The 72,089-nt window shown below is 39.8% G+C and overlaps 1 protein-coding gene across 1 annotated transcript; it reads right to left on the bottom strand.

Moving 5' to 3' along the window:
- Positions 1 to 30,690: 30,690 nt before the first annotated feature.
- Positions 30,691 to 49,677, bottom strand: ISOC1 (isochorismatase domain containing 1). Its single transcript, XM_069492175.1, has 5 exons — positions 49,311 to 49,677; positions 39,794 to 39,913; positions 39,488 to 39,691; positions 37,817 to 37,933; positions 30,691 to 31,758 (listed from the first exon to the last, which is right to left on the bottom strand). Exons 1-5 carry the CDS (start codon positions 49,638 to 49,640, stop codon positions 31,612 to 31,614), a joined length of 918 nt encoding a protein of 305 aa, XP_069348276.1. The 5' UTR covers positions 49,641 to 49,677; the 3' UTR covers positions 30,691 to 31,611.
- Positions 49,678 to 72,089: the final 22,412 nt, after the last annotated feature.

Below are 72,089 nucleotides of genomic sequence, written 5' to 3'. Positions count from 1 at the left end.
AAAAACAAACAGGCACATCTTTGGGAGAAGCAGCACAAAGAAGAGCCTTCTCAGGATCACTGTCAAAAACAGTATTGTTTAATATTTCAGTATTTTAATATTTCTGGACCTTGAAATATCAAACTGAAGCAAATAAGAAAGGCTGATCTAAAGGCAATAGGGACAGGTAGAAACAGGCCAAGTAAGGTCACGTTAGTGTGCATGGCAATATATTTAGAAGAAAGGGAATTCAACTACGGAACACATGAGCAGTGAAAACCCAGGACAGGTGGCTAACTGCCATTTCCCTAACATCCGGACTCAGCACAGGACAGGGTCACAAAACCTAATAAAATGCTAGACATCTCTCAGAAATGGTGCTAGCAAAACAGAAAATATCACCCTATTCTGTTTTTAAAAATATGGTCTACATCTTTAGGTTGGAGCCTATATGCAACTGTGGCTACTCTGCCAGAGGGAACCATGAAAAGGGGTGGCTTGGAGGTCAACTAGAGAAATGAGGAAGAATAGAAGCAACATTTTTTTGCTATATAAAATCAGATCAAAAATTCAGGACTCTAATGGATTGGAGTATGGGTCCGCATACAAAATAATCAGGAAGCAGATGCATGTGGAAGGAAAAGGGACAAGAACTGCCACTTACAGAATACCTGGTCTGCGCCTTGTACAATGCTTTAAAAAAAGAACTATTCTAAAGTAGTCATAGGCTTATGGAACTTATATTTTTCCCAAGTTAATGTTAAATAAAAACATAAATACAAAAGTTTTAGGATACATATACATGTTGGCATCCAATATTAAGGGAATCAGTATATTTTGGCTTTCAACTAATTTTCTGAGATGAATAGCAAGGACAATCACCAAGCCCTCCCACGATAATCCTTTGGTGTCTCTGCCAGAGACAGAACCCAGACCAAGATGGAAATGATTCATTTAGTTAATCCAAAATTTGGAAACACATAAAAGAACATTTAAAGGCTGTACCTCTTTGGTCAATTATCTGCAAAAGTTTAAAAAGTTACAAATAAAAATTGAGATATTTCTGATGTCAATCCTTTATTTCTCCCTTTATATTTCCTGCATGTAAAAATGTGGAAATGAAAATCTTCCCCTTAGAGTCCTCTTTCCACTATCAAACAAATGAGGTAAAAACATGTCCTCCTTGCTTGAGAAAGCCCAGAGTATGCACCCTGCTGTTTCGTGGTTATTTAATTAACCAATGATTCATCAAGTTCTCATTTAGTCAATAGAGAATTACAAAAAAGAAATCATAATGAAATCAACACTGTGGATAAGTTATAACAAGGGGCAGGATTTAGAAAGTTATATTGCTATTTCTCTTCCATGCTGGCCCCCACAACTAGCATTCTGGATATTGGTCAGGAATTACTCACCAGTGAGAATGATGAAAGACTTTCAAGATGTGTTGATGGAACATTGGAAGATCCTCAGTTTACCTCTGCCTTCTGGCATTCTTCTTTGTCTGCTTATGGTTTTCATGGCAGAGAAGGTTATTTTAAAATCAGAAGACAGTTTTAGAAATGCAAGGGCAGTGAAAATGCATGAAGTCATTCTCAGACTACTCTATGAAGTGGACGACAGTAATAATCTTGATTGCGTCCTGGCTGAGGACCAAATTTTATGCAACCTCCCCTAAAGTGATGCATCAGATAATTCCAGAGCAAAGTTTAAAACTCAAGAGTTTGGCCCTGCAATTACTACCATTACAAAACACATGCATGTAAGAACACTGGCTACAGATGGATGTAACAGAAAAAGAACTACAGAGTCATGAAGCTAACAAGCTAGCCTGTGATTGGCAAGGGGAAGTTGTGATTTCAAAGCTCCTCAGTGCTAGTTGAAACATGTGCACATATGCTTGCCTCTCTTCCTCCTTCCCTGAAACAATAAAGGAACACAAAAACGAATGAACTTAGAAGAGAACTATAGGTGTGCATGGGGGTATTAGAATCTTTAACAATTTTCTAGAAGTCTGAAAGTACATGGAATTATGTTGATGAAAAAATGATGAGGGGAGCCTAAATGAAAGTGAAAGCCAACCCCCCAGTAGGAGCCTAAGATGGCCTAAGGTCCATAGTACGAAGGCATAGACCTGAGAGTGGCCCTGGAGGCCACGTTCCGGTCTCACCAATGTGGCTCTCTCAGAATATGGGGGCTCACATTTTCAAAATTAGCAGGAGAATCTCCCCCTAGTTTTATATGTATGACACGGTGACAGAAGTGACTATCCTGTCTTATTCACAAGTCCAGTCCACACTGAAGATGATGGGATTATATGCAGTATATATACATACTAGGGGATGAGAAACTTGGGGGATATCTTAGAATTCTGCCTACCACATTATTTAAAAATGACTATGGGCAAGAGTGGAGCAAGATGGTCAAATAGGACCCTCCGGCAATCATCCCCTGGAGGAATACCAAATTGGACAAATATCCACACAAGAAAGTACCTTCGTAAGAACCAAAAATCAAGTGAGCAATCACAGTACCTGATTTTAACATTGTATCAAGAAAATAGGCACCGAAGAAGGTAGAACAGTCTTGCATTTTGATTGACACCCCTCCCCCATCCCTCAGCAGTCTGCACCAACATGGGGTGGAGACAGAGTCTGTATGATTGAAGAGGGAAAGCTAATAACTCTGATGAACATAGATGAAAAATTCTCAACAAAAATACTAACAAACTGAATTCAACAACACATTAAAAAGATCATTCATCATGATCAAGGGGGATTCATCTCAGGGATGCAAGGGTGGTTCAACATATTCAAAATCAATGTGATACATCATATCAACAGAAGAAAGGACAAAAACCATATGGTATTTTAATTGATGATAAAAAAGTACTGGATAAAATTCAACACCCCTTCATGATAAAAACTCTCAACAAATTATGTATAGAAGGAACATATCTCAACATTAAAAAAGCCATATAGGTCAGACCCACAGCTAGCATCATACTGAATGGGGACAAACTGAAAGCCTTTTCTCTAAGATCTGGAAGAAGAAAAGGAAGCCTGCTTTAACCATTGTTATTCAATATAGTACTGGAAGTCCTAGCTAGAGCAGTTAAACAAGAGGAAGAAATAAAGGGCATCCAAATTGGAAAGAAAGAAGTGAAATTATCCTTGTTTGTAGATGATACCATCTTATGCTTAGAGAAACTTAAAGACTAACCTATTATAACTGATAAACAAATTCAGTAAAGTTGTAGGATACAAAGTCAACATACAAATATCAGTAGCAAAAGTCAGGAAAGATGGCGGAGTGGTGGTGACGGCCTGAATCTGCGCTCCCGGGAAGGAAGGCATCGATCCAGACCTGCCACAACGCTAGAAGACCGCTCCCACACAGGAACAGCGGTGTGAATCCACGGAGAATCAGCGTGGGACAAACAGAGCGAGTGAGGTCTGAGGTGAACGAATATTAGGAACGCGGGACAGACACTAGCCAGCGGAGCGCGGGTCGGATACACCCGCCCCCAGCCGGGGCGGGTGCAGCCTCTCGGGAAAGCGGCTTGCCCTCCGCTCCCAATTGAACAGAGCCCTGACCCAGGCCAGCGCAGAATCACTGAGTGATACGTGGAGCATTGCAGACAGGAGGCTTTTTTGCGAAATTACCTTAGAACCTGGGGGATCTCAGCTGAGACAGCGCTTGGCGAGGAGGGACGGATCTGCCCCAGGGCAGAAAAAAAGACTCCCGGACAGCAAATAGCGTCGTACCCCGTGCTGCCTTTTTCGGCAGTTCTCCAGCCGGTCACCCCTGGTGCGTGTCCTTGCTGGCCAGCCCCTGGGCAGTGGCGGTCTCTGCCTGCCGGGGAGCCGGTCCCCTCCAGCCCCGGAGCTCGGCAGGCGCCATCTTGAAAGCGAGGGCAAAACCGCTCGGGAGCCAAAAAGTGCCCAGCGGCTCTTTCTGCCCGTGCTGCCTTTTTCGGCGGTTCTCCAGCCAGTCACCCCTGGTGCGTGTCCTTGCTCGCCAGCCCCCGGGCAGTGGCGGTCTCTGCCTGCCGAGGAGCCGGTCCCCTCCAGCCCCGGAGCTCGGCAGGCGCCATCTTGAAAGCGAGGGCGAAACCGCTCGGGAGCCATAAAGTGCCGAGCGGCTCTCTCTGCCGGGCGCCCTCCGCTGGTCTCTGAACCAACGCCAGGAGTGCGGGATATGCCGGAGCCGCGCTCGGGGTGAAGGGGCAGAGCTGCGCTAAGGCAAAAAAAAAAAAAAAAAAAACAAAACCACGAACAAGAAGAATAGGCTCGCCGAACTGTATATTTTATTCTTGGTAAATTTCTTCTGGGTTTTGTTTGTTTGTGTTTGTGTTTGTTTTTCTTTTTTTTGTTTGTTTTTTTTTTTTTTTTTTCCTTTTCTTTTCTTTTTCTTTTTTTTTCCGGCGGCTCACGAGCCGGACAGCCTCGACGGGCACCTTTGCCCTCTGGGCCTCTGGCTGCCACGCCTTTTTGAGCACGGAGGTTGGATCCCCACCACCCTCGGAGCTGTGCGGGCGCGCAGACGTCATCTTGAAATCCACTGCGAAACCGCCCGGGACCCAGCCGGGCGGGCGTGAAGGGGCAGAGCTGCGCTAAGGCGTAAAAACAAAAACATCTAATGGCCGCTCCGGGCCCAGCCAAGCAGAAGTGAAGGGGCGGAGCTGTGCTAAGGTGTAAAACAAACAAACAAACAAAAAAAATTGAGTCGCTGAATTATATACTTCAGATTTGTGTATCTTTCTGCCTTGCGGTGTGGTGAGGTGCTATGTAGTTTGTTTTTGTTCATTTTTGTTGGCGTTTTTGGTGTTTCTTGGTTTGGCTTTTTGCGTTTTTCTTTTTTTTTCTTTTTTTTCTTTTTTTTTTCTTTTCCTTTCTTTCTTTTTCTTCTTTTTTTTCTTTTCTCTTTCGTTTTCTCCTCTTTCTTTTCTTTCTTTCCTTTTCTTTTTTCTTTTTTTTTTTTTTTCTTCTCTTTCCTCTCTTTTCGCCTTCTAACTGGGGACCCACGGTGAGCTTCAGAACGGGCCAGGTCCCTGGCTCTGGTACATACTGGATCCTGAGCAGTCACCCCCAGGGCCGGAGATCTGCGGGCACGCAATCGCCATTCTAGGGCCCACAGCCAAGTCACTGCGGAGCAATAGGGTACCAAGAGGCTCCCTAGACGGCCCTCTCCCCTGGTCCACGGACCTTATATAGGATCCCCGCCCAAGTGTAAACACTGAATACTTCTCCAGAAGCGAGAGTGTGGAACCTGATCCCTGGGGACATTGGGCCAAGACAGACTTTTGCCCGTGGGAGCTACAGCAACTGGGGCGCTGAGCAAGCGAGGTCACCGTCCTCTCCCCATAGCTAGTATCTTGCCTGCAGATAGAGTCAGAAACCTCCCCTATAGAGGAAGAACCAAAGGGAAACAAACAAACAAAGAGAATTTTGGTCTACTATTAGTGTGGACCCTGCCTGCCTTCTGAAAGACCACAACACAGTGTTCTAACTCACCAAAGCGGTCTTGGATCACTCCAATCCTCTAGGATTGGACCCATCGGAAGCAGTCCCCCAACGGAAACAGAAAAATCTCTAAACAATACACAACAGTCTCCCCCTCTTGCCAAAAGAAGCAACATACCTAGACTGTTTCACAGCCTAAGAATAGAGCACAAAGAGTCCTGTTAACCAGACTAAATCTATAAGTAAAGATCCAACGATAAATCTAGATGGGAAGGGCCCAGTGAAAAAACACGGAGAGCACAAAGAATCAAATGGAAAGCTCATCCCCAAAGAGAAATACCAGCTCCCAACCATTTGACACAAACCAGACTCAAAACACCAACATGTCACAGGAAGAATTCCAATTATGGATTATAAACAAGCTGAATAATATACAAGAATCAATGGATAAACAACACAAGGAAAACACAAAAAAAATACAGGATTTGGAGGAAAAATTCACTAAAGAAATTGAAATATTGAAGAAAAACCAAACTGAACTCCTAGAAGTGAAGAATTCACTCAGAGAGCTACAAAACACTGTGGAAAGTCTCAAGAGCAGGGTAGATCAAACAGAGGAAAGAATCTCAGAAATTGAAGATAACTCCTTCCAACTAAATAAGTCAGTCACAGAGATAGATCGAAAAAGTAAGAGAAATGATCTGAGTCTTCAAGAAATGTGGGATTATGTGAAGAAACCTAACTTGAGAGTTATTGGCATTCCTGAGGGTGAAGAAGATAATAAGCAAGGGTTGGACAAGCTATTTGAAGACATAATCGAGGAAAATTTTCCAGGCCTTGCCAATACTCTAGACATACAGATTCAAGAAGCTCAAAGGACCCCTGGGAGATTCATAGCAAATAGGAAAACACCACGCCATGTAGTCATCAGGCTGACCAAAATATCCACTAAAGAGTCACTTCGCCGAGCTGTAAGGAGAAAGAAACAAGTAACTTACAAAGAAAAACCCATCAGAATTACGCCAGATTTCTCAGCTGAAACCTTACAAGCAAGAAGAGGTTGGGGCCCCATTTTCACGCTTCTGAAACAGAATAATGCCCAGCCTAGACTCTTGTACCCAGCTAAGCTAAGTTTTCTATACGAAGGAGAAATCAAGACATTCTCAGATAAACAAAGGTTGAGGGAATTCACCAAGACAAGACCAGCCCTCCAAGAAGTACTCAAAAGAGAATTACACACGGATCAGCACAAGAAAGATCCACGAATGTAAAACTACTCAAGAGCTAAAGATCAAATTCCAGATACCATAATGGCCCAGGAGAGAAAACATCACAATGAGGTTCTACCCAACAAGCTGAACAAAAAACTGTCTCACTTATCAGTTTTCTCAATAAATGTGAATGGCTTGAACTCCCCGCTCAAGAGACATAGACTGGCCCAATGGATAAAAAAATACAATCCAAGTATCTGCTGTCTTCAAGAAACTCACCTAACCTGCAAAGATGCATTTAGACTGAAAATAAAAGGATGGAAATCGATATTTCAAGCAAATGGTAACCAAAAGAAAGCTGGTGTGGCAATCTTAATTTCCAATAACTTAGCTTTCAAACCAACAAAAATAATAAAAGACAAAGATGGCTACTACATACTGATTAAAGGCACAATTCATCAAGAAGCCATGACTATACTCAATATATATGCACCCAACCTAGGTGCACCTAGATTCATAAAGCAAACCCTACTACATCTCAACCAAATGATAGATAACAATACTGTAATAGCTGGAGACTTTAACACCCCACTGACAGTACAGGACAGATCCTCTAAACAGAAAATAAACAAAGACATAATGGATCTAAGTAGAATGCTAGAACAAATGGGCATGGCTGACATCTATAGGACATTCTACCCAAAGTCCACAGAATATACATTCTTCTCATCAGCTCACGGGACATTCTCTAAGATTGACCATGTCCTAGGACATAAAACATGTCTTCAAAAATTCAAAAAAATAGAAATTATACCATGCATCTTCTCAGATCACAGCGGAATAAAAGTAACAATGATCACAAACAGAAACCCTCACTCTTACTCAAAGTCATGGAAGCTAAATAACCTTCTCCTGAATAATTATTCTATAAAAGAAGAAATCAAGATGGAAATCAAAAATTTCTTTGAATTAAATGACAATGGAGATACAACTTATCAAAATCTATGGGATGCAGCTAAAGCAGTCCTGAGAGGAAAATTCATATCCATAAATGCCTATATCAAAAAGACAGAAAACATGCAAATAGACAACCTAACAAATAGACTCAAAGAGCTGGAGAAAGAAGAACAGAATGATCCCAAACCCAGCAGAAGGCGAGAAATTACCAAGATCAAATCAGAACTAAATGAAAAGGACAACAAAGAAACTATAAGGGAAATTAATAAAACAAAAAGTTGGTTCTTTGAAAAGATAAACAAAATAGACACACCTCTGGCTAGACTAACCAAGAGCACAAAACTAAAATCTCTAATAACCTCCATTAGGAACATGAAAGGAGAAATCACAACCGATGCTACAGAGATACAAGATATCATCTATGAATTCTACAAAAATCTTTATGCACACAAACTGGAGAACGTGGAGGAAATGGACAAATTTTTAGAAACACATAGTCTTCCCAGGCTCAACCAGGAAGAAATAGAGTACCTGAACAGACCAATATCAAGAACTGAAATCGAAACAGCAATAAAAAACCTTCCCAAAAAGAAAAGCCCTGGTCCAGATGGGTTCACACCTGAATTTTACCATACATACAAAGAAGAACTGGTGCCCATCCTACATAAACTATTCTCCAATATTGAGAAGGATGGAGTTCTCCCCAACACGTTCTACCAAGCCAATATAACATTAATACCAAAACCTGGAAAAGACACAACAAAAATAGAGAACTACAGACCAATTTCCCTCATGAATATAGATGCAAAAATTCTCAATAAAATACTAGCAAATTGAATCCAAGTACTTATCAAAAAAGTAATCCACCATGACCAAGTGGGCTTCATCCCCGAGATGCAGGGGTGGTTCAACATACGTAAATCTATAAATGTAATTCACCACATAAATAGAAGCAAAAACAAAAACCATATGATACTCTCATTAGATGCAGAAAAAGCATTTGACAAAATTCAACACCCTTTTATGATAAAAACGCTTAACAAAATAGGCATTGATGGAACCTACCTAAAAATGATACAAGCCATATATGACAAACCCACAGCCAACATCATACTGAATGGGGAAAAACTGAAAGCACTCCCACTTAGAACTGGAACCAGACAGGGCTGCCCATTGTCTCCCTTACTTTTCAACATAGTATTGGAAGTCCTTGCGAGAGCTATCAGGCAAGAGAGCAAAATCAAGGGAGTCCAAATAGGGAAGGAAGAGATCAAACTCTCACTTTTTGCTGACGATATGATGTTATATCTGGAAAACCCCCAGGATTCAACCAAGAGACTCCTGGAATTGATTAACGAATACAGCAAAGTCTCAGGCTACAAAATTAATATACACAAATCAGAGGCATTTATATATGCCAATAACAGTCAATCGGAAAACCAAATTAAAGACTCAATACCCTTCAAAATAGCAACAAAGAAAATAAAATATCTAGGTATATATCTAACTAAAGAGGTAAAGGACCTCTATAAGGAAAACTATGAAACACTGAGAAAAGAAATAGCAGAACTTGCAAATAGATGGAAAAATATACCATGCTCGTGGATCGGAAGAATCAACATTGTTAAAATGTCTATACTACCCAAAGTGATCTACAGATTCAATGCAATCCCTATTAAATTACCAACATCATTCTTTACAGACGTAGAGAAAATAATTATACACTTTGTATGGAATCAAAGAAGACCCCGTATAGCAAAAGCAATTTTAAGCAACAAAAACAAAATGGGAGGTATTAATTTGCCAGACCTCAAACTATACTACAAGGCCGTGGTTCTTAAAACAGCCTGGTATTGGCACAAGTGCAGGGACACAGACCAGTGGAACACAACAGAAAATCCAAATATAGAACCATCCTCATATAGTCACCTAATTTTTGACAAAGCGGGAAAGAATATAATCTGGGGACAAGAATCCCTATTCAACAAATGGTGCTGGGAGAATTGGTTAGCCACTTGTAGAAGACTGAAACAGGACCCACAGCTTTCACCTCTCACAAAAATCAAATCACGGTGGATAACAGACTTAAACCTTAGGCGTGATACAATCAGAATTCTAGAAGAAAATGTAGGAAAGACTCTTACAGACATTGGCCTAGGCAAAGAATTTATGAAGAAGACCCTCAAGGCAATCACAGCAGCAACAAAAATTAATGAATGGGACATGATTAAATTAAAAAGCTTCTGCACAGCCAAAGAGATAGTCCAGGGAATAAACAGACCACCTACAGAATGGGAAAAAAATTTTGCATACTACACATCAGATAAAGGACTGATAACAAGAATCTGTTTAGAACTCAGGAAAATCAGCAAGAAAAAATCAAGCAACCCTATCAAAAAGTGGGCAAAGGACATGAATAGAAATTTTTCAAAAGAAGATATAAAAATGGCTAACAAACATATGAAAAAGTGTTCAACATCTCTAATCATCAGGGAAATGCAAATCAAAACCACAATGAGATATCACTTAACCGCAGTGAGAATGGCCTTTGTCAAAAAAACCCAAAACAACACATGTTGGCGTGGGTGTGGAGAGACAGGAACACTAATACACTGCTGGTGGGACTGCAAACTAGTGCAACCCCTGTGGAAAGCATTATGGAGCTATCTTAAACAGATTCAAGTAGACCTGCCATTTGACCCAGCAATCCCATTACTGGGCATATACCCAAAGGAAAAAAGGTCATTCTGTAACAAAGGCACATGTACCCAAATGGTTATAGCAGCACAATTCACAATAGCAAAGATGTGGAAACAACCCAAATGCCCATCAATACATGATTGGATTAGTAAGCTGTGGTATATGTATACCATGGAATATTACTCAGCTATAAGGAATGATGAAGATACGACATCTCTATGGTTCTCCTGGAGAGAGTTGGAACCCATTATATTAAGTGAAGTATCCCAAGAATGGAAAAACAAGCAACACATGTACTCACCAGAAAATTGGTTTCCCTGATCATCACCTAAATACAAATCTGGGAACGACACCAATTGGACATCAGACTGAGGTGGGGGGTGGGGGAGGGGATGGGGGTATGCCTACACAATGAGTGCATTGCGCACCGTTTGGGGAGTGGTAACACTTGAAGGTGCTGACTCGGGAAAGGGGGGGTGGGGAAAAAATATGAAACTATTGTTTTTAATGTGCAAAAAAAAAAAAATCATTTAAAAAAAAAATTGCTCATTGCTGGTATACAGGAATATAATTGACTTTTTCATATTGTTTTTGTATTGTGAAACTTTGCTAAACTCATTTTTTAGTTCTAGGAGAACTTTTATAAATTCTTTTAGACTTTCTACATAGATAATCATGTCTGCAAATAGAGACAGATTTATTTCTTCTTTCCCAATAAATATGATTTTTCTTTAAAAAAAAACAAAAAACAAATATCAGTAGCATTTCTATATGCCAATGGCAAACAATCTGACAAAGAAACCAAGGAAGTAATCCCATTTACAATAGCTACATATAAAATATGTAAGAATAAATTTAACCAACAATGTAAAAGATCTCTATAATGAAAACTATAAAACACAGAGGTAAGAAATTGAAGAGGACACCAAAAAATAGAAAGATAGGCAATGTTCACATATTAGAAGAATCAATATTGTTAAAATGTCTTTAATACCCAATGCAATCTACAGATTCATTGCCAATATCCATCAAAATACCAATGTCATTTTTCACATAAATAGAACAATAATCCTAAAATTATATGAAACCACAAAAGACCCAGGATAGCCAAAGCTATACTAAGAAAAAAGAACAAAATTGGAGAAATCATATTAGCTAATTTCAAATTATACTACAAAGCTGTAGTAACCAAAACAGCATAGTACCGGCATAAAAATGGACACATATGGATCAGAATATAGATCCCAAAAATAAATCCACACATCTATAGTGAACTCATTTTCAATAATGCTGCCAAGAACCTATATCGAGGAAAAGACAGTCTTTTCAACAAATGACACTGGGAAAACTGGATATCCACATCCATAAGAATGAAACTAGACCCTTGCCTTTCAAATTCAAATCTAAATGGATTAAAACTTAAATTTAACCTTGAAACTATGAAACTACTAAGAGAAAACACTGAGGTAACACTTGAGGATGTTGGTCTAGGCAATAATTTCTTTAGTAATACCTCAAAAGTACAGGCAACCAAATTGGACAAATGGGATCACATCAAGCTAAAGAGCTTCTATGCAGCAAAGGAAACAATCAACAAAGTGAAGAGAAAACCCACAGCATGGTAGAAAATATGTGCAAGCCACTCATCTGACAAAGAATTAATAACTAGAATATATAAGGAGCTCAAACAACTCAATAGGAAAAATAAATCAATCCAATTTTTAAAAACAGCAAAAGATCTGAATAGACATTTCTCAAAAGAAGACATACAAATGGCTAACAGTTATACGAAAAAAATGTTCAACATCATTAGTCAGAGAAATGCAAATCAAAACTACAAGATATCATCTCACCCCAGTTAAAATGGCTTTTATCCAAAAGACAGGCAATAATGAATGCTGGTAAGCATTTGGAGAAAGGGGAACCTTCATATAATGTTGATGGGAACGTAGTACAACCACCATGGAGAACGGTATAGAGTTTCCTCAAATAACTAACCATATGGCCCAGAAATCCCACTGCTAGGTATGTATTCAAAAGAAAGGAAATCAGTATATCGAAAGTTATTTACACTCACTCATTTATTGCAGCACTATTCACAATAGCCAAAATTTGTAATCAATCTAACTGTCCATCAATGGATGAACTGATAAAGAAAATATGGTATATATACACAATGAAATATTATTCAGTTATGAAAAGAATGAAATCCTGTCATTCAAGACAACATGGATGGAACTGGAGAACATTACATTAAGTGAAATCAGCCAAACACAGAAGGACAAATTTCATGTATTTGCACTCAGATGCGGGAGCTAAAAATTACAACAATTGATCTCATGGCAATAAAGAGTAGAATTATGGTTACCAGAGGCTGGATAGCAGTGAGGGGGCAATAAAGTGGTGATGGTTTATGGGTGAAAAAAATTTAGTAGATAATTAGAATGAACAATATTTGATAGTACAACAGAGTCAACATTCAGTTATGGTCTACTTTAAAATAACTAAAATAGCAGAATTGGGATGTTCCTAACACAAAGAAGTGATAAATGCTTGAGGTGATGGATACTCTAATTACCCTGATTTGATTATTACACATTGTATGGCTGAAGGAAATGTCACACGTATGCTATAAATATATGCAACAGTTATGTATTCATAATGATTAAATATAAAATTTTTTTTAAATTTAAAAGTGACTACTGGGCAGACTTAGTGACTTTCTTCCAAAGAAAAGAGTATGGAAAGGAGAAAAGTAGTTCCTTTACAACAGAGAACCTGGCAAACACTACCTTAACCAAGTGATAAAGCTCTGTATCACTAAGGAGGTGCTACGGATATCATGCAATCCTTGATAGGATGTGAAGGATATTTCATCCCTGTCATAGTCTTCCCCAAATCTCATAATGCCAGCATAATCATGAGATTATACATGAGACATTCTTCAAAATACTTAGTACTGAAAACCATCAAGGTCATTGAAAACAAGGAAAGACAGAAACTGTCATAGACCCCAGAGGAGAATAAGAAAATACAGTTACTACATGAATTGTAGTATGCTGAGTTGAAACCTGGAAGAGAACAGAAAACGGACACAGCAGAAAAATAGGTGAAATACAAATAAAGTCTAGGGTTTAGTTAACTAAAATGTACCCATGTTGGGTTTTTAGTTTTGACAAAAGCCGATGTTAACATAAGATGTTAACAATAGAGAATACTGTACTATCTTTGCAGTGTTTCCATAAATCTAAAATATTCTAAAGTAAAAGAGGTTATTTAAAAATTGCTATTAGAGGCAATATAAATGAAGAACAAGGAGAGGTAGAGAGTTACTCATAATTATTAAACATATCTAGAACAGTAGAGAGGCAAGAAAAACTGCATAAAGCTCACAGAGCAAGAAGACGTAAAAGAATAGTATGTTAATTTACAAACATAATCAATAAAAGAGATAATTTAACCATAATTTTTTGAGGAAGATGAAGAGAGACAAGTTGGGGCACAGGGTAAGTGCATATAACAAGATGTCAGTAGTTATTTTAAAGTTTTTTTACATAGTGAAATAATTTAGAGAAGTGAACTACCAGAAGTAAAAACAGAAACTATTCAAAGTGAGTGGTTCTTCTTACAGGTTACTTTGGAGATCTGTCTGGTAGGCCCTCCTAGAGCTCTATATATGTACGACCTACACTCCTGCCTATACACCTGAAAGAAATGTGTGCCTATGTTCAAAAAGACAACTATAAAATTATTCATAGCAGCATTATTCACCACAGCCCAAAGCTGAAACCACCATAAAAATGTCTATGAATAGGAGAGTGGATAAAACATTTTAGCAACCTCCAAAGCAGGCAGAAGTAATCTATGGTATGAGAGGTCAAAACAAGATTTGCCTCTGAGCAGAGACTGAACAGGGAAAGAACACAAGGCGGGGGCAGGGGCGGGGGTGGGGGGGCTCCTGAGAAACTGGTCACAGTGCACTTCGTGAGATGTTGTCCAAATTTGGTCACTGTATAAATTCACTGAGATGTTCAGGTACAGTCTGTGTACTTTTCTGGACATATGTTATAATAAAAAGCGTTTTGGGTCTTTTTTAAGAGGCTGGCATTTAGGAATGAAGATGGGAAGGAATGGGGCAGGCATGCTGTTGCTTTTTATTATAGACATGTTATGCTATTTCATTTTTAAAACACATACATGTATTCATTTGAATCTTAAACTGAAACCAGAAATTATCTGGCAGCACAAAATATTGTGCCTGCCAGAAAGTCGGCACACAATAAATCTATATGGAATGAATGAGTGAATGCAGGAATAAGCAGCAATCTCAGTTGCTAGAGAACCTGCAAATAAAGACCTGTGAGAAGAATATGAAAAGTTTTCAACAGGGTAAAAAATTATATGTACGTATAAATTAACTTGGGAAATAAACACTCATGTATTTGACTTAAAGACCTCAGGGGAATCTTAGACATGGCATTAAAGCATAAGCTTAACAGAATGAATAAGTCTGATGTACCCTGATTTAATGGATCAAATAGGCTTAAACCTCATGTGACATTTTGGGTTTAAAAATTCCTACAATTTATATGTTTTCAAACATTGGAGGAAGTTATCAAGGATAACTCCTTTCCAGGGATCTTTAAAAGAATAGAAATAAGTGGTCTAAAATTGGCTCTACTTCCTTGGGTAAGTAGACCATAGACAATGCATTCTGTATTTGTGTAAGCCTGTTAAAATTTCTACCATTTGGTTTTAAAAATCCAGAAAAATATTTTGCAGGCATTTTGCTAAATTTTCCCTAAAACACCATGTGACACTTGCTGTTCCTAAAGCTGACTTGGTAGCCATCTAGACTGAAGAGTCTGTCTTTATTTCCCAGGTTTCTATCGGAGCACACCTCGTTCTCACAACTGTAAATGACATTCACGTCCCGGTTGATTGTACATTTATGATCTTTGACAGAATACAGCTTGGGCCATCCTATGCATGTCCCATGTGAAAGTCTTCCAGACATTCATGCACTGTCTGATTATCTTATTGATGAGCAGTTTATTTTAGAAACATGGAGTCCCAGAAAGGGAGCCAAGGAACTAGGGCTGGCACTGGCTTGGCACTCATGTGTAAAAGCTTGGACAAGGCGCTTCAGTTCCCTAAGGTTTTCTTTCACCAGCAGTAAAATGAAAGCATCAACTTAATATGCTTCCTTTCTTAAATGCCATGGAATATGTTTTCATCATGAGTGGTGAAACATGATCTTATTTGGATACATGTGTCTAGGTATCATAATTAGCATAAATGCTGCTACTCATGTAAAACAAGTTCTCAAGCACTGTTATGAAAGAATTTTTGTTTTGTCTCATAGTGGCTAGGAGTCTTCATATTTTGGAAGGGAATTCGCAATGACTTTCTCCCTTCAAGTTATCTGGCTACCTCTGGACTTTTTCCCTTCTAAGCCCTGTGGTCTCACAGTATATCTTTTGGAAGGAAAGAAAAAAATATTCCCTGAAGCTGAGAATTAGTCTCACTTTGAAAATTGACTATCAAACTTGGCCTATATTTTGGAAACTTTCTTTCCTTTTCATTCTTTCAAGCAATTTACTTTAAGTTTTAAAATTCATGTCAACTGATCAGCATTTTGTTCACAAAAAGACACTGATGGTTTACACGATTATACTCACAAGTTTTAAAATGTCAGATTTTAAGAATTCCTGAATGGTAAAGCCTATTAATTTTAACTACTAGGAATATGGATGTATATACTTGCTTTTATTTATTTTTTTGTTTAGTTGATTGGTTATAATTAAATAACTCTTTCCAAGTTTCAGAACCAGATGAAACGTCATCTTATTTTCCAAAAGATTAAAAGGGAAATGTCTCGTGCATTTTCTGTTGCCATAACAGAATCTTTAAGGCTGGGTAATTTATGAAGAAAAGATGTATATTTTGCTCATGATTCTGGTGGCTAGAAAGGCCAAGGTTGTGGTTCTGGCTCGCTCTGCTGGGCTTCTGTAGAAGGCCAGGTGCTGTGTCAAGACAGAGAAGCAGAAAGGCAAGCAGGTGTGTGCAAAGAGGGACTAAACACAGGAGGAGTCTCATTTTATATGAACACACTCTTGCATGAACTAATCAATTCTTGCAAGAGTGAGAACTTACTCCCACCAGACAGCACCAATCCATTCCTGAGGGGACACCTCCATGACCCAAACACCTTCCACTAAGCCCCACCTCCCACAACGGCCCCACAGGCAATTAAACTTCAACATGAGTTCTGGTAAGGATGAACTGCATCCAAACCATTTCCAGGAAATCTAAGCATTTTCAAATATGGCAACCTTAACAATAGCTCAGGCTACAGGCCCAGAAGCATTGCTCATTCAACAAGAGGTTATATTACTATAAAGAGCAAAGAGGAAAGTGCTTCCATTCTTACAAAGCATAGATCCTTGAATGAGTCACTTAACTTCCTCAGCTTTCACATTTTTCAAATGAGATTATTATTAATAAATTCCATCCACACAGAAAGTATTAGAATTGTGTTTCACATTATAGAAATACAAGGACTATAGTGAAAGCATACAATTAAGAGCTGGGGTGAGGATTGGTGGCAAAGTTTTGCTCCGAATTACTTATCACAAGTTACGTGACCATTCTGGGCCTCAGATTCCTTACCTATAAAAGATGGGGATATATTAGACAATGTGATTTCTCTATCAACTATAAAATTTTATGATTGAATAATTGCAAGCTGGGCAAATTTATGATTTGACAAGTGTGTAAATCTGGGTGAAATGATATCCTGGTCCCACATAATCCATCAAGAACAAGACTTAATCCAGTGTACTTTCCACTTGGCCATCTTAGACAGACAACTTGTAGATACCTAACACTTCCTAAATCAATCAACAAATGCCTATTGAGGACTTGCTACATGACAGGCAATAGGTTAAGCTCAGAATTAAAAACATTGATATTTAAAATTTATTAAAAGTAGCTTATCTCTTACAAGGCTCTCATTGCTACAAACTTTCAAAATAACACAAAAGTAAACAATTTGAGGGGAAAAAAATCACAAGGTATATTTAAGTGTACCAATATTGACTTTAGAAACCAAATCTCTTGTGTTTATTGGCTAGTGCAGTTGTTTTCTTGCTTTTATATCCTACCATATTTTTTCAACATGATACATATGTCTCTACTCTCCTATGTCCCCATGTTATAACACAACACAGTTCTTACACATTTAAACAGTCCTTGCAAAAATGATTACTTGAAAGTAATCTCCAAGTTTTAGAGCAATTTATAGGAAATATGCGAATACATGCACATATTATCTATTCTTATAAACTCATATTCATGTGCTTAATTTTATGAAATTGTGTAGGGAAAATAAAAGCAACATTTTTAGAGACAGACTTCAATGTCTGTCTATGATTAGGATGGTTTTTTCATGACTTCCATATTATCAAAATACTAAGGAATATTAAAGATCAGGGCTGATTTCACAGGGAAAATGGGCTCCAGGAGCTTCATTTCACAGGAAACTCTTTAGCCCCCAATAAACGTTTTCTAAACTCTTGCTAATATCTGACATTCCCTCTGAACAGAACAAAACTTTCCATCCACAAACATAAAACTCCCAGGAAGAAGCAAGCATCTAATTTTATTTGTAATTTGCTGGTAGCCGCTAAGAAAGGCAGTTTTGAGAGCAGATAGCAAGCAGAAAGAGCTCCTCTGGGCCCCGGTGCCAAAGGGAGGAAGAGAGGGATACTTTCTCAGAGCAGAATCAGGAAGCAGAAGCCAGAATAAAATATTGCATGATGTTATCCAAGGTTAGGTCATGAACACGCTTGAAATATCACCATTGAAGTAGATATAAGATTTACTTTAAACTGATCTCGTGATCCACAGGAGTATGTATAAATCTACTTAGGGGTCCCTAAACTCTGAGAATTTTTAATTTTGATGCTGAATCCAAGGAAAATTTGTTTTGTGAATCAAAAAGTCAAAAATTGTCTTTTGCAGTGATACTTCCAATTGGAAGACATGTTCAGAGAATAAAGTATTGGGTTCCTCAGATTATTAATAGCATTTGTCAAACAGGAGTGTTTGGGAAGATTTTTCCCCTTCAGTATAGATTGCTTAAGTTTGAGAAACAAAGAAAAAATAGGAAGGCCCTGAAACAAAACAACTGCTAGAGGTGACCTAGTCATTTCCATTCAGTCTGAATCTATCAAACTCAGAAAAGGAGAGCCCAGAAGGGTTTCTAAAGCTCCCCAAGTGGACTTTCAAAACATGCTCGGCATGTAATTGTGCGCAGGACTTAGGGACTCACTGCAGAAAGGTGACATGTGTCTGAAAGCAAGGCTAAAGGGAACGGTTCTTTAGAGATTAGTTTGGAAACAATAATTTAATATCCTCAGGCTTACTGGGATATATCCATTAAGACCCAAAGGTGCTTATTCTGTGTATTCAGTGTTTTCTGATGTGGCCACTGCCATCAGAATCCCTTGAGACAGCTTTAAAAGTGCAGAGCTTGCCCAGCCCAATAGAAAACAGCTTTTTAAAATAAAGCTCCCAGGTGATTCTGAAGCACACAAGAGATTAAGAACTTCCATTCAGTCCTGACAGGTACTTATGTAATGATACATCACCTACCCTTAAAAAAACAAAACAAACAAACAAACAAACACCCCACAAAACATTTCTTCCTCCCCACTACTCCTACTTTCAGCAGTAGCATATATTGAAAATGGCAAAAAGGTCAGGTAAAACTCAGGATATTTTTAATGCTCCAAGTGCATCAGTGATGAGGGAAATGTCTTCAGGACCTTTTCACGTGTTTTCTCATTCCCAAAATGCTTCATCGTCAAAAGAAATCTGGAAAAGTGCTTTCTTATTTTCACAAAATCTAATATTTGCTGGACAAGATGATGGTGGTAAACAGAAAAATAAACAATCATATTTTTGTATATAGGTAGAGCACTTGTGGCCCAATTCAATATATAAAATGTCAAAACATTTAAGAATCACAGAAGAGAATGATATAGTAAAAATATTTCAGCCTGGCATAGATATTTAGACAGAACAAATGTTTACCTTTTTACTAGAATTAAATAACCTGCATTTCTGATAATGTGAGAAAATATATTCACTGGATAAATTTGGAAAATACTGAAAAGCATATGTAATAAAATAGAAAGCACTCAGTTTTAGCCCCAACTAGAATGTAAGCTCTACAAGGCTGGGACCATGGCCCGAGGCGTTGCTGTATCCACAGTACTTTGATTCGTGCCTGGCACCTAGTCGGCCCATTCAATAAATATGTGTAATGTGACTGAAAAGTCAATGATAATATTGACAGTTCAACAAATTTCCTTTCAAGCATTTATATTCAACCACCTCTCTTCCTCAAACAGTAAACATTCATTTATATAAATATTCCTTAATGTTTCATTCCTTAAAAGAAATTTTTATACTAGAATTTAAAGAACATGGGAGGTTTCTTTTTTTTAATTTACCATCTGCCTTTGAAAAGCTTGTACCAATTTATAGGTCACGATATTGTTTCAGATTGCCTTTTTGTTTGCTTTTGCAAGTATTGCGAACTGTCATAGTTTTCTATTTTTATTTACATTTTTGATTAATACTTTGAGCACTATTTTGACTCTATAGTTATTTGTATTCTTTTTATTTATTTATTATTTTTTTTGAGACAGAGTCTCGCTCTGTCACCATGCGTAGAGTGCAGTGGCATCATTGTAGCTCACTACAACCTCAGACTCCTGGGCTCAAGTGACCCTCCTGCCTCAGCCTCCCAAGGAGCTGAGACTACAGGCATGTGCTAGGACACGTGGCTAATTTTTCTATTTTTAGTGGAGATGGGGTCTCGCTCTTGTTCAGGCTGGTCTTGAACTGCTGAACTCAAGCGATCCTCCCACTTCAGCCTTCCATAGTGCTAGGATTATAGGCAGGAGCCACTGCGCCCAGCCTGCATTCTTTTTATGGTAAATATCTGGTAATTTCCTATTTATCATATTTCTAATGGGGGAAAAAACTGCCGGTTTTTTTTTTTTTTTTCTATTTCATAATATTACAGGGGTACAAACATTTTGGTTACATGATTTGGTTTTGTGCTGTTTAAGTTATACGTGTGCCCATCACCAAGATATTGTGCATTGTACCCATTAGGTGTGAATTTACCCATCCCCTCCTCACCCCTCCCACCTGCTTGGTTTCCGTTGAGTTTTACTACTCAACTAATTGGATCAATTAGTTCCAATTTAATAGTGAGTACATGTGGTATTTGTTTTTCCATTCTTGTGATACTTCACTTAAAAGAATGACCTCCAGTTCTATCCAGGTTGTTACAAAAGGAATTAGTTCACCTTTTTTTATTACTGAGTAGTACTCCATACACACCACATTTTATTAATCCACTCATGCACTGATGGGCACTTGGGCTGATTCCACATCTTTTCAATTGTGAACTATGCTGCAATAACCGTTTAAGTGCACATCTCTTTTTGATAAAATGATTTTCCCCCCTTGGGTAAATACCCAATAGTGGGATTGCTAGATCAAATAGTAGGTCTACTTAAAACTTAATTGGTAACAAGTATTTACATAAAGAGAATATTTTTTAATGAAATGTTACAGAATTTTCCCCAGTTGATGTCTGCCTTTTAATACTACCAGTTATTGTCCAATATAAGATTTTAAGTATTAATATTTCATGGCCACATTTCTTTGTATTTTTTTATGTGATTTTTTTCACCTCTAAGTTTACCTATCTACACATTATGTAAGGGAGATCATTAGTTTAAATTAGAGCTTACTTTGGTGAAGATATCTTTATTTTGGGCAAGGTGATATGACTTACAATGTTAAATAAATTATGAATGAAGTTTTGCTGTAACTTTAAAATTATGAGAAATTTGTCATTAAATATAATGATGATCTAGTGGGTTAACACATTTGATGAAAGAAGTGAGTTATAAGCATGAATATTTTGAATTTTTTAGTGTAGCCCTTAAATATCTAATATTTCATTATGATTCTTACATAAGATTGAATTAAATATGCTTAGAAAATAACCATTCATTTTCTACTCTTGGTGGTCATCTTTCCAAATCTGCCTTGTTGATTGATATTCTCAATCTCTTACTTCTGTTCTCTGTCACCTCTCATTGTGAATGACCTTTAAATTTAAGCCCAGTTGACTGTCAATTAAATTCAGAATGTAGCACCCTTGGGATAATATAAACACTGTATTTAGAAGCTATAGTTACAAGCTTGTATTTCTCTGAACTTAACAGCTCACCCTGTCTGTCCTCATTTTAGAATTGACAGTAAAATCAGCTATCATGAGAATTCAATTGAATCTGGTTATATTTTTACGGGAAAAAGGAAGCAGCTCCTTCTTACTTTTAGATAACCTAGAAGGTAGGTCCAGTTCAGGATAGTGAGGAAAGGATAATCCTTCAATAGATGGTACTGGGAAAACCAGATACCCACATGTGAAAGAATAAAATTAGACCCTTATCTCACCCTTATCTCACAAAAATCAACTCAAAATAGATTAGAGATATAAACATGAAACCTGAAACTGTAAAACTACTAGAAGAAAATATAGGAGAAAATCTCCATGATATTGCTCTGGGCAATGATTTTCTGGATTTGACCCCAAAATAAAAGCAGCAAAAGCAAAAATAGACGAATGGGATTGCATAAAACTCAAAAGCTACTGCACAGCAAAGGAAACAGAGTAAAAAGACAATCTATAGAACAGGAGAATCTTTATAAACCATACATCAGATAGAAGCCAATATCCAAAATATATAAGGAACTCAAGCAACTCAATAACAACCCAATTAAAAAATGGGCAAAGGACCCAAATAGGTCTTCTCAAAAGAAGACATACAAATGACCAACAGATATGAGTAAATGCTCTATATTATTAATCAGGGAAAAGCAAATTAAAGCCACAATGAGATATCACCTCATACTTGTTTAAATGGCTTTTATCAAAAAGAAAAAAGAAATCAAGTTTTGATGAGGATGTGGGCAAAAGGGACCCCTTACATTCATTATTGGTTAGAATGTAAATTAGTACAGCCATTATGGAAAATAGTATGGGGGTTCCACAAAAAAAATTAAAAATACAACTATCATATAATCCAGCAAATCCACTACTGGGTATATATTTAAAGGAAATAAAATCAGTATGTCAAAGAGATATGTGTACTCCCATGATCATTTCAACATTATTCACAATAGCCAACATAAGAAATCAATGCCTAGACAAAGAATTTCTGACTAAGACCCCAGTGGCAATCATAGTAACAACAAAAATAAATAGATGGTACTTGATTAAATTAAAAAGCTTCTGCACAGCTACAGAAATAATCAACAAAGCCAACAGACAACCTACAGAATAAGAGAAAATATTTGTAAGCTATATATCCAATAAAGGGTTATTATCCATAATCTACAAAGAACTCAAGCAAATCAGCAAGAAAAAAAACAATCCTGTTAAAAATTGGGGAAAAACATGAACAGAAGTTTTTCAAAAGAAGATAGACAAATGGCCAACATCCATATGAAAAAAATGCTCAATATCACTAATTATCAGGGAAATGCAAATTAAAACTACAATGAGCTATCACCTTACCCCTATTAGAATGGTTTTTATTAAAAAGTCCGAAAACAATAGATCTTCATCGTAGATGCAGAGAGAAAGGAACATTTTATACACTGTTGGTGGGATTGCAAATTAGTACAATCTCCATGGAAAACAATATGGAGATTTCTCAAAGAACTAAAAGTAGACCTACAATTTGATTCAGTAATCACACTACTGGGTATTTACCCAAGGGAAAAGGAGTCATTTTATCAAAAAGACACCTGCACTCGAATGTTTATTGTAACATAATTCATAATTTTAAAGATCTGCAATCAACCCAAGTGCCCATTGATTCATAAGTGGGTTAACAAAATGTGGTATGTATATATACCATGGAGTACGGCTCAGCCATAAAAAAAGATGGAATTAATGCCTTTTGCAGCAATTTGGAAGGAATTGGAGACCATTGTCCTAAGTGAAGTATCTCAAGAATGTACAAATACCACATGCACTAATATTAATAAATTGGAACTAACCGATGGGCACACGTGCACAGAAGGAAGTAAAAGTCATTGGAAATCAAGCAGAGAGGAGGGGGAGGAGAAGAGGGGACAAAACTTACCTAACAGGTACAATGAACACTGTTTGGGTGATGGGCACACTTATAGCCATAACTCAAGCATTACAAAATGCTCCATGTTACAAAAGCATTTATACCCCCTTAATATTCTGTAATTTTTCAAAAAGCATAAAAAAACCAAGATACAGAAATCAGTAGCATTTCTATATGCCAACAGTGAATGATCAAAATAACCAAGAAGTTAATCCCATTTTGAATAGTTACAAATAAAATACCTAGGAATAAACTAGGTATAAATAAGTCCTTATTTTTCTATCTCGGTTCAGCTTTTCTGTAGTTGAAGCTTCAGTCCCCGACGCAGAGCAGGCCCCGAAGCCGCGGGGACGCCTGTGCCCGCCCGGCCGCGTCTGCCCTCGTGTCTCGTCTGCCCTCGTGTCTCGTCTCTGGGGGAAACCGGAGGAGACCACTTCTAAGTCTGCATTTGCTGGAAAAGTCTTAGATTTCTAATTAAGCATGCACAATCTCTCAATGTATTTCACCTTCTAAAGCTTATTGTGAAAACAAAAGATACACGCCCTTGCACAAACAGTAAGAGAACCAGCGGGAAAATTCGTAAGAATATCCACTGTTGGAAATACCGCAGTGAGAGGAGATCCAGGGTGTTACTTTCTTACAAATGGTTTCTAGGTCATAGGATCCATTTTTATAAAATGAGAGGTAAGGAATCAGCAGAATGCAAGCTCCCCGGAGCAGAGGCTTTACTTTTCTGCGCACGAAGACTCAGGTGGAAGATAAACGAGGCAAACGCCGCGCTGCTGCGCTGAGCGGGCGGAGCGCCCCGCCCCGCGGTGTGGCCGAGGCGGAGCCGGAGCTCCCAGCGCAGCGCCCCCCGGGCTGGGACCCCCGGGCTGGGACCCCCGGGCCTCCGCGTGCACCGTGCTGCAGTGGACGCGGTCTCCCGGGCAGCCAGGGCACTCCCGCCGGCCGCCTCGCCTGAACATTGTCTGTTTATTTCAAAGCACCCTGGGGGCTTTGCTTTTCATTTTTACTTCTGCCATGACAAAAAAAAAAAAAAAAAAGGAACCCAGTATAGCACTGACACAGCTAAACAAGCCTGGTAAACAGGAGTAACTGGTATGACTTGTTGGCTGCCGGAGAAGCTCATCATGAATCTCAAGGTGCGGATGATTACAGGTTCACCCACATGACTTAGCTTTCCAGCACACTCCACAAAACGGAAAAAATTGAGTTTTTTGTTGTCTAGGAGAAAAAAAACCACCTTAGTTTTCATGATAATTAGGATCATTGGCTTATTAAGGATGTAGTACTTCTGGTTCTTAATCGTAAGCCATGCCATCTTCACAGGGAAAGGTAGTTATTTTTTTCTTACGATTGAAAGGCGTGCAACAGTAACAAAACAAATGGCTATAATATGAGTTGAAGTTGGAGAAAGGAGAGCCAAGGTCCAATGAACCAAAAACAAACAAAAAGAACTAAAGTGAAAAGGCTCTGAACTTAAAAAGCCCTAATCCATCTGGGGAGAATTTGTCATCTGGCATTCCCTAATTATGCCCGGTACCTCATCTTTGCACTGACCACTCTTGGGTGGCATTTGTTTTGTCACTCTCACTAGACTGAGTTCCTTCAGAAACAGTAGCTCTGTCTTGACAGTCCCCAGCAGAGGGGCTTTCACGTATGTTGGTAATAAAGCACTACTGGAAGAATAAACAAATGAAACCACATAGACCTGCCAGAGACTCTTGGTAGCCAAGGTTGCTTGCACTGTATTTCTCATGTGCTAAAAATCCTTCAACATCTATGCTGTCATAGTGACACAGCATCTTGTGTCGTTAGATGTTAATATAAATTAATCCCTGTACACCTGGAATTATATCTTTCCACATTCCAGTTAGCCAAAATAGAGTTTGTGTAGAACCCAAATTTTAACAATCAATAATAGTAACAGGCCTGTTGATTTTTCTAGAACTACATTTTGCAATTAGGTTTGGATTGAAATCATTTAACACTTTCCCTTTCCAAACATCTTTCATTTATATCTTTATTAGGCCTTTCAAAAGTAGACATTTTCAAAAGGTAAAGAGGTCATGCTGAATCTATTTGGAGAAGTGTCCAACCACCAAGCTGATCTAAACGTAGTGATAAAGAAAACCTCCATCTGTTACTTAGCACAGGAGCCACCTGAGACCCCCACCCCTCACGAAGGCCCACATTAACATATTACTAACCTAACACCTGGCACATTAACATACCACTAACCTGACACATTAACATATCACTAACCTAACATCTAGCACATCAGCATAACACTAAACCTATTACCTGGTGGGCTTTGGTCACCTGAGACCCCTCCCCTTGGATCACCCCAACTTAATAAAAATGGGAAAAACTGGGTAGATGGGGCTCAGAATTTGGTGGCGAGACCCCTCTGAGCCCGACAGCGAATAAACCTTGATTCTCCGACTCTCCGTGTGCCGCTCGGTTTGTCCTCGGGACCACTCACTGTAACACTGTAACAGTAGTACTATTTAGCAAATATACATTTCACAGAAATTATTCCAATTTCAAAAAAGTGTATAAAATGTGCATACATTTGTTCATAAAAAAGAAATAATTTCAAATTATGCAGCCAATCTAAACTATCTCTAAGCTAGTCTAGACATTCCAAAAAGATAATTTTTAAAATGCTCACAACACTTGTCCACTCAGTGGCTTTTGTTATGGTTATCAAAAAAAAAAATAATGAGGTAACATTTCTCAGTCATGCATTTACAATTGTGTTTGCATTGGCTAAAATATAGTTCTCTTAAAATTATAAAGGTATCCTTCATTGAACAATTGAAAAAATAACTCATTTTCTAAGAATTCATTTAACATGAGGGCAATCAGCACTATTGTGGTTATTTTGCTTGGTTTACGTGAAAATTCTCTGCACCCCAATTTTTAGCCCTAGGCAAGCTGCAAGTCTTAAGATTTTCAGAGAGTATGACAGTGTCTTTAGACGAAAAGGTGGATATTTTTTGTCATTTCATCCAACTCCACTTACTGAACCAGAGAGCGAGAGATAGCTCAGAAAGGCCTGTTAAAGGCTGCTACAGAGAGAACAAGAACCAGAGTGCTACCACAGACGCTGCCCTTCCCACTGCAGTGCAAGTACCCGCTGGGAGACAGTCGGCCGTCTTTGGAATCCTGCGTCTTGCTGGGTGTGCCCAAACTTCAACGTCCTGAACACTCTTTTACCCAGGACTTTTCTGTTTATGTTGTTATGTGGCTGGTAACCTTGAGGGGTGAAGTACATGCTCCTTTTGGACAAAGAGCAGGCATGCTTACTGCTTGCTACAAAAGCTCGGTGTAAACTCGCTGCCCGCGTGGCATCCATCTGGTCCATGCAGCCTCACCCCCGTGGGACTCGGGGGCGAGGGGAACCGTGCAAATGCGCTGAGGCTCATGCTGCCTGCAGAGCCCTGAGCAATAAAGTCTTCTTTCTGACGCAGGAATCTTGTGTTTATGCCAACATCCACGAAACAGTAACGGGGTAAGTTACTAATTTGTAATAATAGTAAAATCAATCCCAGGCCTCACACTGTCAGATTTTAGCTTGAAAATTCATGTTCAGTATTATCACAGTAATTGATTCAATTATAATTACTCAGAACACATCAGATTGGTCAATATGAAAAGACAATGAAGGCTATAGTATATGTTCCTATTACACTGAATTTTAATAAGTTTTATGCTCATTTTGGTCATAATCATTTGTTACTGAATTTATATTTTACTGAACTTAAAGCTAATATATTCAGATACTAAGAAGAGTTAAAGATTTTTAGCTTGGATAAGCAGTTATTTCTTAAGTAAAAATAAAATATGCAAGAAGTTGTAATTTGTCAGTGAGTATTCACCACAGATAAAAATAAGCTATTTATTTTTGAAAGGTTTGAATACGTAAGTTGGGTGAGTTGACAAAAAAGTTTCTGACTGAGAAAATCACATTTTTGAATGGCAATCTAAAGCAATCTGATGAGGGTTTAAAGGAAATTTAAAAACAAAGCAAGATAGCTGGCATTCATTCAGAGGAACTCGTAGGTTTCTCAACGAGCTCAGAATTATTGGATATAAAATGTAAGTATTGGAAAAGAATCAAATTATATTTATAGCATATTTGAAATTATAGAGAGTTGTCTACATACATCAAGAAAAAACTTGGGAATAAAGAGCCCCCAATCTGCCACCCATGCTTCCTTCATCATCATCATCATGACGCGCTCACAGAGGTTTCCCGTGTCACGCGTGGTGTCCGGCTCACAAGATGGCAAGGAGCAGTGTAGTGCAACTGTTACAGCACAGGGGCCAAGTCCCAGGTCAAAAACCGAGTTAAAATTTCAGCCTCTCCACTTCCAACCAGGTGGACAACCTTGGGCAACTTACTTCTTCATTTTGTTCATCATGGAATTATGAGGATTACTGAGTTAATAAAGGACTTAGGTGTCTGACACATAATAAATATCTAGTGAAAAACTCCTGGTATGATTGGTACTCAAATGTTAAAATTTTTTTCAGCTTACAAATTTGAAGCATAGAATTTAGAATTGCAATGAATCTTAGACTTGATGAGCCTAATCTATTTATCTTGTAGATCAGAAATTTGCCCCAAGTGTCAGGGCTATTAAGAATGAAGGCAGATCTGCCATTTCATTGCCTTAAGTCACGCAGTGCGTCCCATACCATCCGCTTTCTCTTGCATGAAAAGGGAAGTCCCCAATTTTTCTTGGCTTTTCTGCCAACTCCCTTCATCAACCCCAGTCTTTTCTCAATTTAAAAAGGTATATGTATGTATGCATGTACATGCGGTTATGTAATGACATTTTACTCAATGAGCCACATAAAACTGTTGTCCAATAAGATTACAATGGAGCTCCCCTATACAGGTATGCCATGTTTTAGCCTTTACGCCATACTTTTACTGTGGCTTTTCCACGTTTACACCTGTTTAGATCCACATCCTTACCTTTGTGTTACTACTACAGCATTCAGCACAGTAACATGCTGCACAGGAATAAATTGCTGAGTCTAATGCTGACATCATAGGACACAGGTTATTTGTTTTGTGACTTCTCCAAATGGACAAAGTACTTACTGGTATTCAAAAAATACAATCAAAGAGATGCTAAAATTTGGATAGTGATTAACAATTTATACTTGTGTTCTTCATATGTTTCATGTATTATTTTTAGGGTCATAATTTCTTGGAAAAATACCCACATTTCTAACATTTTAATTTATAAAGTGTGCCACATTTTTAGTTGGGGCTGCCAAACAGGCTGTTTTAAAAGTACAATGTGCATTTTCCAGAAGTCCAATTCAAAGCTGCATGTATTCAACATACATTAACAATGATTACTTGTGTATAACTATAGGTTCTGAGACACATCACCTCTCATTTCTTGCATTTACTGTCTAAAGTGGGAGGAATGATTTAACAAGGAAGCAGCTGCAAGAACAATGAACAAATCTGAAGTCAAGTGACATTTAGAGTTCAGCAGTCAAATGTATTGTGCAACTAACAATTATATCAAGAAATGAAGCTTCTGATATGAGAGGTGTGTTCTATGCTATTTTCTGCAATGAAAGATACAAAAAGCTAACCTTAAAGTGAAAAAATGCTATATTATTAACACAATGGACTCCAGGACATACATTTTTCTTTCTTTTTTTTTTTTCCCCCCTGTTGTCTGGGCTAGAGTGCCGTGGCATCAGCCTAGCTCATGGCAGCCTCAAACTCCTGGGCTCAAGTGATCCTCCTGCCTCAGCCTCCCGTGTAGCTGGGACTACAGGCATGCACCACCATGCCTAGCCAAAGGACATACATTTTTTCTCCCTGCCCAACTTCTCTGGAAAAAAAATTAGGAGCTAGCTGGAGTGGGGAATCTGTGGCCTCAAGAAAACATGTGGCCCTCCAAATCCCCAAGTGCAGCCCCTTGACCAAATCCAAACTTCACAGAACAAATCCCTTTATTAAAAGATTTGTTCCGTAAAATTCGGATTCAATTAAAAGGCCACACTCAAGGATCCAGAAGGCCACATGTGGCCCCAAGGCCATAGGTTCCCCATCCCTGCAAGTTGCTTGTTTCCTTCCTTCTTTTCTACATTTTTAGAGAATGACTAAAAAAGCGTCAAAATAACAATGTTATTATATTCAGGAGTCAATCTGTTTGGGTTTTCTTCTTTGTGTCAGTGATTCCCTAAGTAACAGGGTAGATGGACTTACAATAATTGCATATGCTTGGCTATCAGGGAACTAAGAATGTATAGATTTATTTAATAAATCTGATTGGCACAAAAACCTAATAACACTAGGGAAAAATACAATTCATTGCTGGTAAAGAGTCCGAAATACCATCTTTCTATTCCTAGATATAAGTCATTTGGCACAAAAAGTCTTTCCTTTCCTCCTTCCTTACTCAAAAAACAAATTGGCTACTTTTTTATTTGTGAAATAAAATATATAAGCCAAGAAGTAAGTAAGCTGTAAGAAGCTACTTGAATATTCCCATTCACTCAATATTTGAGTGCAACCTTTGTGATAAATCCAAGTTATAGGAGCTGAGGACATAGATAAAGCAGAGAACATAACATACGAAAGTCCTCACCCACATAAGACTTACTTGGAAAAAAGAAACTTTTTAAAATAAAATATATAATATGTTAAGTATTGCCAAATGGATGGAAAAAATAAAAAAAAAGAAGGGGATATGGATTACGTACGTAGTGGTGGGAAAGAGGACTGTAATTTTAAATAGGTTAGTCTGGAAAGGTCTCCCTGAAATGGTACCGGAGTGAAAACGTGAAGGCTGTGAGCACGTCGATGCCTGCCCCCACCTGCAAAGGATTTTCCTTCGTTGAAAATTCCCATGAGTTGAAAGATTATAAATGTCAGCATTTATTACCCTTAAAGAAATATTAGAATCCCTGGAATAATACTCATAGAGCCATATGGCAGGAGACTAAACAATTTCATTCACAGAATACATTTTCTTTAATTAATATAAAAGACAGCAATGTTCCACATTTCACATAATATTAAAAAAAGTTGTAAAACCTTCTAATAAGTTTTTAATGAAAATAAATTTATTGAAGGGTAACAATGACCACAAAATTAAAACTTCCAAATCATTACTGATGCCTTTTGCATTAACAATATTTGGAGGGTAAGTGGAGAAAATATGAAACAGAATATGGACATTTTAAAACTACATTTTACCCAGCCTTTATCTTTTTGCTAAATCTTGTGCATATTAGAAGATATATTCCAGATGGTTGTAAAGATTCTGCTAAAGTTATACTTCAAAGATGCTAAACAGCCATCCACTAATTATATGACATTGCAAATCCGTCCATCTGTCTACAGAAATAAAATACGCAATGACCCAATCAATGAGTCTTTCTAGGTAAAAGATTCAGCTATAAGAGAGAACATTAACAGAGAATTAGTGATGGTGACCAGAGTATCAGTATGATCAAGAAAGATATAAAATTATTCAACATAATTTGGTATGGTTAGATCAGTGCAACTCAATATGTCAACAGCTGGGTACATGATCCAGAGCCCTGTTTTTAAATTCACACGGAACAATCCTATTTCAATCAACCTGTAAAGTAAAAGCGCTAAATCCACATTAACATTATAACATACATCTTACAATAATACAAAGGCCAAACCATTATTGGTACTTTTTTTTTTTTAAAGTGCACAATTTAAGAAAACTTCACAAGAGTGTGCACTTTTGAAAGTTATGATTAGTGTATACAGTATAGACAAAACAGGCACCTTCATTGTAATTTTTGTTCAATAAATAAAAGCACATTAACAAACAAAGAAGGTAAGCAGCACCTGAAGCCTTTGACATCTGAACTAAATGCTGGTACCCAAAGGGTCTAGCCAGTTAAGTTTCACTAAGAGGCGCAAAGAAGGAGCCGTTTTTGACTTAACATTTTAATTCTAGTAGAGATAAGAGCTTGTGTGGGCTTACAGTCCTGTCACCTGACGGTGAGTGGCATACCAGTCCTTCAAATGTCCTATACTTTGGAAAGCAGACCTGACTCTGGAGCACTCGCCTTAATTAGATTCTGAATTTCCTTGAATTTTGGATGGTCTTTATCAGCCACCAGCTGCAGCAGAACAGCCTCACTCGTGGTCACTATGATCCCAGTTCGAGCAAGACGCTTTAAAAAAAAAGGACAAGGACAGATCAAGAAGTGAGCGTGGGCGTGAACACTATTTTGAAACAGCAACAGTGCGCTGGGACACAGTAATTAGTATCGTCTCCTGAAACCACGGTCCCCCGGCCATACCGCCAAACTCAAGGACGCGGATGGATTTCAAAACCAGCCATACCACAAGGGTAATATGATTATTCTCAATACTACTAAAATAGATTAGAAACAAGTAAAAGGAAACGGGTAGCCAATGTTTGACCTTTATGTGCCAGGAACAGGAGAATTATCAAGGCTGATAACCGTAAACATGAGAGAACAGAAAGACGGAGAAAAGCACTGAATATTTAGATAATTTTAATTGCTATTTCCTGAACACCATTTGCAGATCTGCGCTTCCTCTCTCAGCCATTCATTCACTCAGATGAGGACTGCTATTGACTTACTCCTAGATTTATTAAACTATTTTATTTCTATTTCTACTGAGATTTAAAAAAAAAAAAAAAGGTGTCTCTGATCACATTTCCGCTCTGTAGCTTAACTGAGACACGAGATCATGATGTATGTTAATATTGAAGCCTGGCATTCCTGGCGTTTAGCAGCTGTTTACCTAAGAATGGCGGTGGAGAGTAACACTTCTAAAGCTCCATCACGCTGTGCTATGAACATAATTGTAGCTGTCTACAATATTTCCTTAGTAATTTATTATCCAATTTTATATAACTTAAGTTTTTAATTGCAATAAAATTATAAGAATTAAAACGATTCTTAATTTCTCCTTTCTGCCCCCAAACATCCGACCTATAGCATGTGAGTTCTTCCTATAAGAATCCCCCTGTGGAGAAATGATGGGTGGCAGAAGAGCCCTGTGTGAAGTTTAACAACGTGCCACCAGATGATAACGGAGCCACCACCACTGCCGCCACCATAAACTCTTTAGAATCACTAAACAAGACTATATGATTTTTGGTTTTTTATTTTTTGAGATCCTCCAGTGTTCCATGTACGAGCTGGCCTATGAACTGCCTTCTCTGCAGGATTGCTACATCATCTCTTTCTTGGTTCTCCAGGGTGGTGAGGGGCAGCGTGTGGGACAGGGGAGGCCCTTGTCGGAGGAGAAAGAAGAGCAAAGGGCAGGGGGACAGCTGAGGCAGGAACGGAGGTAGCTGGCAGCAGCAGGTGTCTGGAGGCCCTGGCTGGTCATCCCTCTTCCATTATTCCTGAAGCAGTGAGTCCCATGTTGGGATTACAGGTAGAGTTTTAATTTTGTTAAACTATTTTCAAGTTTATTTAGACTATTGAGTTCTCTGGTCATTAGGTACTAAGTCTCAGCAAAGATCTTTGGGTGATTCCCTGACAGGTCCAAGAATGTCCTTGCCACACTGCTCCACTGGAACTACAGTCACTAAAGAGAGAAATCGCAAGCAGGGCAGAGGGAGAGAAAGGCAAGGGGAAGGAAGGGAGGGGGGAGAGGAGGGAGGAGAAGGGAAAGGGGTGAGGGCGGGAAGGAGGAGAAGAGAATTCTACAGCAGAGATTAATTCTCTGGATGTATTTGTTATCTGTATGTGTTTCCCCTGAGGGGAAAAAACGGACAAACTGTTATCACAAAAAGCATCATTGCAACCTTGGTCCCCAAGCCCCAGTCCCCAGCTCCTGGCTGGAGGCCTGTGAGGGGCCCGGCCTCAGCGCTCCAGCCCTGCCCTGCCCCTGTGGAAACACTGTCTGGGGGAAACTCGCAGGGGTGGGCAGGCGGGCCTCACAGCTCCCGGCGCCCACGTCACCTCCTCCCTGCTCCAGCCTTGCCCCTGCAAAACCTGTGTTCCATGAAACCTGCCCCTGGTGCCAAAAAGGTTGGGGACCGCTGCGCTACAAGAACCATGAGAAAAGAAGTGGTCTGAACCCGTTCCTAGGCAAGTCAGAGGGAAAAAACCCAGGAAGCACTTGCACAGCCAGGACGCCCCCGCCAAGGGGAAGCAAACCTCCCCTCAGGAGCCCGGACACCCGCAGGCCCACCTGCCCACCGACTGCCTTTCTATCGCTAAGGACAGAGCTGGGGCTGTAGGCTTAACCTCCTCATTAGCAAGGAAACTTGTACCTCACCTCAACAACCAGTATAGAAAAGCGTGCAGAACAGCTAGCCAGAACTCTCTGGAAATGGGAAAACGATAGGGGGTTATGTAGGAAGGGAGAGGGCAAGTTTGGAAAATTACAAGGCTGCGTTATCCCTGAGTTTGTTTTAAGACTTGTGGAAATTCTAATTTCCTCCTCCTTGCTTTTTAGTCAACTGACTATCATACAAAACCCTTCAAAAATGTCAAAAGCGCTCGCTTCCCACTGGAAGGCAGGGAGCCAATGCACGCGCAGGTGCGGTGCAGACGCGCGCGAGCGGCACTGAACGTCCAAGCCCAAGCCCCGCGGTCCCGGAGCAGCCATCGCCCGGCCCTGCAGCCGCGGACCCTCAGTGGTTCGGCGTGGATCACAGATGGTCGGTGTCTGTGAGCGTGCTCTGTGCTGTCCACTCCAATCTGCCAGCAAAGGTCAGCTCTCACTAATCTGTCTCTAGTTCCTAGGTGAGGCAGGAGGGAAAGCAATCTGCTCTGAGATCCAAGGAAGAAATCTGCCGAGCCTGGAAGAGGCCGGTCCACCACGTCCAGCCCTCCCTAGGGCTCTGCTGAGCCAAGCCCGGTCCATTCCACCCCAGCAAGCCTCACTGATGCTGAGAGTCGGGTCACCATGGCAGGGACAGGGTAGGATGCGTGTGACACAGAAATACATTTTAGTAAAGTGACACCTACACAATATTACTTAGAGTCGAGATTGAGATGTAGCCAGTACTGATCGGGTTTTACACTAATCTAGCCAGGACCCTCTATTAGGGGAAGGCATGGCTGAGCAATATGGGAACGTTTTAGATCCGGTTTGGACCCTCCCACAGGGCCTGCCCTGCCCCAACCGGAAAGGCGGCTGGGCAGAGAAAGCACAGCAGCAGCTTTGCAGAGATAGCTGGCAGGTTCCTGCCACCACCCTGGCAATACCTGTCACAAGCCCACTGTCTCTCCTGGCTAAAAAAGGGGCAATGAAAACGCCAGCCGTTTAGTGCACACAGGTGCATGTACATTAGGCTTTTGAAGTTCTTCCCCTGCAAAACCAGTCCAGCTTAGGCCAAAGGAAAGGTTGCTCCGACCCACAAACCTGAAAATGCAAGTGCACAGAGTCATGAAAGCTTCAGAGTTGGGGGGAAAAAAGGCTAAACCCATTAAATTTCCAAGCAACACTAAAACTCTCCAGAAGCACAAGGACATCAAGTTCAAGAGAGGGTTTGATTCTATATTATTCTGCATTTACTGTACAATGGTTAGTTGAAAGAAACAATGCCTTTCAGAGGACACGTGCTCAGAAAACATTTACTGAAGAAAGCCCACGCCTCAGATCCTGGCACAGTGAGGCTTCAGTAATGCTAACGATAAATCTTACTAGTGTGATGATCTTAATAGGCCATATGGGCAGACTTGGGAATTAAACAGTTATGTTCTAAAGGTATAGAGCAGAGGGGGAGCTGACCACAATGCTATTTTAACTTACATAGTTATAGGAAAAAAAAAGAAAACTTAACATCTTTCCCCCAAATTTAGGGGCAAACTAAATCACCTTCATATCAAATTATTTAATAAGACTAAGAGGAAAAGTCCGTAATCTGGCAGGCCCTCCCTGTCACCCCCTGATCTGACCCGTGACAGCTCCTCCTCTCACTCGCACTCTGGAGCCGGAGAGAACACGGCTGCTCTGGGCCCTTCTGCTCCGCCCCAGGTGACAGGTCCTTCCCTTCCCTTCTCGGAACTCAGGACTAGTCTCTTCTGGGGCTTGGAAGTTACATTCTTATACATTTCTGGTAAGACTAACCTCACGAAGACAACCGACCATAACAACTAGGGAAAAAAAGCAGCAGCTGGCACGTCAGTACTGACTGTGTCTGCACTGCACTAACTGCCATCGATTCCTATCTCACTTCCTTCTCACAAAAATCCTGTGATACAACTGCTTTCACCACTTCCACTTCACTAATGAGAAATCTGAGGCACAGGGGTGACATAACATGCTCCAGGACACAATTTCACAAAACACCAGACCCTGCATTCAAACCCCCCTTATTCAACCCCCCACCCCCTGACTATTAGGACTCCTAATCCTTAAGATTACAGGCTGCCTGTCAAAGAAGGAGGTCCGATGTATGTTTCCGAGTCCTGTGGGAAGACAGAATTGCCAGCAATCAAAATTCTCTGTGATAAACGCCATAATAAAGACATGTCTAAGAAACTTACATGAATGTAGGGAGAAAAGCCCTTAAAATGTCTTTACAAGCAAGACAGGTTTTGTTTTGTCTGTATGATTTTAGCTTTTTACGTCCGAAGTTCTGGACCTCAGCATTATAATAAAGGTCCACCCACAGATGAAAAGAGCAGCTCGCTGAGGTGGTGAGGGCCTGACGGTGCAAGTGTTTAAATTTGGGTTACTAAGGAAACTTGAAAAGTGGAAGTTGATTAATTCATGACTGTAAGCATGGCTTAAAGATCTTTGCTGAGACTTAGTACCTAATGACCGGAACCCAATAGACTAAATAAACTTGAAAATAGTTTAACAAAATTAAAACTGTCTCTACTTGTAATCCCAACATGGGACTCACTGCTTCAGGAATAATGGAAGAGGGATGGCCAGCCAGGGCCTCCAGACACCTGCTGCTGCCAGCTACCTCCGTTCCCGCCTCAGCTGTCCCCCTGCCCTTTGCTCTTCTTTCTCCTCCGACAAGGCCCTCCCCTGTCCCACGCGCTGCCCCTCACCACCCTGGAGAACCTCTTGGCTAAAAAGACGATTTAGCAATCCTGCAGAGAGAGAGAGATGATGTAGCAATCCTGCAGAGAAGGCAGTTCATAGGCCAGCTCATACATGGAACACTGGAGGATCTCAAAAAAAAAAAAAGCCCATATTTCCCATTCTCAATAAAAAATAAACAGTTAAAGAACCTTGCAATTAAATCCACATGTACATTATTACTCTAAAATCATTACAGAATTAGAATTAAGTATGAAAGAAGGAGAGAGAGAGGGAGAGATCCAACATGGAGTGAATATTTCCCAAGATTATGTGGTAGTTTGTTTTTTAACAGTCTTGGAATAGAAAATGCTTAAGACAGACTACTGTTAGGCAATAGTGACAGAGAAACATTGACTCCCTGACCTCCCTGACTCTATGGGACATTGTGACACCCTAGGGTCACAGAGCTATGAAATACTGTATGTGAATGGTGTCCAGTCAGTAACATACTCCCTAGTCCCAAAAATTCAAATCTGAGGAAACCTAATATAGTTGTCCCCCAGTATCCACGAAGAACTGGTTCTAGGAACCCCCACCCCCACCCTACTGCCAAGATCCCAAAATCTGCTCAAGTCCCTGGTATAAAATGGCATAGTGTTTGCCTATAACCTATGCACATCCTTCTGTATACTTTAAATCACCTCTAGATTACTTATAATACCTAATACAATGTAAATGCTATGTAAATATTTGATATATCTTTTTTATATTATTTTTTATTGTTGTAATGTTATTTTTATTAATGTTTTTTCCCCTGAATATTTTTGATCCACTATTGTTTGAATCCATGGATGTGGAACCCATGGATACCAGGCTTAGGCCCACTCTGCCCAGGTTTTTGGCTAGATCTTGGCTGAGTTAAACCCAGGTGAGCTGTTTTCAATTTGCAAACTTCTAAACAGCTCAGGTTACGCTTCTTGGAATCTCTCTTAGTCTATGTATAAAACTAGAGCAAAGTAAGGACAAAAGATGTAAAGGAGCTTTTGGCAACACTGGAAGTCCAGATCTAGGGAGGAGACAGTATATAAAATAGGATATGGCAGGGAGACCCCAAAGGTGGTCAGCATAAAATCAGTGAGTCTGGTATCGTCAGACCAAGCTCAAATTTAGGAGGTAAACCTTTCATTACGAATCCAGTACTCTTCTAATTTATTTGGAAAGCTTGACAAATGACCTATTTTCAAGCAGCACAATTACCTCCAGAGCAAACATCCTGTCCATCATGCTTCTGGAGGATGTGGCGTCAGCAACAATATGGACCTCGACTCCCCGGCCAACCAGCTCCAGGGCAGTTTGTTGGATGCACACATGAGTCTAGCAGGAAAGTAAAAAAGCACATGTAATGACACAGTAAACTAGAAGTGTTTTTACAAAGGTGCAACAACACCATAAAGCAGAAAGAGCACCGCAAATACAAGAACCTTGCTCTACATCGAGCTTTGCCCCTGCTTAGCTGGGTAATCCTGACCATGAAACAGCATCTCTGGCTTTGGATTACTCCTTTGTAAAATCAAGCATTGAGTGACACCACGGTCTGATACTAGGGACCTTAAACATATTCTTGGAGCTCTGTGAGAATTTCTTAAACACTCTTCTCCATGTCAACGGGATGACCTTCCTGGAGCTGCCTACTACCACTCAATTCCGGGGCCACTGCATTTGGGTTCACTTCTGCCTTCACACCAAGTGCGCAACATGCACAACGAGCCTGCGGTACTGCAGACAGAGAGTGGCGGGAAACTGAGTCATTACAAGCTCCCGGTGGTGAAGGGAGGCCAAGTTAAAGACAACTTACGACACAAGCAAAAAATACCCGGTTCACATCACCAGCAAATGTTTATACACATCCCATCTTTGTAGGTATTAACTTGTAACAATTCATTAACAAAGAATATAAGTAAAAACACGCTCCAACAATAACTGAGTTATACATACAACCAATGAGAGCACATTTCAATAATGCCACGTCAACCATATCTTCACAAGACTAGAGCGTTCTGGAGACTTACCAGCGGACACCTCATTAAAATTAGCATTGGAGGAGTGCCCAAAGATAATTTTGATTAAGCATAAGGTCTAATTATGATGAGCAAGCAAAACAAGCGGCAAAGCCAGCAACTGCATTTGCTTTCACATATTTATACAAACAGGCTTCCTCTATACTGTCATTGCTGAACTCAAAACACAGAAGTATTTAATGTACATCTAAATCTGAGCCAGTACTGTTCTATTAGTAAAACCTACCACTATAAAACCTACTTTTAAAATATCATAACTATATTAAATTATTTTTGTTTTTATAATTTTGTTCATAATTTTTAAAATTTTAGTTTTATGGTTGTTTAAAAACTAGGAATAAATCAGTTGAAATCAGCATTAGGAAATTCATGAGTATTTTTTTCTTGTAAAAGGATATGTATATGATTCAAATTTGAAGGACAATGAACTGCATGACCTCTAAGGTTTTACTAGCACAAAAATATGACCTAAGTCAAATCCTATAATACAGAAATAAAAATAATGCCTTGATAAAAATATGTTCCAAAGGTAGTGGTTAGAAGTATAAGCCCAAGAATCAGGCAGCCTAGATTCAAATCCAGCTCTATCCCTTACTTGCTGTCTGACCCTAGGCAAATTATATGACATCTCTGTTTTTTAGTTTCCTCATTTGTAATAGGAAGGGGCTTAATGAGTTAACAGCTATAAAGTGCATAGGTCAGTGCCATGAAATACTGAACATTTAATACATGGTGGCTGTTTTTCGTCATTATCATCACCTACATGGCAGTCTACACCCAAATTGCATTCTGGAAATATCCAGTTTTCTATAAATGATATTGTGCTCAAAACATAATACCAGGTACTTACTTCTACTCCAAATAATACAACACTCCTGACTCCAGGAATTTCTGCCAATGCTGCTTCTACTTCTGGCAACACCATTGAAAACTTGGTCTTTGGCAGTACCAGTTTTACACCTGTTAAATCAATTTCTTGAACAGTGCTTCCTAGACCTTTAGGGTACTGTTCTGTTACAATAACTGGAATTCCTAAAATCCGGGCCCCTTGCAACTGAAAAAATAACCAAACACAAAAATAATTAGCAATGTACATATGTGTGTATACATGAATATATATTATGCTAGAGCAAACTGAAAAAATAAAGAAGCATACCAATCTTTGTCCAACACTAATAATATCCCCAAAATACTTGATGGCTGGTCTGAACCTTTCCTGCATATCGCAGCAGAAAAACACAGTGCTTGAAGGTGTAAGATTTCCCAGAGTAGTGAGCTGAAGAAAAAAGAAAAAAGAATGATTTAGCATTTGTTATACAATGACATTTATTTTCGGTGGAGGTCACTAAAGAAGACAAATGTTCCTATTGTTTGACCCAGTAAGTCAATTTCTACAACTAACACCCAAAACAAAGTATCTGAATTGCAGGGAAAAAAATTACCCAAAAAGATGATCTCTGAATTGCTTTCAATAATGAAGATCAGAAATAAACCCAGGGCCAAAAACACAGAAATGGTTTAACAAATTTTAACATATTCACATGATGAAACATTTTTTAGCCAATTAAAAAACATGTATGTATATATATTCTCAAAGAATTTGTAACATCTAAGAAAAAAAGGTTTAGAATATAATGCAAATACAGTATTTGAAAATATTAATAGTGGTTATATAATTAGGGGTTTGGGAATTTTTTTCTTTATACCTTTCTTATATTTTCCAAATGTTATTTAAACACATTTCCTGAATGTTATTTAAAAATATGTTTCCTTTATAACCATAAAAAATGTCACAATACTAAAAAACTTAAATTTGATGATGGCACTGCTTATGAGTACTAAAAGTAAAATTTAAAATAATCCATGGCAGAGACCAGGGAACATAAAAACTAAACAACAACAACAACAACATCAAAAAAAAAAAAAACAGACAGAAACAAATCCAGAATTACAGCTAACATCAAGACAGAAATATTAAGATGCTATTCTCAAGAATAACTTTTAGAGTTCAAAAAAATGCAATGAAATAACATGCACGCACTTCATCACTGTTAAATGAACTACATCTCCCCTGTAATTATCCTGGTTTGCTCCCCTTAAATCCGCCCACTGATAACAATCATTAATGATAGTCTAGAGGAGTCTGTGTCCCAATGACAAGGTGGTGCCTTCCCCACCAGCACAGCCGTACGCCCTGCCTTAGCATCCCTGCACGCGGCAGACTCTCAGGAAACAATGACTACATAAAAAACGAATCAGCTCGTACTTTATTTGATCTATGTCCTGGTCTGAGAGACTCTGGCACTTTAATCTCCCTCTGGTACTGACTCTATAGATGTGTACTGACAAACCAATATAGCATAACACCAAATTCACGTTAGAATGTGAGAGCCACCTCTAATTCTAATGCTATGTATAGGGTTTTCTTACATTTCCAATAAAGTATGATTAAAATAAATATTCAAGCATTGGATATTCTAGCTTTGGTCATTTCCTTACTTAATTTTTTAATGCAAGTATTATGCCTCCATTTTGGTCATTTTCAAAATTCGTAACTATGATATGTTTATATAAGGAAGGCCAATTTTTGTGAATTTAGGATGCTAGTTTAAAAACCAGTCACTATTTATTTCTGACTACGTATTTTAAATTCTCAGTAAACATGAAATGGCTCAAATCTACATACTTTCTTTTTTATAAACATGAATCATGGGTTGGTAGTCATTCACAATGTGTTTCGGGCACACTGTATACAGCACTGTGTCTACAGCTGGCCTAGCTGAAATAGCAGTAACTCAAGACGATCTCACGATTCTACAACAGGTGGGAAGCAGCCAGTATGCAAAATAGAACTCCGGCAGTTACACGAGTGTGGTGGTGGCCATTAACTAGCATGTTTAGGGCTTACACTTGCTTAGAACTCCAGCTCTCAGATCCTATCTCAGACTACATTGACTAACTTTGTATACATTCCTAAAACACTTGGTTGTCTGGATTCTAAATTCACAAAAGGTTATAAATAGCAAATCAGAAAAGTAATTGCCAGGGGCAGGCAAATTGACAGCAGCAAGAAACAGAGAAAAGATTCAAAATACAATAAAAACAGATCAAAAACTCAAATAGTTCTACAGGCTACGCCTCTGGTGAAGAAAGAACAAGCTGTTATAAGTTAGGAAAACATCATTCTAGCACATTAATTTTAAAAGTGTTATATAGAATTTCAGGAGGACTACAATATACACTGGTCAAAATATTTTAAGTAGGGCTATTTAAAGGAGTAAAGCCTTACCTATCCAGAAATCTTAAACGAACAGACTTGTGGTCTCTGGGAGTTCTCGTTACTTGGTGCTTCCCTGCACCTCATTTTAGCTGTGAGGTCTGCTCTCTGAACAAGAGACCACATCAGATGTATGTCGTGTTAGACACAAGCCGAGGAGGTCACAAAATGCAGCCCTGAAATCCTCACCACCATGCAAAACCTTTCTAGCATAGGAATTCTTCAACTATAGACTTTCAGTAAACAAAGAAACCATAGAGACTAAAGAGGCAAGGCACATTTACATGCAAAGACTGGTTATAACTTGGTGAATCAAAAATGCTCTACCTTTTATACTCTCCACACCCCCTGTTGTGACGTGGGAAGTATCTAGGTGGGTTTCACTCTCCATATTCCTTTGAATGGGGCTGCACTTAGTGGTTTGCTTCCTAAGAATGTAGACGGGAACAGTAACTTACAGTGGAGAGACCTGGCAGACGTGTCTCAGTCAGGTGATCAAGATTAATATAATTACCAATGTCATGTTGATAATACGCACCCTTGATATGATGTGATGAGGATGACCTTCAGGATCTTCCTCTCAAAATCCTACAACCCCAGTCTAACCATGAGAAACACATCAGACAAACCAAAATTGAGGGACATTCTACCAAAATATCTGACATAAACCTCAAAACTGTCAAGGTCACTAAAAACAATTAAAGTCTCAGAAACTGTCACAGCCCAGAGGAGCCAAAGGAGACACGACAACTAACTGTAATTGGTATCCTGGGCTGGTTCTTGGAATAGAAAAAGGACATTAGGGAAAAGCTAGTGAAATCTGAATAAAGTGTGAAGTTTAGTTAACAGTAAGGTACCAATGTTGGTTCCTTGGTTGTGACAAATGTACCACAATAATTTAAGATGTTAACAACATGGGAATCTGGGTACAGGAATATATGAATTCTCTGTACTGCCTTTGCAATTTTGTTGTAAATCTAAAACTAGTCTAAAATAAAAAGGTTAATTTAAAAAAATGGTCTCCCTATGCTATGGTAGTTGGCGAAAAGATGCTACTTTAGAAATAACCTTCATACCTTACAAGCTAGAAAGGAGGTTTTGAGGCTACCAAAAAACAAACTGAAAAATGCTAACCATGTCTGACCAATCTACCCAATCCCCTACCCCAAACCCACATGAACTCCAACAGGCTGTTAAAATGATATAGCTCTCTATAATTCAGGAATTTCTTACTTTGACTCATTAATTTCTCTTAAACCAAAATCTTTTAGACAACTAAAAATATGGCCAGTAGCCAAATATTTGTATGTCACAACTGCAAGATAGCCCGATCCTGCCACAGCAAATTATAAATGAACATGACCAAATTTCACCAGGAGTATTAATAAAAGTGTAGCGGTTGCAGATCACTGCATATTCAAGAAGCATGAAGAAATCACATATAAATATATGTGTGTATCTACACACTTTCATATATCTACACACCTACATATATTCCTATAAATATACATGCTAAATATACAAATATATATACTTAATATAAAAAGTTGATCACAGCCAATGACTTCCTCAAATAAGAGTTCAAGAGATTAGATTCAAGTATAAATGTTTTGTCTACCCTCTTAAGAGCTGTCACAGCTGGGATTTGACCTTCGATTTCATCTTCGAAATTACCACGCCAGTACCCACCCTTCCTCACCACATGTGCTCTGACCATGTCCCAGCATGACGGCTACATGTGCACAGGGCTCGGCAGTCCCCTGGTTACCCAGGACAGGCACACACAGGGTACCCGGCCCGGTTAGTGATAAACTGCACACCAGTTCTATTCTCTCCACAAAAGTAACGCATGCGGAGTAATGTGTTGAATTGCGTCCTCCCAAAATCATATAATGAAGTCCTATCCCCTAGTACCTCAGAAAGTGACCGTATTTGGACACAGGGTCAGTGCAGATAGAGTTAGTTAAGACAGGGCCATACTGAAGTAGGGTGGGTATCCAATCCAATGTGACTGGTGTCCTTATAAAAAGGGGACGTACAGACAGAGACAAACGTGCATGCAGGGGAATGCCTTGTGAACACCAGTGGAGACTGGGGTGACCAAAGATTGCCAGGCAACCACCAGGAGCTGGAGAGAGGCGGGGAACGGATTCTCCTTGCTGACACCTTGATCTGGGACTTCCTGCCTTCAGAGCTGTGAGAAACATTCCTGTGGGTTTGCAGCACTTTGTCACAGCAGCCCCTAGCAACCTACCACAGTGAGTCATCTGTACTACATCTTCAGGAATGATCACAGTGCGGAACTGTAAAGATGATGTTTTAAAAAGTTTGGTAGTGCATGAGAGTCACAAAATAGCAGTGATCTGCTTGGAGGGAGTTCAAAAGGGGGTGCAGGGTATCATTATTTCCCTCCGCTGTGTTCCCAAGGAAATCAGATTACCACAGCTAGAGTGAGGCCTTGCTCTAACGTCAACTCACTTAAAACAGTCCGTGATTGGCCTTCCCCAGGTTACAAGGATGCCCTCAACAGCACAAGATGGCGGGCATTAGAATCTGAGTCCAAATCTCAATTTCACTAATTTCAATAGGGGAACTAGGGTAAATCATTAACATTTCCAAACTTTTTCTTATCTGTAACACAGCAAGAAAAATAGTATCTGCCCCATAGAGTTATCTCAAGGATTAAATGAGCTTCATGCAAACAATCAATCAATGTGTTAGGCTATTGTGACATCCCGAATCTATGAAACACTACACTCTAAAACTCAGCATATGTTAAAAAAAAAACAACTTAACTCTAATGAGGTTAGATAGTCACTATTATGATCCCTGTAGAAACCTATGAATATGTAGAGAGAAATACTGCATAACTTGTTATGATAACATAGTCTGCAGAATTAGGAAAGTAATTCATAAAGTGGATTTCCAGATGTCACCAGACTTACCACGTTACCAAGACAAAATTTTTTCCTGGAGAAACACATTTAGAGCTTTTTAATTTAAGCTGCAAGAGGATAATTATTTTGCTTTTATTTTTAAAACATATTCACCTATTGCAAACATTGATGTCACTGGCATAAGGTGACAACTCTGGCTTATCAATTAAAGTCTGAGCTTTCTCACTCCTGAAGGGAGGCCAGCTGTCCCCACCCACCCCAAGACTGAGGATGGAAGGATTTCTGAGACTGTGGCTCCGACTGGGGTGAGGGTGAAGCTGGGCAGAGCCCAGGAACACAATGACATCTGAATCTACCTTAGGATTGGCTAAGTAAAGGAAAGAAAAAAAAATTCAAATGCAGATTATGGCTCCTGCTCTGAAACACAGTTATTTATAGGTATCCTCTAATGTATTCACAAGCAGCAAAAGGTACACAATGCTTTGGGTATTATTCCAGAACATTGTATTTTAAGTGACACCCTCCCTCTCCCTTCTCCCATCAAACCAGTGGGATGGAGACAGTATCACAACCTCAGGATCCAGCAGTCTTTTCTCAGTGTCCCTGATAGCACACCCACCCCCAAGACGTACCATGCCTGTTTCTCAGACCTCTCAGCATTACCTGGCCTACCTGCTCTTCTGCCCACACTCCCGGCAAACATCCTGAAATCAGAGACCACCACCTTCAAAGGAGCAAGACAAAGGCGGACCAGATTCCTTTCCCCCTGCCTTCCCTCCTTTCCCACCGTGAACTCTTCAGCTTCTTCTAGCTATAAAATTCCCATGCCCCTGTTTAAAATATTATTAATAATAATAATAATAGTAATAAAGTTCCAAGAAAATGAAAGCTGCAGCAGAATCCGCTCCCAATTAACCGTCTCAGGAAAAGGTCAAAATAACCTTCCCAGGGAAGCCTTTATCCCGTGGCCACACAAAGCTCCCGAGCCTTTCCTCCTGGGACAGAGGGGATCCCTCGCCAGCACCCCTATCGCACGCCCATCTCCTGCTCTCCGCTGCCTGGTCCTGCCTTCCCCCGTCACAGGCTGGAAAATGCTCTGGCAGTGGCATGACATCAAATTTACATGAGTTTCCACAGTTAAATGTTTCCATTAATTTAAACTTAGAAAATACCTTCTGAAAAATTAAAACTTGTAAGTCATAAAAATGACCTAAATTCCCACTATATAATCCTCTCATTTACATTATTTCCCCTGTGTCTCCAAATTCATCAGACTTCAAGCATTTGACAAAGTTGCTGACACATAAACCATGCATGAAACATGAGCTCTGCCTTCAGCTACCTGAGCTGTCAGCAGACATCCAGACATTCTGACAGAATATTTAAGAAAAGAAGACATAAAAAGTTACCATAGCCCAGCACTGGCAACGGGGGTCTTAAAGATCAGCTCCCTCGGAACCGCTCACCAACCGCAGACGCAGCGTGGCATTAAGCGGCCACTGCGTTTTACACGAATAAGCATGAAGGCAAACTCAGACCCCTGTGCAGACTAAGAGTACTTTCCAGAATAACAGTGTGTGAGCCTGGGGCACGGCGGCTCCGGAGCCAAAGTCTGAAGAAATAATAACTCATTCTATTTAAGCAACGGACTGTATGTGGCCAAACTCGTGCTCCCTGACCCCGCCTCACCGAAGGGGCTACCATTTCCCACAGCACCACTAGCAGATGGGCCACCATGTCTTCCTACCAAAGAACAACAAGCAGCATCAAGACCAATAAACAAATAAAAGCTCAAGTTTGTGGCTTGTTTTCCAGACTGCTCAATATTCTCATTAAGCACGAAAACAGGAATTCTCTGGTTGGCTGTGAGGGTCTATACATGCTTTGTCATGTAACCTGGGGCAAATTCCTAACCTCTCTACCTCGGTATGTTCTGCTCTTCCCAGCAGTGAAAGAGCTGGCTTACAAGGTAAGGAACAAGAATGGACTCCAAGTTTGCATTCACTGTGCTGGGCACTTACAGCGGCCACTCACCCATCCGCGGAGTGAACTCTGTGGTCTCTTCTAACCAAAACACGTCCATGTCTCTAGGATTATACAGTTGGGTTCCAAATAATATAGTATAGTAGTCATGAAAAGAAATATATTTCCTTTCTCTTCTTAGAGAACATACACGCGTGTGTATGTGTGTATATATCTCCTTATACAGCTATAAACAGGTATCAGAAAGTGTATAGTATCTATATACCCCTTTACATTATCCACTTCTAAGTTAGGAGAGGCATCTGGCTGAAGAAGTCAAAGTATTATAATTAGTAAAATGAGGTAATACAAAAGAAAAATATTTTTAATTATTTAAAAATATGAAGCATATAAAGAGTAAAAATATATAACCGATTCTCAAGAATTCTTGTACTATTTGGTGAACAAATAACATTTTTTAAAAGATGGAACAAAGTAATGCTATTATAATTATTATTTTAAACATCACCACAAAAAATTAACTATATATAATCTCCTATACCAAGCAAAATACCTCAAAATCCACAAGTGACCAGGATTATATAATACCTTTTGAGAATGTACAAGACATTTCAGGCATATACATTACATTAATTTCTAGAATGTTTAATTAAAAAGAGTTGTCAGACCAAGGTCTTGAAATTTTTAAAATATCAGTATCCCACCTTGGTGGGGGAGGGCCTTCAGAGGAGGGCGAGGCCCTAGTTTGGCATATTATTGCCTTAAGTAAGAGCCCTTCCAGCCTCCCAGCCATAACAGGAAATGCTTCACAAAGAAGTCTGTATCCTCAGTATAGCTCCGACCTTTTCAGTTAATATTTGGATTCTTGCCTTTATAAATGTATTTATCAAAGGTGTATCCAACATCTTAGGCATTTTGGCAGCAGTAATCTAAACAGACGGATAAGGAGGGCTGCACAGAGGTGTCAGATGTGAAAACACCAGAAGGCACAAAAGTGGGGGGATCTTAAGGACCTAAGAACCACAATTCTCCATCTGGGCAGCAGGTCAAATCCTGGGGTGTAAATAACTATCTACCTGCTTCCTGGCCCTCCATGGGTGGACAGTGGAATCTCACAGACTTTGTCCTCTGCACACAGGAACTTTATCCAGGTTAAAGCACCTGCTTTGGATGCTTCTGGCATAGGTGAAAATTCACCAATTTATCTGTCAACTACAGCTGAAAAAAAACTTGGGAATAATCCTCAGAAAATGACACTGTTAATGGGTACAAAAATACAGTTAGAATGTAGGAATAAGATTTAGTGTACAGTAGCACAACAGGTCAATTTACTTCACAATAATTTATTGTATATTTCAAAATAACTAAAGGAGTGGATTCGGAATGTTCCCAAGGAAATGATAAATGTTTGAGGTGATAGATATCCCAATTAACCTGATTTGGTCATTACATATTGTATGCTTGCATCAAATGTCGTATGTACCCTATAAATATGTACAACTATGTACCCCTAAATTTTTTTTAAAAAAGAAAGAAAGTAACACTTGAGTATTGAATCCCCTTTAGCCCCAAATCCCACATTTCAGTTTGGTCTCCAAAAAAAAAAAAAAAAAAAGACTATCGGTTTCTCAGCTAAAGAAACAATACTGACGTTGTATTACCCAAATTATACCTTATGTTCTTTCCTTTCAAAAATGCAAATTCTCCAGCGAATCCTCTGATCGTTAAGAGAACAGAAGATCGTTCTGTCTAGTATTGGAGCACAGCTTTTAAAAAGCAAATAAATAAATAAAATGCTATTCAGTAATCCTCGGGTATAACTTTCAGCCAGCAGGACCAGGAACTGAGGTCTAGCTCAAGTTGGGCATCTAAGAGGATACTGCAATCCTGGAGGCAAATGTCTTTTTCGGTGTAGGTGATACAAATGTAATCAACAGAACCAGCCGACACTGGATTAGGAGGAGGATAAGCAAATGGTTACTTCAGTTGAGGTTTGGGGCCGCTTAAACCCAAGGACCCGAGAGCCTGCGAAGGGGAGGGGAAAGGGTTTGGCTCCTACAAGTTTGCGTCCGCAAGCGGTTAACACAACTCCAGGAAACAAACCCTAAGACCAATACCCCTCGCAATCTTTTTCCCGTTCTGCTTCGCCCATAACCCGAAACAAAAGCACGGCTACTACAGCACAGCTCTCCGGCTACGCAGGAGGCTGGGACCCGCTCCCGGCACGCAACGCGGACGCCCGAGCTGAGGACCACACACGAGGGGGCGTTCGCGGGCGCCGAGACCAGCCCGGAGGCCCCCGCCCCCGCCGGGCACAGCTGGTGACCGTCACCTTTGGACAGGCACGTTCCCCGAGGCTAGGGACAGCGGGGCGGCCCTTCCGACTCAGCCAGGCGCGCAGGGCCCAGCGCCCGGGCGGCTCCGGGCACCTGAGGAGCGCAGCGGGGACGGGGTCGGCACCGGACCGCTCGGGGACAGGGAGGAGCGGCGGGGCGAGCCATCTCCGCAGGACCCACCTGGATCTGCAGCGGCACGAGGCGCACCTTGCAGCGCTCGCTCACCGCGAAGCCCTTGGGCAAGTCCACGTACTGGCCCCACTCCTCCGCGAAGAGCTGCACCACGAACTTGCGGTGCATGTCGATCTGGTCGCCGTACAGGCTGAGGAACTTCTGGATGAGCAGCTCGTAGCCCGCGCCGTGCGGCACCGACGAGGGCCGCGCGAAGACGGAGAAGCAGAAGAGCACCGGCACCGCGCCTGACTGCGCCCCCGCGCCCACGCCCACGCCCACGCCGCCGCCGCCGCCGCCGCCGGGGAGCGCCAGGACCGCCGGCTCCGCCGCCGCCATGTTCCCGGAGTCTGCGAGCTCCGGCGCGAGGCGCAGGCACAGCCGCCGCGGCCCCGCCCCCGCGCGCCGCCCGCCCGGCCGCCCGCGCGGGAAGCGAAGGGGCGGGTCCCGGCGGCCGCGGCCGCGCGCTCTGCTCCCCGCCCAGGCGCAGGGCGGCCCCGCGGAGGGCTGGGCGGTGGGCCGGAGCGCGGAGCGAGGGAGCGTCTGCGCCGGCCGCCCGGGGACGCCCTGCCAGCCTCCCGGGCGACCTCGCGGGAGCTGCCGGCCCGCCGCCCCTTCCCGCCGCCACCCGGACGTCCTGGACAGCTCCTCGTTGTCACGCAGACCTGTGACCCGCCCGGGCTGCCCCAGTTGTTCTTGCCTCGGTGCTCCAGCTCACCCAGGGCTTGTGACACCCCTCCCCGCTCCGCTCGCTTTCCAACCAGCGGCGCTCCCGGGGAGTTCAGCGTGTGGCCGCGGAGAGGAGTGTGCTGGGACGAGTTACCTGTTGGTTTGTGCAGAGCCGCGCGGTCCTTCTGGAGATGGCAGCGGCATCCTGACCCGATAGGACATGACTGGTACCCCGTGACGAGCAGAATTTAACGCTTCCTTAGAGGGCAGCCAAGGCTCAAGTTTCGTCATTTTTCAGCCCCATAGAACACAATTATCTCTAGTAATGAAATTGACATCTTGACCTCCCTTTATCTCAACCTAATTTTCCGGAGGACTTGGATTTGGAATGCAAAAATATAAAGAAGCTTAAGAGCTAAAATCTGAACTTTATATTCGAACTGAGGATTTCTGTTTTAGAGTAAAAGAGATCGCCTTTGAATAAAAATGCTCTGCCTTACCCACGTGGTGAGACACTCATGGACTGGATTTAGGAAAGCATACGCTACAAACAAAATGTCCTTACCCCGGGTCCTGGGAGGATAGGCCATAGGTCAAAACAGAAAATTAGATTTTAGGTATTAGTAATAAGCTTTAAGGCAGGGTTTCTTAACTGGCACTGTTGACATTTGGAACGAAAATTTCTTTTTGTGTGTGGGGGTGCGGGGAGTGCGTCTTGTGCATTTGTAGGCTGTTCAGTAGCTTCCCCAGCCTCTACCCCCACTAGATGCCTAATAACTGCTCCTCCCCCAGTCATGACGATCAAGTATGTGTCCAGATGTTGCCAAATATCCCCCAGGGGACAAGTTTTACCCCAGTTGAGAACCACACTGCTTTGATGTAATCTAAGACCTGCCATTGGCCTTTCTTGCTTACTTGTACTCAAGCTCCTGGAAATAGTCTGTTTTGGGGATTCTATCAAACTTAAAGAAATTCCATTTCAAACGGTTGTCTGAACCCATCAGACTCAAAATGATACTTTTGCAGACATAACTCCATTGCAAGGTCTTCCATATGCACAAGTGCTAATTTGTGCTAATAAGTGAAATGTACCTCCTCTATGCTGACTGATTACAAAAAGGTACCTATTCTGGATGGACTAATAAAAGTGTTCCTTCCACCCTGATAAGACTTTCCGGGACAGAGCAGTTTGGACATTAGAGATTGGCCTGGACTTCAGACACCCTGAACAAGTATCTTTGCATCTACACAATCTTCTGTGGTGTCTGTGAGTCAACATATGTCATTTTGCTCTCAGATTTTTTTAATTGGGTTTCTGACTTTCAGTAAGGAAAACAATTTTCATATTCACTGTACTACCTAAGATTGGCCTTTGGCAACCTAACTTAACAGTGCAGTCTCTGTGGTAATAGCACGTCGAATAGCATTAACAAAATAGATACTTGACGGGCACAGTCACAGAGTGCCAGCTGTGTATCAGGCACGGTAGCACTCTGCTAGAAAAGGGATGTGACTAACTTTCACTGGTAAATTACTCTTCTCAGAAATCTAATTATTAGAGAAATAAATCTTATAAATGTTACTAGAAAGGGTCAGTGAATAAGAACTCATAAATGGATATTCCTATGATAAGTAGAAAATAACTATCTTAATTGACAAAATCATTATTATGGATAAAAATGCCCCAAATTATTAATATCTCATATAGGATTCTCAGTAGCATGACTGTTAAAGTTAAGCTGTTCCAGAATTTGAATTCCAAGGAATTCAAGAAGTTATACAGTATTGACTAATACATTAATATACCAAAGAAACAAACCTCCAAATCTCTGTGACATGCTCTAAAATTATGTTTTTAAAGTGCCACTCCAATTGCTATGTGGTAAATGGGGTACAAAAGTCAATGTAAATGTAACTGGAGTAAATAGTGGTACAAAAGTCAAATAACAGACACTATTTATGATGCATTATAGTTAGGGATGATGGTGTATTTTTCACTTTTCCCAGTTAACAGCAACATTTGACAAGCTGATCGCTCTCTTTATTTCGAGGCATATTCACATCATCTTTTGGATACCACTCTCCTTATTTCTCCTTCTGCCTCATTTCAAGCTTTATATTCCCTTCATTCCTCAAACCTCTATGCATTTGAGCACACCAGGGCTCAGTCCTCACACCTACTAACTTAAAGCCCTGTGGCTTTGAATATCACCCATGTACCTTTGACTCCCATGTTTATAACATCTAGGACCTGGTCCCTGAACTCCAAGACTCAAGTGCCTGTTTGGTATCTCCACTTGAATATCTCATAGACATCTATTATTTGACCTGCTGAAACAGAACTCTGGGTCATGCCCCCTTCCCCAACATTTTCCTCCCTTGTTAACATGTAAGTAAGTGGCAACCCCATTTTTATCACTGAGTACAATAACCATGGGTTTATCCTTTAATTTACTCCCCCTTTTCTCATTGTCCTTCTATCAGCAAGACCTGATTGGTCAGAACCCAACCCTCTCCTTCACATCAGTGCTACCTCCCAAAAGCAAACCACCATCATCCCTCATCTAACTATGATGCATCATAAGTAGTGCCCATTGTTTGACTTTTGTACCCCTATTTACTCCAGTTACATTTACATTGACTTTTGTACCCCATTTACCACACTACAATTGGAGTGGCACTTTAAAAGCATAATTTTAGAACATGTCACTGCTCTTTTCAAAATCCTTCAGTATACAGAAATGGACCTCAAGAAAATACAGATGTTGAAATTAAGAGAAAAGAACTTTAAAGAAGTTATTATAAGTATATTCAAGGTCTAAAAGGAAAAGATAGTTATAAGAATGAGCAGATGGGGAGTATCAACAGAGAAATGGAAATGACAAAAAAAAGTAGCCAAATGTAACTTTTAAAACTGCAAATACAATGTCTGGAATGAAAAGCTCACTTGGATAGTCTAAACACCGGATTATAAATTGTAGAATAAATAAGTAGTGAGATTGTAAACAGATTAATAGAAATTATCCAATGTGAAGAACAAAATGAAATTGAAAAAAGTATGAGGACAGTTTTAGTACCTTATAAGACCATATTAAGTGAAATAACATATGTGTAATTAGAGTCCAAAAAGGAGAGATGAGACAAGAGTGGGACAGGAAGAATATTGGAAGAAATTAATGGCCAAAAATAGCACTTCCTATTAAGTCTTCAGCATGCTAATTTTAATCTCAGAATCTGCTTTTCAGGAAACCAAATTTGTGACAATTATTGCCAGGAAGGACCCGAGAAGGCCATCAAGGTTGGAGTTTTGGAGCTGGATCCCCATTCTGAGGCTGGTAGTGAGCACAGACAGCCCCTAACAACTGTCAAAGCTTTCCCCAGAGGTGATCTGGGGTTACATACCAGTGGGAAAGAATGCATTAGCTGTATCAAGCATTTGAAAAATGTGAGGAAAATGCTAGTTAGGAATTGGATGATAATAGCAAAGCGAGATTGATGCTGCAGATAAAGGTAATGAAAAGATAATTGGCAACTGAAAGCTAAGTGTGAAACTCAGAATACCTTTTTGGCAGTATGAAAAGCCTCTCTCAATTTCTACAGTGCGAAGACAGAGAAAGCTGAAGACCAAGGCCAGGACATAATAATAAGAGCAGCAGAGCTCTAAAGAAGGTGAACACTTTTTAAAAATGTATACTTGTTATGCCAAAGTCAGGGCTCCGGTTGGAAAATGAAACTATGCCCGTGGGATGGGATTGACGACACTGCAAATTATGAGTCCTCAGATTCCTCTAATTGATCTGGTTTGTAAACATAACCTACTCTTTTCTTAATGGCTAGCATTCTCTCATTTCTCGAAGGTAGTGCAGAGGCTTTTCCCCAACAAGACATGAGCATTCCCAGGATCTTTCCTCACCTTCCTTCCTGGTGATCCGTAAGTAGGCTTAATTAATGGCAAAATCTGGCCACAGATAGGCTGGGCCTGCTAAGGAAGGAAAGGGACTGTATCCTGAGGAAATGAAAGAATCTAGCCAGCACTCACCAGCAGGAGCCAAGAGATCATGCACAGCACTGGATTCTGAGGGTGCACAATCAAGAATGTGGAACATGTGTTTGTCAGCTAGGAAACACTCTACCAGAATACAGAATGTAACACCCTGGTAAGGCCCTGGGAGATGGTATCAACACAGTGCTTCTAGGGCTGCTCCTAAATGGGCCATAAATTTACATTTTCACCCTAAAACTGTGTTCACTATCCTGCCTTCTGACATAATATAGTCTGAAGAGACAAACTAGCTGTGCATCCTGAAGAATATCACATTCATTCACTGTATCAGTACCATCATGCGAATTAGACAAGATGAACAAAAAGTGACTATTTGTCCTTGGCAGGACACAGGTGTTCCAGAGGGGCGAGAGAACCTCTAAGAAGTTTTAAGGGATGGCCACATTAGTAAAAATTTTAGGGCCAAGTATCCTGGGGCATTCTAAGACATCCCCTCTAAAGTACAGGACAAATTATTGCTTCTTACACTTGCACTTCCCACCATGAGTAAGGAAGCACATATTGGGGGGACCTTTGCATCACAGAAGCAGCATATACCACAACTGAGAATACTGCTGTGTCTCATTCTGTGTGACGTGAAATGCTGCCAGCTTTCCATGGCCTGGAGTAATAGAGAGGATTTTGCAGATCAGGTAGCAGTGCAAGTAGCCCTGCCCCTTGGGCCACATAACCTGACACATCCTACAGTATTGGAAATATCAGCGATACAAAAGATGCCATTAGATTTATGGCAAACCCTACTGCAGGAATCACAATGCAGACACCATCAGTTTTGGAACAAGGCCATACCGTCTTCAGCAGAAATTTATATTGTTCTGACAGTGACCATGCAGATGGCACCACCCATCCTGAGCTGATTTCTGTCACAGCCACCAAGACACAAGGTTGAGAAGGCCCAGCAGAAATTCACAGGAAGATAATAGACGAATGATCTATTACCACTAGTTGATGGGGCAGAATAAATTTGAGCTTGGTTCACAAATGGATTGGCTCAATATGTTGGTGCAAGTCTTGAAAGACAGGGATGAGGGGCCACCCTCCCAGTGAGCAAAGCTTTCAGCAGTGACCTGGTCATTTACTCTGTGTAGAAAGAGAAGTTTCCTGAGCTGAGCTTAGAAAATACACAAATTCGTGGGCAATGACAAATGGCTTGGATTTTTCTTTCTTCCAGTTACTTGGAAGAAGCTTGAAAGATCAGGAACAAGGAGGTCTGGGATAGAGACATATAAATGTACATATGGGAATAAATACCAGTGTGACAATCTTTGTATGCATGGTAATATTCACCAAAGAGGAACCACCATAGAAGAGACACTATTTCACCCAGAAGATAACCAAAATATACAAAGGACCCCTACTAATCAATAATAAAAAGAAAAACAACTCAATTAAAATGGAAGAAAAGACTCCAACAGACACTTTACAAAAGAAGATAAATATTGTCCCACAAGCACATGAGAAAGTGTTTAACATCGCTAGCTTTCAGGACAATGCAAGTTAAATCTACAAAAAAACTACTACTTCACACTCACTAAGACAGTTAAAATTAAAAGACAATGACAACAATTGGAAATAGAACTTTTGTACATTTCAGTGGGTGGGTGAAATGGAGCGTCATTTTGGAAAAATTGACATGGCAGCTTTTTATGTAAACATGCATCTGTCCCTTAACCATGAATTCTCAACCCTAAGTATTTATGCAAGAGAAACGAAAACATATGTCTACAAAAAGACATATACCCAAAATGTTCGTGGCAACTCTCCATTCACAATATCCCCAAACTGGAGATAACCCAATTATCCATGAGATTCAATAAATAAATTGTGATACATCCACACAATGGAATAATATGCAGAAATAAAAAGAATGATTATCCAATATATATAACAACATAGATAAATCTGGATAAAAAGCATTATGAAGCTAGTCACAAAAGAGTGCACATTGTATAATTCCATTCATATAAACTTCAAAACAGACAAAATGAATCTCTGGTGATAAAAATCAGAACAATGGTCACCTGTGATGCTATTGGAATTATTGGAATGGGTTACAGAAGAATTTTCTAGGGTGATGGAAATATGCTATGTTTTATTTGTGTACTTATGATGTGTACATTTTACCGTGCATAAATTTTTACCTTAAAAAGTACAATCCAATGTCTTCTCTCTCTCCTCCTAACTTCTGCTACTATTCTTTCTACTCCAGCCACACCGACCCTTCCTTGTTCCTCATCCCTTATACTTGCCATTCTTTCTGCTGAAAACACTCTTCTCCCAGACAGCCACACAGTTTTTGCTCTCTCATTTATTATAATTTAGGTCTGTACTCAAATATGTACCTTAAATCAAAGTGGTCTACCCTTACTGACTTACATAAAATATCACTTACTATAATCTCAGTCTATGCCTATTTCCTGCTTCATTTTTCTTCTCCTTCTTAATACTTATCACCATTTGTATACATTATAGAGCAGAGACTTGTTTACTTTGTTCACTGCTGTATCACAACCTCTAGAACACTGCCTGAGGCTATAAATATTTGTTGAAGAGTTGTTACACTGAATATATCTTCAAGCTAACTCTATTGAAAAATCAAAGGTATATTCAGTCAAAAGTGATATTATTAGGTGAATTCTTTGTCCACATTGTAAGTTAATCCTGGGATAGTTATCATTAGAGGATTACTGGATTTACCCATCAGACTCCAAACAAGATTATCTGACTCCATTTGTATTTTCTACAGCTTTGTGATAAGGCAGGCAAAGAAAATCAAGTATCCAAACAGCTTTCACACTCTTCTCTATGTGGAATTTTGACAATACTCTACAAAGTAAAAGAACAGTGTCCTAATGGAATATTATACAGAGAATGTGGTGCCGTCAGTGATGTGAAGAGCTACTGACACGTTTTAGAACCAGAAAGACCTTATATATCATCTAGTAGATATTATCTAGCAGAACATTGCCAGGAATTTTTCATTATTATGTCATAAGTTAAGTCGATTTCTGGCACATCCAGCTGTGACTATCACTCATCATGTTATTAAAACTTCCATTAATATAAAAGTTAATTTCTTGAATTTTTCATCTATTCATTCAATAAATAAATATGTACACTAAGGAATCTGTGGTGAACAAGAAAGATAACGTCTTTGCTCTTATGGGGTTTACAGTCTACTGGGGGTCAGTAGACAACAAACATGTAAACAGATAAATGAGATCTCCCTCATTAGTGATAAGGCTAAGAAGAAAATGTCAGAGCACAGCTGGGAGTAATACAGTAGGCATGACGTTTTAAATAAGTTGTCTGTGATCTACTTTCTTAGGAGAGAACATTTAAACTGAAATCTGAGTGGTAAGAAAGAACATTCCAGACATAAGGAAGAACAAATGCAGAGACTCTTAGTAGCAAGCCCGGTATATTTGAGCAATGGTGTGGTTGGAACATGATGAACTGTATGAGCTGAGATCAGAGATGTGCGCAATGGCTGCCATGCAGAGCTTTGATGGCTACACGAAGAATTTGGTTTATTCTGAGTGAAGTGACATAAATTGATTTATGATTTTAAACAGACTTATCTTATTGCTCTTTGGAAAACTGCGCGTAGGGGGTCAAAAGTAGAATAAGGGAGACCTGCATAGTTAGCTATGACAGTAATCCAGGCAAGAGGTACTGGGTGGCAGATTGCTATAGGGCAGTGATTCTCAGCCAGGGACAATTTTTCCTCAGAGCACAGTTGGCATTGTTTGGAGATATTTTTGATTGTCACATTTTGGAACAAGAGTGCTACTGCCTTCTAATAGGTAGAGGCACGAGAAGTAGATGGTGAGTAGGTAGTTGCAATATGAATCTGGATCTCATAGGAGAGGAGGCTCAAGATATGAATATAAGAGACATCAGCACAAAGAAGATGTCTAAATCACGAGAACAGGTGAGATCACTGGAGGAAGATGCTGGCTAGAGTACAAAATGATAGAGAGTTAAGACTGAATAAAGGAGGTGAAGGAAGGAACAAGATTGCTAAGGAATCGATACTGAGGAGGAAAAAAACCTAGGTACTGGAGTCATGGAATTTAAGAAAAAAATTACTATTAGATTGAGCCAAATAAAATTGCCAAATCTAGACCTACAAAACCATAAATTTTTTGTCTTTCAAATTAACAGAAAGAAAGAAAGAATGGCCCACTACATTTGATGCTGTGAGAGATCAAGTGTGACAAGAATGAGCATAAAGACTGTGGGGACATAGAGGCAACTCTGAGAAGATCAGCCCCAGCGGATTAAGGGGATGAGAGCCTGGTTTCACTGAGTTCAAAGAGAAAGTTGCTAGGGAGAAATGAGGCAATTGTTAAGATTAAGAGGGACATGGGTTTAGAAGAGTTTCTTTAAAGACAGAAAATGCTAGAAACGTTAGATTACCCTTCTATGCTGGTGAGAATTAACCAGAAGAACAGGGAAAGATTTTTGCGCATTAGAAGTGAGGATAACTGAAAGAGTAAAGTCTTTGAATAACAAAAGGGTTTGAACCCAGAGCACAGAAGAGGGCTTGGGCTTCTTGTAGGATCAGGAACACTTACTTGTTCCATTGAAAATGAAAGGCAGAGAATGTGGTTAAAGAGACAGGTATGTTAATAATTTTAAAATAGGAAAATGAAGAAGTTAATTGTCTAATCATATTTTCTTTTTGTTATATATAACTTTATATACTATTTTTAAATGTCTAGTATCCTTATTTCTTAGTACAATTTAGATATATATTACTATATTCAAGGCATCCATAACTCTGACCTGGTCTGGTATTCCTAGCTCAGTCTTATTTTCATTTCAAAGAATATACTTTCAGAGACACATTTCTATTTTAGTACGTTGACCTCTCCATGACCATCTTTTTTGTGGATAGAAAGATGTTTACAAAGGATTATATTTTATATTGCAGAATTTCTGTGTATCTCATCAGGAAGTGTCTGTCCAGGGCTGTATCTGGTTCATTTTTCAATAAATGGACTCCTGGAATAAAAAAAGAGAAAGCAAATTATAAACTCTTCCCCAAACCCGGAACTCCCATTGTCTCCAGATTTATCTTAAGATCTCAAAGTCATACCACAAGACAGTTTGGCAACATCTTCAAGCATCACATTTTGCTGGCTTTAATTTCCCTAAGTTCACCTAGAGCTGGTTTGAAATTCGTAGTCACATTGTTGCCATCGTCACCGCCCTGCTGCGGTGTGCCAGGCGTCCTGGGCAAACGCAGCTCGGTGGGCCTGGCCTCTCTGTGACTGGAGGTTGGCAGAGCCTTTTCAGTCAGCACAGCGTCTACCAGCCACATCCTTCCTCCCACCAAGCCTGCACGTGGGCTCTGGGGGGCTTCTAGTCTGCAACTGTCCCCAGCCCTCTCCTACAAAAACAATTTCTCTCTCTCTCCCCCCTGGATCTTTCTCATCAGGCATTACATTGTTTTTAAAGGGAGAACATAATCAAATAACTCATTTCTTCCTCTTTTCCTACAAATATCAACCCATTTCTCTACTTTCCATAGACAAATTTGAAAACAGTGACTCAACTGCTCTTTCCATTTATGTCTTAACTCACCCCAGCAGGGCTTCTGCTGTCCTCAGTCAACGACAACGGCTCTCATCAGGGTCACCAGTGATTTGCGTGATGCCAGATCACATGACTGTCAAGGGACAAAAGCTTCAAGACTACTGACTGTTATAACTTTTGGCCATATAATGTTAAAGTCTGAAATTTTAACATTGTCAAAGCTATTTCTATAATGTCACAGTGTGAGTTTCACACCGAAAAATCATTAACCTGCTATCTCACTTCTGTAAAACTGCTTGCTAAGGACGGTGCCCCAAGTGTGGGAATGCAGCACCCATGTTCCGCACGACCAAGCCCTAAACTGCCCGGATCCTGTTGCACCAGGACGTGAGAGTGATGTCATGCTGCTTTCTGCCCCTGGAATCATGCTCGCTCTGCCCCAGTGATTTCTCACCCACGATAAAAGCTTTCTGCTTCAATGGCTCAAGGCTGCTCTCTGTGCCGCCGCCTTTGGCAGTGCAGAGGGTGGTCGCTGGCCAGCTAACACAGACTCCTGATTTGGCTCAATTCGGTCTTTCGGTGGTCATTTCTCACACTCCGAACCAAAGCAATGACCATGTCTATGGCTAAGGACTATGTTTATGCATTCAACTTATTAGACTTTTTAAACATATTCTACACATCTCTGGTCACGCTCTGCTTTTTAAAATCCTGTTATGTCATAGCTGCCATTATATTATATTCTGATTTTCCTCCTATTTTCACCAGGTTTCTTTTTTTAAATTGTAGTTCTTCCTTTATCTGCCTTTTAAATGTCAGCATTCACAGGCCTCAGCCCTCGCCCTTTCTCTTCTTTCTCTGCCACTTCCCCTAAATGATATGACCTACTCCCCTAATTAATTACCACAACAACCAAATTTATATCTCCAGGCTGAGTCCTCTCTGAGCTTTACCTTTCACTTCAAACTGCCTACTCGACTGGCCTCTGCACTTGGATATTTCTCAAACACATCATGATCAAAACAGAGCTATAAACATTTTTCTTCAAAGTCTTCCTCCATGTTAGAAAGTGGCACCACTTTTAGCCCAATCATCAAGCCAGAAACCTGTGAGTCTTTCTTGGCTTCTTCCCCTCTCACATCACAACATTTGTTCATCAGCAAAGTCCTTTGCTTCTACCAACCAGTTATTCTCAAGTCGTTGATTTTTCTCTGCTCCGTTGCAGCCACCCTGGCGGAAGCCCGTCCGCTCTCACCTGGATCACTGCTAAAGGTTTCCCTGCTTCAGCTCTGGCCTCCCACTCCGTGCTCCACAGAGCAGAGTGAACTACTGAAAACATATGTGAGAACATCTCACCTCTCTGCTTAAAACCTCTTGTTAGCTTCCCACTATATTTAAAATGAAATAAAATCTCCTTCCTTATCTTGGCCTGCCAGGTCTTACCGGGTCTGACTTCTGCCTTTCCTCTCTCCTCTCATCTTTCTATTCCGAACTCATACTGCTCCAGCCACACTAGGTTCTCTAAGCATTTTCCTGCTTCAAAGCCTTGCAGTTACTCTGCTTGTAAGGCTGTTTCCCCCAAATTTCCCATGCTGGCTCCTTCTCGTCTTCAGGTCTATCCAGAGTACGTTCTTCCAGCGAGACCTCCTACTCTTACTATATTATTGTCTTTATTTTTTTCTTAGCATTTGCCATTTAGTATTCACCTTCTTCTGAAGTTTATTTATATAGTGTACATACTGCATGAAGGCAGAGACTTTGTCCAGCTCTTTCATCGGAGCATGCCCAGCACGGTGCCTGCCAAATAACACAGACTCAATAAATACTTGTTGAACAAATCAATGAACATTTAAACTTAATTGATTAATTTTTCTCCTTCACAATTTTTGCAACCTCTGGTTGAGTAATTTGAAGTCATTTCCCATTCTCTCTCCAAAGACATTGTAATACACAGTTGACCCTTGAACAATGAAGGAGGTAGGAGCATCTAGCCTCCACCCAGTCAAAAATCTGCTTATAACTTTTGATTCCTCAAAACCTTAACTCCTAATAGCCTACTATTGACCAGAAGCCTTACCAATAACAGTCAATTAACACATACTTTTTGTTATATGCATTATAAATATTCTTACAATAAAGTAAACTAGAGAAAAGAAAATGTTACTAAGAAAATAATAAGGAAGAGAAAATGCATTTACAGTACTGTACTGTATTTATCAATATGCGTAAATTCATGCTCTCTGTTTACACAATGAATCAGCCGTCTGAAGTGGCCGTGACTGCAGATCTCAAGCTACAGTATTGTCAAGCAACACGGCGTTTTATGGCACTGCCCTGACTTATCTCTGCTTCTTGGGAGCACTTCCAGCACCACTAGTTGCACTTCCTGTGGATCCCATGGTGTTATTCAAGGTTTATGGTATTGCAGTAAACAGGATGAAAAATACAGGAGGTCCACCAGAGACCAACTTTTACTGCCACGTGCAATTCACTGGAGAGAGAAACTGCTCATGTGGAGAAGATTGTTGTTTTAAGCTGATACTTGTAACATTTGAGTTTTACTGCAGTTAGCAACAGGAGGTGGCTACAATACTTACAGTAGTGCAGTACAGTCTATACTATAGTTAACTGCATGCAGTTATGATTTAATACTCTGTTTACATTTCTCTCTACTGTGGATGGCGCCATGTATGGTCTGTAAATGTTTGTGTGCATAAATTTTGATAATAGATTTGTTTATATTTTCTGGTAGCAAATGATAGACTACTAGTATCTGTAAATATTTTATGCATTCATGATATACCTAACTTTTTCTTAATTTGGGGGATATTTCTAAGCTATGCAGTAATCTGCAAGTTTTTTCAAGTTGCCTCAAATCTACAAATATTTTCCAATATATTTATTGAAGAAAAAGCCTCATGTAAGTGGACTGGTACAGTTCAAACCCATGTTTTTCAAGGGCCAACTACAGTTACATCTTAGTGTGCTCCAGGGACCCTGAACTACTGTATTGACAATCCAAATTTATTTATATGTATCAATTGCAAATTATTTTACTTGCAAGAAACAGAATGTTTGAAAAATATGAGTTTATATTTTCCATATAACTAGAAGTTCGGAGGAGGGTGGTGGCTGCGGTGGGGCGACAGTCTAAAACCGGCGTCTCTTTGATTCTACAAATCCTTCCTCCTCTCCTGGTCTCACGGCAGCCGCTCAGGTCCAAGCATCACACAACTGTATTCAGAGGCTCCAGCCTGGGGCAAGAGCAGCACAGGGAGAGGAAAGTTCTCTGCTGCACTTGCCATTACTGAAGACAAAATATCTTTTCCAGAAGTGTTTCAGCAAACCACTCCTGGCATGTCATTAGCTACAAGTGGGTCACATGCCCACCCTGAAACTTAAAAGTAGGTATTTTGTCACCAAGGAAGAGGGAGGGAAGTGGCATCTATGTGGAAAACAAAGAATAAGGACTATAAACTATCACAAGATTAGCCAATCTGACCTTCCCTTTTGGCTTTGCTTAGTGAAGGCAGCACCTGGCAATTGCCCGAGTCTCCACTGAGTCACCGTCCCCGCGACCTTGGCTCGTCTCTCCACACACGAACCCTGTGACGGAAGCACACAGGGAGGCCTGGCGCTTTCCCCACTAAGGATGTACATTCCTGGCTTTTCCACGTGGCCTCTGTGGCCATTTCATACTGTCAATTCTGTCATCTCCATTAAATTTTAAAATCTAGCTATGATTTAAGCGACATCTCATAACCTCCTTTCTGAAGCCTAAACTTAGAAAAAGTAGGATTTCTATAGTTAATATGACTTTGATGCCAGTGCCTACTATTAAAGACAGGATTTTTTTCCCAATTGAAATTTATTAAAAATTGACTGAAATATTTTGATCTCCAACTACTTTTCTTTTCAGGAACAAGCACTCCAACTCCCAAACATTGTGCTACTTACATTTTTAAGCTTTAAAGAAAATAATCTTTGGGGCTAAAACAAACAAAAAACCTAATGGGAGTATTATGCACAAATGCTGTAGTTCCCATAGCCTTGTAAATCAATTGTCTACACTCCACATTTCTGAACAAACGAGTGGTTTGGTGCCACTTTTGGGGGGATACTCTTCGTTGAATATTTAGTGCTAATCAGGCCCAAGACTGAGCACTTTACATGTATTATTTAATCTGATTCGTACAATTATCAATGAGGCAATGTTGTTTTCCCTCCACTCCTCCTCCCCAGCCCCAGCAGTTGACAGAGAACACGGGGACTCAGAGAGGTGAAATGGCCCACTTGGGATTCTGTAACTTGTACCTGCAGAGCAGGGACTCAGCAGGGACTCAGCAGGGAGTCAGTTTCAAAGATTCCAAAGGCTCTTTTCAATCACTACAGTAGACCACCTTTCTCTTGCACGCAATTTTTATCATTCTTTGGAAAGCAAATTTTAGCTCCAGCATCTGCTTACAGCCATATCGTCAAAGGTTTGACCAATACCTCACGTACCCTTCCAGGTGATATTGTCAGGAACGTAAATAGGGCATCTTCATTAAGCAGAAGGAGAAGGATGTGGAGGCTACACAGGCCTCTCCACCCTCTTACATCTGATGAAAACATCTACTGGTAGAGGGGACTGCCACATGGCATGTTCTCTTCACTTCCCTCATCAGAATAAACTTCTATCTGGAACTCTTTTCAAGCAGACACAAGTTCCTTGAAAACATGCAGTTAGTAGTCCTTGAGCTGTCCTAGTTCTTAGTACTTCAGAAAGAGACTTCTGGCCATTTTCTTGTAATACTTATGGAAAACACTCTTATAATCTTAGGATGCTAGCAGCATCCATCTAAGTATTTATATTAATTTCCTGTGGCTACTATAACAAATTATCACAAACTAGGTGACTTAAAACAACAGAAATGTATTCTCTCACTGTTCAAGAGGCCAGAAGTCCCAAATCAATACCACTGGGTCAACATCAAAGGCAGAGGTGCGCTCCCTCTGGAGGTTCTCAAGGTGAGTCCGTTCCTTGTTTCTTCCAGCCTCTGGTGGCTGCAGACGTTCCCTGGATTGTGGTCACATCAGTCCCAATCTCTGTGTCCATCTCACACCACCTTCCTGTATCTGGGTGTGCTTAAATCCCCGTCTGCCTCCCTCCGGTCTGGATACATGTGACCGTATTTAGGGCCTCCCTGGACCATCTCCCCATCTCAGGATCCTTAACTTAGTCACATCTGCAAAGATCCTTTTTACCATATAAAGTTCACATTTATAGGTTCGAGGGATTAGGCCCAGATAGTTTTGGGAGCCATAAGTCAGCCTGCTACAGTATTCTTGCCTATAACTCACTTCATCATACAGCCATTGAGTTAAGTATTGTGATTATTGTCATTTACTGATGAAAAACTGAGGCATGGAGAGGTTATACAACTTCTTCAAGCTCAAATAGCCACTAAGTGGCAGTGACTGGATCTGAACTCAAGAAATTTGTGACTTTAAAAACTAGCTGCCACCAAAAGTAAATGAAAAACTAATCCATGTAGAAGAATTCCCCAGACAGAGTGTGCCAGGATAGAAGTCAAACGGAAAGAGGTTTCTCCTTCAAAGGCGGTCCTCTGGGTTGTGGAATTTTCCCACTTTCTCCTCTTTGGCAGGATTCCTTGTTCCATTGTGCCCTTTAGCATCTCATACATATACAATCACTTTAAGTGCAGGGCTTTAAGAGTAATATGAGAAATGTGTACTATATAAATTCTATGCAGTTGAACTGTTTGCTAAACTAGTGGACTTTTAACCAATCCATCAAAAGAACATCATGTTTGAGTTGTCAATAAGCAGTACATAGCCTTTGTAGATACTCCTTATCATTTTTTTACTTTTAGACACAGACCCTTCTAGAACAACTTGCTAGACTCCCATACCCACGATACTCCAGCCTACTTATGGCTTCTTGTGCAACGTCTAGGTCCTAGGAAAGAGTTTCTAAATCGAACATCTGTGGCATCAAACTTGTTGAACTCCTACCGGACAACTCCATGATCTTTGGTGTCAGGAGCCTAAAGACTGCCCCTTGAAATCTCTGACCTGCTTTTTGCTCAGGTTAAGCAGCCCATTTCAGTGTGCATGTTTTGGGAATCTTTTCTGATAGCTCTGTATTTATATCCTTTCCCAGGTCTACATTCCTTAGAGTTTCCTTTTAACCAATTCATTCTCTGTTTTTCTCCCCCATACACTCAGAGTTTCACCAAAACAATTTGCAAGGTTCTTCATATTACCACGTGAAGATCACATCTTACTTCCATATGAACCTCATTCTCTCTTAAGCTGAACCAGCACGGTAGCTCACATGCGCCTCAGTACAGAGCCTTAGCCTGTCCCCCCAGTGTGGGGACACCACAGGGATTGTTATTTACAAAGTCCTGCAAAAATGTACTCAAAGATTAATACCATATCAAATAATAGAAACATTTTTAAAAATATTTTGGGCCAATAGACGGAATGAGACAGTTCCTCAATACATTTCTGGTGGACATGTAAATTAATCCAATCTTTTAAAAAAGCAACTTGACATCATGCATTGGGAACCTTTGAAATATTCATACTCTTTAATTATGAATCCTGTCGTGTTAGTCAGGGTAGGTTAAGGTGCTGTAACTGATAAACACGAACATTGGTTTAAACACAATAGAAGTGTTTTTCTCACTTATTTAACAGCCCTGGCTGGGTGACTTTCCTCAACACAGTGATTCAGAGGCCTGGCTTGTTCCCTCTAAGGCACTGCTATCCACTGTGTCCCCCCGTCATCTGCAGCCGGCACACGGGAGAGGAAGGACAGCATGGGAGGAGACATGATCACTTCGAGCTTTGATCCAGAAGTAAGACTCGGCACTTCTCCTCGAACTGCATTGGTGAAAATTCATCATGCACCTACTTGCAAGAGAGACTAAGAATGCAGTCAAGGAATATGTTCTAAAACAAGAGAAACTGATCTTTTGCTGATTGACTAACAATCTCTGCTATGTAGAACTTTCAAAAGAAAAAAGGCTGGATGTTATACCAAAAACATGCTATAGAGATAATCCGCGCCAGTACCGAGAACACTCGAGCCTCAGGGGCAGCGAGGTCGACTCAGGTGTGAACGCCGTCCCTGGCTCTCACCAACTGGGGCTCTTAGCCGGGTTACTCATTGTCTCATCTTACAGTTCAGATAATCCTTTCTCAAGGGGATTTAGTGAAGATTAAATAAAACGCTGTATCTAAAGCACTTAACTAAATTACTTGTTACAAAGTAATCATTTAATAAATGGTTACCACTATTGCTATTTCTAAGTTTTATATACAAATATATCTCTATTACAGTTATTACTGTTGAAATGGAATATCTAAATATATTAATAAGTTACTCATGTCACAGGCATTCAGTAGAATACAGTCATTTAAAAGTTATTATTACAAAGTTTACGTAATACTATGGGGAAATATTTATAAAATATTATAAATTTTAAAAGCAGAAGACATTTGTAAAGACTATACATTTAACTAGGTTAAAAAATTTAATCACTATTGTCTGTGACTTTTCACTGTTTTGTTTTGACTTTTTATATTTTTGAATTTTTAGTAACTATTTTACTGTTTTTCTCTTTGGGTTTTCTGTTCTGTTTCTTACCTAAAATTCTTTTGAGTAATAAAATATTACAAATATAGTTGAGATTCCTTTTACGACCCTACCTAATATGTCTCCCTTTATCCCAGAGAAAACTATTTTTTTTTGAGTTTGTGTATATCTTCCTGATCAGGCATTTTACTCTATCAATGCAAGTATATTTGCATGAAATATGATATTCAGAATTCTTAAAATTATACGAATGATATCTAACTTGGATTTGTTTTTCTATGAAATATTACATGTCCTATATCCACATTGATTATATAGATCTAGTCCATTTGTTTGAAAAGTTCCATAGTATTTTATTGAATGAATATAATACAACCCATTAATACATCACCAAAGATGGATAGTAAGGAGTTTACAATTGTTTGTTCTTCCAAAGAAATTTTGCAATGAACATTTCTTTTATATATCTCGTTCCTTGTGAACATATGCAATAGATTCCTTAGAGTTTATTATCAGAATTGAAATTTCTAGGTTGTAAGATATGATAATACTGAGGTTTATAAAATGTTGCTAAATCACTCTTACTGAGTTTATATTGCACTAAAAACATATAAGGTGCAATTTTCCATATCTTTTTGCCAATGCTTTAAAATATTCCACCCCCTTTTTTGTTTGCCAGTCCTATGGTATTTAATGATATCTCTCTGTGGTTTTAATTTTCCTTTCACTAATTATGAGGTTAAACATTTCATATGTTTATTAGACATTTAGATTTCATCTTAACTATTTAATTCTTTGATATTTGTGTTTGTCTTTTACTTATTTATTTCCAAGGAGATATATATATATGTATACACACACACACACACATAAATATATATATATATATACACACACATATATATCTGAGAATATATATATTCTCAAAACTAAACTCATTTTAAGATGTAAACATGTCAAATGTCATTGTCCATTTTGTGGCCTGATGTATTGCTTAACAAATAAAGTAAAAAATCAAACTAATATGTGATAACTCTGGTAGGAAATTATAATTTTCCAGTTGTTTTTATTGTGATTAATACATGTGGTTCCCTAAAGGGATTTCTGAGAACAAATGTACATTCCACACAGATCAAAGACAAGCCACTGAACCTCTTGCAATTCACCTTCCCTGCAGCTAAGGACAACAAAATCTAAACATGCTAACTGTCGAGGATTTTTGTGCTGCTCATCCAAGCTTAAATATCTGCTAATTTAGATAATGGCTACAGTCCATCACCTAATAGTATTTACAACAAAAACATATGGCCAGTACTTAGAAGGCCAGTCATTAGCTGATGTGAGTCATTTCCAGATGACATAGAGATAATTTATATTGTCAGCATGAATTATTTTTGAGTAGTGTGACATCTACCAGGGTTGACCTTAAGAATAGATGTTGGTGGCTACTTATGTGTTGACTATTAAGGTGCTCTGCAAAGCCTACTCACCTACCACACATTATGAGGTACAGATTGAAACAAGCACTAGAGCTTGGGGGAAGTAGAGGAGAGGTGAGAGAAAAAGATGCGAAGAGTCAGAAAACACTAGGAGGGCAGAAGTTGAGCAAATTAAAGTCTGCATTAGTCAAAACAGGTGCTAAGTTATATTGCAATAAAATATAATCACTAATAATAATGGCTTAACCCGACAAATTTTTTTTGTTGCTTACATTATATTGTTTCCATCCGATGTAGTTACTCAAGGAGATAGACACTTCCTTGGTCACCAGAACTTCCTCTCCAAATTGACCCTTGAACAATGCAGGGGTTAGGGATGCCAAATCCTGTCTAGTCAATAATTCATGTATAACTTTTGACTCCCCAAAAATGTAACTACTAATAGCCTACTGTTGACTGGACGCCTTACCCTTAACGTAAACAGTTGATTAAGAAAATCACAACAAAGAGAAAATATATTTACTAAGTTAAAGTGGATTTTTCGGAAGGGTCTTTATCTTCACATTGAGAAGGAGCAGGAGGAGGAAGAAGAGGGGGTGGCAGAAGTGGAAGAAATCTGCATATAAGTGGGCTGGCGCAGTTCAAACTTGTGCTGTTCAAGGGTCAACTGGGCATCATTTCTGATTGCACTGGATTGTCTAAGGCAAATCTCATGGCTACCCATAACTTCAAGGGGAACTGATGTGCCGTCCGTGGTGCTCCTGGAAAGAGGTGAAGTGGGCCTGTGTGGCAGTTGACACAGTGACAACCAAAGACTACTCAGTTGGTTCACACTCTGTCCCCCACACAGAACGCAGCTATCCCCACCCCAAATAAGGCAACTCTGCAACCGCTCAGTCATGGCTTTGAGCTCAACGCTGGGAACCACTGTGTTAAATTCATCAGTCTCTGCCACAGGTTTGGAGGTGGTTATTCTTAATATGGAGACCGATCAACAAGAAAAGGCAAATTAACTTCCAGTGCACACACAGACACACACATTAGTTTAACAGAAACAGGTGATCCGTTCAGGAGTTAAGAACTGCCGAAAACTGCCAGTTCCGTGGTTTTTCTGTGAGCCTTACCGACGAGCAGGACCACGAGGCTCCCTGGCATTTCGTTCACCCCCGGCGAGGCCCACAGCGATACCTGGAGAAGCAGGTACCAGGGGCTCCTGTGTCCGCGACCGGGACCTTGCCAGATGTGATGACGCCGAAGCCCTGTGCCCGACACAGAGACCGATGGGCACCGGGACATGACACGGTCCACTTTCATCCCGGGCTTGCCTTTCAGTTGCTAGACTTGCAACGTGAAATTCCCTGGGGGGCTGACTGATTTGAAACCCAGGACTCTCAGCAAATGCATTTCTCATCTGCTTTCGCCTCACTTTCCCCCGCCTGCGCGACCGGCCGCCCTGAGCCCATCGGAGGGACGTCCAGTGTTCGTGCTGCTGGAATCCGCTCTGCTTGGCTGAGCCTTCCTCTTACAGCAGCTAGAGCTATAAAAAGAAAGGGACATTTTTAAAAAGACAAAAAACATCGCTCGAAGGAAAATGCACCGTAACTGTTTTCCATAACTGATGTCACAATTGGCCGAAAAATAAATTCTAAATGAGAGAGCGTGGGGGTATCTTTTAATATATAGATTATACTTCAAGAGGAGCAATACCAGCAGATAGCGAAACCGTCCAGGAGGAAATATAGAATGCTACACACCAAAAGGAATAAGCACTTGGAAAGAAAAAGGCATGAGGCGCTCTCCAGCAGAAGCCAGTACAGGAGGCCCCCTCGGTGGCAGAAGGCGGTCCGGGCCCCGGCAGCGCGGACCTGGGCTTGGTCGGGTCCCGAAACGTACGGAGTCAGAGCCTGAATTTTAGCAACATCTTCTGGTGAATTGTGTATTAATGTTTGCACTCTTCTAGATTGCAATTATTGAAAGTTGCTAAAAAATAAAATAATAATAATTGTTCATATATTCTTGCATTCTGGAAGCAGCACCTAATACACAGTGCCTGAGAAGTAATTGGTTATCAGTGACTAGTTATTATTAAAATAAAAATGCCCTTTTTGTAGTGAAAATAATGTGAAATGTTACTACTGAGAAAAAGTTTATGTAGATGGCAAAGCAATAAATATAAAACAAGAAAAACCAAATTTTAGTAGAGAAATGCCTTACCATTAATATATTTACATATTTCTGTGCATGTACATATATAAAGTCATGTACACAGATATATAAAATGTAATGTAAATACAATTTGTAACCTTTGTCATGCAAGAATCTTTATGCGATAAAGGATACTAAGACACAGAGAAATTATCCAAGATTCTAAAATTTGTTCAGTGGCAGAATGTGGAATAGAATTTAGTCCCCTTAGTCATAGTCTTAAATTACATCCCATAACTTTGAGACTTAAATATTTTTATTAATACTATATTGTACCCCATGATGAATTTCAAGTAAGAATCATGGTATGAGTTTCACATTCATGTTCTACTGGAATTTTAAAATTAAAAACAAATTTTTTCTTGCAATTATTTTTCATAATTTATAATAATATACTGGGTGTCCCAAAAGTGTCCACACATAGATAAAATGGAAATTGTAGCTAAATGTACCTTTATTTACAAAATATTCATTACAAAATTTTATAAAATGTTTCTTTAAAGGAAATGTATTTTAAATGTTCCATGTTACTTTATCATTATAGACTTACTCTTCCACTTCCAAACAAATTAGGGAAATAATTAATGTAAACATACAAAATATTAAAAACTATTTTATTGAACAAATATTTTTCCTGTATCATTCACTTGTGCCATACTTTTTTGCACCCATAAAAGATAAGCTACCTTTAGTTATCATTTTTTGTTTAAAATATTAATATATAAGCACCAAATATTGCTATACATAAATGATATCTTATTATTTATATATATGAAGACTTTACAAATAGAGAATATAGAAAAATCAAAACATATTTATGTTAAAAGAACCCAGAGTTTAATGCATATCATGATTAGAATCTAAAAACATTCGTGCCCAGAGGGTAAAATGCAGAAATAAGAAGGCTTACTAATATAAGGCTATACACTTTTATTATTCTAAACATTTGCTTAAGGTTATGTATTCTTTTCAACAAAAAGTGAGCTCCCTCTGTCTGTCTTTTTATACATATATGTGTATATGTTAATATTTACATACACACACACAGAGGACAAATACTTCCTAATACTCTGTGGCTTGAACTTTCATCTTCTTAATGATAAACTTAGGTAAACATAAGATCTTAATTTTAACTGAATTAGAGATATCTTTTTCTGCATAGCTAGTGTTTGGTTCTGTTCAAAATTTTCATATCCTTAATTCATAAGGATATTATTATCTTATCTAAGAACTTTACTGTTTTGATTTTCACATTTAGA

This window comes from Eulemur rufifrons, chromosome 17, assembly GCF_041146395.1.
Source record: "Eulemur rufifrons isolate Redbay chromosome 17, OSU_ERuf_1, whole genome shotgun sequence".
NCBI classification, from domain to species: domain Eukaryota; kingdom Metazoa; phylum Chordata; class Mammalia; order Primates; family Lemuridae; genus Eulemur; species Eulemur rufifrons.
The sequence above is the reverse complement of the archived record's forward strand: the minus strand, read 5'-3'. Positions and strand labels throughout refer to the sequence as shown.

Coding starts and splice junctions, on each gene's coding strand:
- ISOC1 (XM_069492175.1), bottom strand. CDS start 49,640: ATGGCGGCGGCGGAGCCGGCGGTCCTGGCGCTCCCCGGCGGCGGCGGC. Junction 39,914..49,310: donor TCGTGCCGCTGCAGATCCAG/GTGGGTCCTGCG, acceptor TTTTTTCTTCAG/CTCACTACTCTGGGAAATCT. Junction 31,759..37,816: donor ACAGGATGTTTGCTCTGGAG/GTAATTGTGCTG, acceptor TTTTTTTTAAAG/CGTCTTGCTCGAACTGGGAT.